The sequence below is a fragment of the Nyctibius grandis genome, chromosome 2, assembly GCF_013368605.1.
Source record: "Nyctibius grandis isolate bNycGra1 chromosome 2, bNycGra1.pri, whole genome shotgun sequence".
Classification (NCBI taxonomy): domain Eukaryota; kingdom Metazoa; phylum Chordata; class Aves; order Nyctibiiformes; family Nyctibiidae; genus Nyctibius; species Nyctibius grandis.
This window is the reverse complement of record NC_090659.1, coordinates 39,281,671-39,353,759: the sequence shown is the minus strand read 5'-3', so window position 1 is coordinate 39,353,759 and position 72,089 is coordinate 39,281,671. Positions and strand designations below refer to the sequence as shown.

General features: G+C 41.6%; 1 long non-coding RNA gene across 2 annotated transcripts; it reads right to left on the bottom strand.

Moving 5' to 3' along the window:
* Nucleotides 1-38,881: 38,881 nt before the first annotated feature.
* On the bottom strand, nt 38,882-57,696 carry LOC137660643 (uncharacterized). 2 transcript variants are annotated; one of them, XR_011047739.1, is made up of 3 exons: nt 57,297-57,696; nt 43,107-43,255; nt 38,882-39,524 (listed from the first exon to the last, which is right to left on the bottom strand). It is a non-coding gene; the product is annotated as an uncharacterized lncRNA (long non-coding RNA). The 2 variants fall into 2 exon arrangements; XR_011047738.1 differs by lacking the exons at nt 43,107-43,255; nt 57,297-57,696 and adding an exon at nt 41,838-42,359.
* Between the last annotated feature and the right edge of the window lie 14,393 nt (nt 57,697-72,089).

The window sequence follows — 72,089 nt, the reverse complement described above, 5'->3', positions numbered from 1 at the left end:
AGGTGTGAGTATATTGCCTAACCATTTTTTCTCAGGAAACCCAGACCACAGCAAGACATATGAGGACAAAGGAATTCTTACCAGCCTGCTCCACATGCCAGCCCAGGCACCACACCCTGACCTCCCCATTACAGAGGTAAGTAGAGAGTATGCCCTCTCTTTCTCCAAAAAAAATATGGGAAAAGGTGTTTTCTCCCTTTCAGAAAAGTAGCAGGGTCTCCCCTTCCCACTGAGCAGTGAGGTGGCAAGTTTTATCTGGAAATCCTTTCTCAGCCACGCAGCAAGTCGCCCACAGCCCTGTGACTTGCTTGTGTGGTAGCTGAGGTGTAACTGCTCATCAGTGAGGCATTACATCACAAATCAAATCCCATCATAAGCTTTGACACCATACTGAATATGTAGTAAGAGGCAGATAACCATGAATGATTACCCATGCTCTGTACATCCCACTAGCAAGCTACCTTTGGGAAAGGATGTCCTAGCAGAGATCTATATTAAAGATAGGGAACTGTAAAAAAGACATACAGTTACTTCTTGTTCCATGAATCATTGCAATAAAATATGGAGATTGGCAAATGTGCCACATGTATGTGTGCTGAGAAACTAAGAAACATTTAGTTTTCTGTGGACTGCTCCTTTGTATTTTCTGGGTCTGAAGCCATTTGAGATAGCCATGATTTCACCATTTGGCTGAGCTAAATCATTAGCATATAGAGAAAACAAACAGTGCTCTCTCTTGGAGACATGACTCTTGCCTTTGATGTTTTGCTGCTTTTTCTTCATCCAGAATAGGTTATTTGGGCATAGATAGGTGCTTTTTTTGAGTATGCAAAAATATATTGGCAGGAATGAACATTCTTACTGGAAAGGGAATGTATTTTGCTCACATATTGTCAATGATAAGGATGTGAAAGGAACATGTGACACAGAGAAAGGACTCATAAATAGTATATACTAATCCCCTGAAATGCTGAGGCTGTGTTTCAGAGCTCATGACAATATATTCACCTTCACTGTAGCACAAGACCGTTCATTAACCACTCTATTACACAAATTGCAGTAGTGGTAAATTCTATTAATGTGCACTCTCTTATTTATTCATGTGATTTAAACTTTCATTCCCCCACCTGAGACTCACAGGTGCCTCAGAAATACTGTGTATATATTCAGCAGCCCTATTTAGAGCTTGCATGCTTAATGCATGGAATTGGCCATGTCCTGTCTCTTCTGTTTTATTAACAAGACATAAAGTGAGAGTAGTCAGAGCAGTCATCTAGGAAAGGGGAGATCTAGGCTCCAGCCTGGTCAAGATAAATATTTAGTATGCAATAGTCAATGTCTTAATCATTTAATCTTCAAAGGAGAGAGGGACTGTAAACCAGGTCTCCCATGTGAGTCTTCTAGCAGCCAGGCTTCAGGATCTGCACGTTCCTTCTCTCTGACCCACATGACAGCTAACCATTTCCACAGCAGCAGATTAGCATTTGCAGGGTAAATTTTGGACTAGCTCATCCCAAATGCCAGGCCACTTGGATTGGAGCTATACTGACAAATTAAACAGGGCCAGGGAGTCAGTCTTCCACGGACTTTTTCCATGGGCAGTTTGTATGTAGCACCCCTGTCTTTGGAAAGGTTGGAGAACACAGCTGTGACCTCAGGAACTGTGCTATGCCAGATTTTGAACAATTTTATTCATTAATAAAGTCACAGCCATGGCACCCTGAGCTCACTTATGGATGAGGGTGAGGTTCTGATCCTGCTCATTATCTTCTAGACATCCTGATGGATCCCTCACATTTTGGGTTAATGTTGTGACATCTTCTTGTCTCTTAGCTGTCTTTTGTGAACAGGAGCTGCATAATGTGCGCATTCCTGTTGAGTTGCAAAGCAATGAGTCCCCGTAGGTGGGCTCTGAGCCCTGGGAAGCCACATCCCTCCCTGCAACTTTCCTTCTTTCAGACTGTTTTCTCATTCATTCCATTAACTGCTAGCTAGGACAGATCCTACTCGTAGGATACCAGATATAGCCGTGGCTTGCCTGTGAACTCTGGACACTCAGTGCAGGGCTGAGGGCTCCCTGAGGTACTGACATAAGCAGTGCCAGGCAGTGCAGTGCAAAGCACTGCCACGTGCAAGTGCTCTGGTAGCCCAAGCGTAAGGGATTGCTGTGGACATACCGTACCAACATAAAAAAGTATGAAATACGTGTAGCCATGATGGAGCTGCTTCTTGGTTTCCTTATTAAGAACCACATGGACATGTGGCACAACAGAGTCCAGTCTGCACTTGGGGTGTGATACTAACATATAATTTCTTTCTGCTTCACTTCTTACTGCATAATCCTCTGTAAATCCTTCTGCATGGTGTCATGGTAATGAAAGACTTTCTCATTTTGGTAGACCATCCCCTTGCAGGAAGTGACTCTCTAGACTTTAAACAGCAGTTCTGGCCTATCAGCTAGGCAGATAACAAAACACAGACCGCAGGCAGAGGAAAAAACCCTTATCTTTTTTAAAACTGAGCCAAAGAAATAGTCTCATAGATCCATGTTGAAAGCTTGACTGGTACTTAAAGCTATGAGTTCACAGGTACAATGCTAAGGTGACTGGATGGAGTCTCTGACATCTCATTATCTCAATATAATGTCGCATTACTCTAGTGCACAATCTGTTGTTGTTAAGATAACTCTTCATGATGTGAGCTGCTTTTTTTTTTTATATAATGCTTCAGTTACAGCTGCTACTGGTGTATTAAAACACCACAGGGTCACAAAACCTACTCATGTGAACAAACATAATCTAAACATATATCAAGCACTCTCAAAATTGGTACAAAATGATCTGGTGGTAGCTGGTGTCATTACATTTGCAGCCTTTTGGACATCTAACTAGGTAATGCTATATAACAGGCTGACTGTGCATGTCATCAAGAGGAGAAGTTGACTTACTCTAATTAGCACTGCAGGAGAAAAACAGAAAAACAGAAACAGAAGCATCATTTTTAAAGGGAACTGTCAGTCTTCTGGTGTATACTCAACACTGTGCAAACACTGTCTTAAAAACCTTGTTATAAAAGTTCCCTATTTATAATGGGAAATTAGGATTTATAGTTTATTTATAATTATGATTTATGATTCATAATGTCAAATATTAAAAAAATGAGAGTGTTTCTGAGCTCTTAATCTTTTTAGCTGTTAGATCGGGAAGTTTTTCTAATACATAGTATTGATTGATGTTCTTTGTCTATTTGATGATTAACTCCTGAAATCAATTTGGAGCTAACTTACTGCAAATTGGTTTTGAAAGTAGATCAAAGAAGGATTTCAGCATGACTTTATTCTATTTTCTGTCATGCTTGTCCAGTAATCTGAATGAAGAGGATTTCAGAAGACGAGGGTGATTTAAAGTGGATCATTGGTAAGATACTACACAATGCTCATGTCTAATAAATAGAAATAAGCTGACACTGCACCTCATTTGGGCCCTGAGGAAAAGCTCCATTTCCATCATAGTTCTACAGGTAACAACAGGACAGAGACCACATTTCACAGCAAGAAAGTGTTCTGCTTCTAATTCGTGGGATTTTTTTTCTGTTTTTGAAGAGTGGGAGTTAAAAAAAGTAGTGATAATTGTGATTAACAATGGAGTAGGTACTACTAATAACATTACAGAGTCTGAGGAGAGTAGAGGTTTTCCAGACAAGAAAAAGCATTTAGGATAATGCACTGGCTGTAATTATACTGATCCTTTTTGTTAACACAGTGCTCCCACCGACACCGTAACTTCATTATGCGCTGATGCACTTAATGAACATACGTATTGCACACAGAAACCATCACTTTGGTGCTAAGCCCCATGGAATTGGTTTGAAAACCTACCTTCATGTGGCTTGAATGGTCTTTAAAGAAAGTGGGGGTTCATGTCTTGGTGTGCTTAAAGGGAGGCCAGCTGTCAATATAAACTTTGAGGCATGGGCTGTTGCAAGCCATGAGTGCAGTGGAGGGTGATAAACCTGTGTTTGCATTTCAGATGACACTTTTATATGAAAGGAACACCTATAAATAGTTTATGGAGGGTTAATTAATGTTACCAGCATGTTACAGACATAAATAGATAGATACATACACGTCAACAGAAGGCAGTAGGTGGAGATAAGCTATTGTTTTAGACAGCCTGTTCACCTGATGGACTTACTCCAGCTGGCTACAGCAATTTATTAAAATGTCTACTAATAATGTAGATAGATGTAAACTAAATTTATATACTCCAGGTGACTACAGCATTCCCTACAGAGGTTTGGGTATATCTTGGATCAAGTCACCATGAGTTAGGAGTAAAAGTCAGGTCCCCCGACAGGGGTGCTAGGGCTGCTGCTGTAAAAGCAGAGGGCAAGTGCAGGTGTCTTACTGGAGAAATGGGCTGTAAGAGCTCAGCTGCAAGAACACAAACATCTTTCAGTGCCCTTATCTGCAGCGAGGCTGCAGAGGAGCACTGGCTTCTGGTCTCTGGACTGGTGCAGTGTTTTAGCTAATAAAAATTCATGGACAATTCATGGAGCTATGACTGGAGGGACTTCAATCAAGTCCCTGCACCACTAAGACACAGACATTTTCTTCCTCTTTCTGAGCCAGGTCAGCTGCAGGGTGGTACAACAGGAGAGAGGGAGTGTGTACTGTCCTGGTTTGGCCTAAACCAGGCCGATTTTCCTTTCAGTGATTTTTACTTTCAGCTAAGTCTCCTCTAAATAACTGCACTTTCTGAAACTAACTGCATGTTTTTGCAGACAGTGTCTGCTTCCAGGACTGATAACGCTCGAAGTTTGTAGTTATCGCTGAGGCACCAGTAGGGATGTTGTGCAGTAAGGCTCTTGCTGTACTTTTTTCTTAGAGAAACCAAGGTCACCGCTGAATTCCTCACTGCTTATGAGTGAAAAGCCGAAGGGGGGTCGCAGCTGCAGGGGGGAGCAGACAGGGCAGGTGACCCAAAATTGACCAACGAGGGTATTCCATCCCATACACGTCATTCTCGGTATAAAGCGGGGGGATCACGAGGGTCTCGCGTCTCTTGGCTTGCTCTTTCTGCTATGGCCGGTGTCCAAGGAGGACTCCGTCTGTTTTCCTGCTGCCCCCGATCCCGATCTGTGCATCCCTGAATCCAGCTCTCGACCGTTGCTAGGCCCAGCCTGGGCCTTCCCGGAGCCTGCCCTGCAGTGCCGGTGGTGACGTTGCCGACATCGGGGGAGCTCGATCTTGGTTTTGTATATATATTTGTATATATTTGATTATTCCAATATTATTATTATACTCTTTTTCATTATTATAAATTTATTAAAACTGTTTTAACTTTCCAACCCGTAAGTCTCTCTCCCTTTTTCCCTTTCCCTTTCCCTTCGGGTGGGGGGGAGGGTTAACAGAGAGCGTCTGCTGCAGGTTTAATCGCCAGCCCAGCTTTAAACCGTGACAGTACTCACCCCAAAATAGTCTCTGGCTTCCTCCTCCTTTGCAGATAAGAGATATGGATATGAACTACCCAAGGGTGAAGACCAAACTGAATCCAGTTTTCCTGGTGTATGCAGGGGCACCTTACCTCACAGGCCATCTGTAAAAGGCAAGCACTGCTTTTCTCAAAAAGCAAAGCAAAGTCTTACTCAGTTTTCGTTTGCTTTGGGAAACATTTCAAGTCAGAGATTACTGTCTTCATCTCTGTACCTCCACACTAGTGAAGATAGATAGGTGTTTCAAAGCATTTTCAGACACATCTTAAAGAGGAGCACCATGCAGCCTATCCTGCCCACTGGGCTGCTCTGCATCTCTATCCTGCAGTGCCCACAGCATCAGGTCAGCAGTAGTGCTGCTTGACACGAAATTACCTCTCTAGATTAAATACAGTCCCCTTGGTCTCAAGGTGTACTTATATCCTACGTGATAAGGGGTAACTCCAGTCACTCCAGTCTTCAAAAAGGGCAAGAAGGAGGACCCGGGTAACTATAGACCGGTCAGGCTCACCTCCATCCCCGGAAAGGTGATGGAACAACTTGTTCTTGATGCTGTCTCTAGGCACATCAAGGATAGGGGGATCATTAGGGGCACTCAGCATGGCTTCACCAAGGGGAAGTCATGCTTAACCAACTTGATAGCCTTTTATGAGGATGTTACCCGGTGGATAGATGATGGTAAAGCTGTGGATGTGGTCTATCTCGATTTCAGTAAAGCATTTGACACGGTCTCCCACAGCATCCTCGCAGCTAAACTGGGGAAGTGTGGTCTGGATGATCGGGTAGTGAGGTGGATTGTGAACTGGCTGAAGGAAAGAAGCCAGAGAGTGGTGGTCAATGGGACAGAGTCCAGTTGGAGGCCTGTGTCTAGCGGAGTCCCTCAAGGGTCGCTACTGGGACCAGCACTATTCAATATATTCATTAATGACTTGGATGAGGGAATAGAGTGCACTGTCAGCAAGTTCGCTGATGACACAAAACTGGGAGGAGTGGCTGACACACCGGAAGGCTGCGCAGCCATTCAGAGGGACCTGGACAGGCTGGAGAGTTGGGCAGGGAGAAATTTAATGAAATATAACAAGCGTAAGTGTAGAGCCCTGCATCTGGGCAAGAACAACCCCATGTACCAGTACAAGTTGGGGGCAGACCTGTTGGAGTCCAGCGTAGGGGAAAGGGACCTGGGGGTCCTAGTGGACAGCAGGATGACCATGAGCCAGCAGTGTGCCCTTGTGGCCAAGAAGGCCAATGGCATCCTGGGGTGTATTAGAAGGGGTGTGGTCAGCAGGTCGAGAGAGGTTCTCCTCCCCCTCTACTCTGCCCTGGTGAGGCCGCATCTGGAGTATTGTGTCCAGTTCTGGGCCCCTCAAGAGTCCCCCCCTCAAGTCCCTGTTCAAGAAGGACAGGGAACTGCTAGAGAGAGTCCAGCGCAGAGCCACGAAGATGATTAAGGGAGTGGAACATCTCCCTTATGAGGAGAGGCTGAGGGAGCTGGGTCTCTTTAGCTTAGAGAAGAGGAGACTGAGGGGTGACCTCATTAATGTTTATAAATATGTAAAGGGCAAGTGTCATGAGGATGGAGCCAGGCTCTTCTCAGTGACATCCCTTGACAGGACAAGGGGCAATGGGTGCAAGCTGGAACACAGGAGGTTCCACATAAATATGAGGAAAAACTTCTTTACGGTGAGGGTGACCGAACACTGGAACAGGCTGCCCAGAGAGATTGTGGAGTCTCCTTCTCTGGAGACATTCAAAACCCGCCTGGACGTGTTCCTGTGTGATATGGTCTAGGCAATCCTGCTCCGGCAGGGGGATTGGACTAGATGATCTTTCGAGGTCCCTTCCAATCCCTAACATTCTGTGATTTTGTGATTCTGTGATTCTGTAACCATGCTAGCCACAGGGAAAGTGGAGATGGGCACATGTGTGGGAAGGAGAGAAGGGGAATGCAGACAGAGGCAAACAGGCTGTGCTAGCCTGGATCACCACTGCTCTCCCAGATCCTGGTTCTCTGGCTTTTCAGCAAAGCTGAGGTAAGTATATTTAGAAAACTTTTTTCTAACTGAACAGGGAGTAACTGGGAAGGTATACTTTTAAATGAATAAGACAATTTTACTTTTTCACAGCAGGTTTTTTCTGGATATTGCAAAAGTGGTCCTGTGATGTCTACCTACATAATGAACCTCTTGCCCACTTCAGATTTCCTTTTGTAAGCCTGCATCTGCTGCTGATACACATGGGTAGGATTAATCCCATTAAAAAGGTCATGCTAATTAGAATTTGCCATTGACCTTTCATTTTGACATACACTGTGGCTTGCAGGAATCTTTTTCACTTATTTCATTATGATTCCTCTGCTTAGTGATGGTTGCACTGTTCCTTTCAACAAACCAGCTGAAAACTTGTCTCTCCTTTCTGTGGGATATACTTTGGTTCCCTGCTCTAAGCAGGGCTCCAATCAATCTTTCATTCTTTTCTGAGGATTACAGAGAAGCTAGAGACAAGATTTTCCTGAGTCCGTGTTTTCTGTGTGCTACTCTTTTAGAGACAAATGCAAAGAGAACAAATCCAAATCACAAATCACAAATCACCTGTCATCATCCCACTCCCTGACCCGTCTTGTGTGAGTCTTCCCAACTTCTCTTATCACTGGGACATCTCTATGGCTTATGTGAATGGACTTCTTCCTGGAAAAATCTTAAAGCTCCATCTACAGTATACGTTTGGATTTACAATGGAAATTTACAGCAGGAATTGTAAAAAATCCCACTGGCAGAAGAAAAATGCACAGACTGGGGGGAATTAAAGAGGGTTTTTTATTATTACTATTCCTTTGCTTCAAGAATAAAAAGGAGGTGCCAATATTTCAAAACGAGAATCAACAGGCAATTTAGCACTCAGCACACTTTAAAAAAAACACACGGTGTCAAAGGAGAACAAATAAGAGGGCAGACACTATTCAGAGAAGCAGGTAAATTACTGTGGAATATCTCTGTAAAGTACAAATGTGGTCCACAAAGCAAGAGTGACCGATGCTTAAAAAGCAGCAGGAATTTTTATCTTTCTTGTTATACTACACACTGCTTCACTAGGCACTATACTAGTTTGTTTTTGTTACACATCTTCTGTGTGTGGGAGTTTATACATGTGGAGAGCTTGTAGCATTCGACCAGACTTGACTGAGTGATGCAAGATACCTTGCTAGTATAAATGAAAAAAGGAATTGCCCCAGGGAAAGTCTGGTTTTGGGGGGAAACAGGGAAGGAGGGAAATATATTTTGAAGAAAACAAATCAATCAACGAAATTTCAAGACACAGTTGCTAGGAACCAGATTTTAATCTCATCATCAACAACGTGAGCTAGGAATAACAACAGTGGTTTCAATAATAAATCCTGGTAAAGTTAGAGAGTTAATGCAGAGTTTTATGCTATCACTACTGAGACCACAAATTGACCACTCGTGTTAAAATCTTTAGAAACAGGAGAGGCCTTCTCTTCACATTCACAGTAAATGTTCTGCTCAGCCACACTGTGCTAATTAAGGAAGAGAGCGCTTGTGATAAAATTTTCAAACAAGTTTTGTCAAGTTGATCACAGACAACACAGAACTTGTTCTCCAGCAAAGGAATGCCTATTTAATTTTGCCAGCATACGCAGTTGTTCTGTAAGTACAGCAACTTCCTTGTCTTCAAAGAACAATAAATAACTTGCACCCATTTGATGGTTAGGCAAAACACAGCAAACTTTAATTACTTTGTGATTATCTAAGAACTAACTACCCTTAAAAGAGACCTTAAAGGTTTCTCTGGGCAGACCGACTGCTCAGCAATAGAGCCAGTATTGTCAGTGCAGAGGACATAATGATATAGGAAAACCTATATTTTAGAGGACATAATCAATGTTTCAAGATTCCCTCTGTACTTAAAATTTTGTGAAGAACTCTCGCAGGTAATGAGCCATTCTGCACTATGACTGTGAAACAACACTGCTATTTCCTGGCCAGCTGAAATGTGGAGGGTGGAGTATTCAGAAAGTGTAAAATCAAAAAAGAAAGGTTTTCATGGGTGAGATTTTCTCTCACAAAATGGTCTGTGCAGTGAAATAGTAGGAGATTCACTGTGTTAGCCCAGCAGCACCACCTTGTGTATGTGCGCTCACTTTACTGCATGTATTACCTGTAAAGACCTAGTAATGTTTGCAGGTTTTAGTGTACATAACCCTGTAGCAGCGTATTATATCTTGCCTATAAAAAAATGAAGCATTTGTCAGTCCTAGAGAAACTGATGTACTTCTTAAAGCCAGTAACCTCTACATGCACACGGTATTGACACGCGCATTTTTCATTCCGTCTCCAGGACTGTATTAGTGATAGGCTACTATGGGGCTCAGAAAAGCTTTTCACAGGGATAGTGTGAGCATCTCCAAAGAGTTTTGTGATAGTTGAAACGAAAGTTGAAACTACTTTTGTCGAGAAAGTGTTGTCGTCATAAAGTAAGCTTCCAATTATTATAGAAATAATTAATGAACTACTGTATGAAACTTGTTCCGAACTTCATTAAGGCTGGAGTAATTTGCCCCATGAGGACAGAACTGAGTGTCCATGCAGGTTAGAAGGTGTTTCTAGATCAAGACTTAAAACCTTATCTAAATACCCTGCTCCTTTTCTGTTTCCGTTTTCAGTACTCGTCTAGCCCAGCTTGCACTCTCTACCTTTAGAGTTGTATTAAAGATGCCAGCTGCAGACTGAGGACGTACCTTAAAGCCCTGTGGAAACCATGTTTTCAGTATTAAGCAATCTGAAAATAGAAGGGCCTAAAAGGGACAAGACTGAGAACACAAAGTGTGATGAGAACTCGCACACATTCAAGCTGAGAAACATCTTTGTTCCTGTTTCTGCAACCTGAAACATCTGTGGTTAATATGTGCTTAGTTACTTGTTATTAAGGTGTTTCTCCCCTCAAGAGGATTGCAGGGTCAGAATTTTGACTTGACAGGGACATCCCTGAGTCAACTGCAACAGGTGAGATGTAACATATTCCTGAGCTTGACATCTCTTATTGCCTGCATCTAGGTAATTTCTGAGTAGTCTCTGGCCTGTAGGACTTATAACATACATACTCTCTAAAAGCCCCTACTTTCTTTGAAGGACAGTACAGTAACAAAGACGCTTAAGCTAAGTTGCCTAAAATATTTTAACAAATATAAATCTATACTTTGTAAATGTTGCACCACTTCCATTCAGCACCCAGAATTAGTAGTCCTGAACATGCCCTGCATGCTTCCCTTTGTCGCTTGGGGTAGAGGTAACTCTGGAAAAAACACGGCTTAAACTGTGTTCAGAATCATGAAAGTATAAAAGGCATAAAAGTAAGCCCTGTTGCTTAAAGATCTTCTCAGAAGGAAAATTATTTTTGGTGATGTAACTACAAAAAACAATATTTTAAAAAGTTTTCTTAAAGTAAGCACATAGCCAGTTAGTGGCTGATTTTCTACTGCGATGTAGTTCTCTACAAATTAGGGTAACATACTACTGGTTCCATCACACTCCTGCATTCTGAATATTCTGCCAAATTCTCAATAGTACATAGCTCTGCCTGCTTCTAAATCAGTATTTGCTGTTGGGTAGTACACTTTCATCTTCAGATTCAGACTAGAAACAGATAACGTCTTGCTGCATGACTGTTTCGTTCAGATACTCTACATCATAAACAAAACTCTGCGTATTTCTGTGGTGCTTTCACAAGGCGTCTCTAGGGCTCACAGTTCTCAAGGGAATTAAATCACACAAAAGCTGGAGTGTGGCAGTAAATTCCATTCCTGCTTTGCACATGTGGAAATTGAGGTCTCGGAGAAACCATCCTAGCTCCCAGACCTGAAGGTAGGTTGTGTGCCTCCCAGTACTACCACACCTGGCAATAATTCCTGCGTAATTTTTGTGTTAGGAAAGTTCATTTTGTTTCGAGCCAAAGGTCTCTACTGTTCCACTAAACATTTACAACCTGTATTCAAGTGCTTTATGGAGTGCTAATCACAGAATCAATCAGGTTGGAAGAGACCTCAGGGATCATCAGGTCCAACCATTGCACTGACACCACCACGTCAACTAGATCATGGCACTAAGTGCCATATCCAATCTTTTCTTAAACACATCCAGAGATAGTGACTCCACCACCTCCCTGGGCAGCCCATTCCAATGTCTAATGACCCTTTCTGAGAAGAAATTCTTCCTAATGTCCAACCTGAACCTCCCCTGGCGAAGCTTGAGGCTATGTCCTCTTGTCCTATCGCTAGTTGTCTGGGAGAAGAGGCTGACTCCCACTCCACTACAACCTCCTTTCAGGTAATTGTAGACTGCAATAAGGTCACCTCTGAGCCTCCTCTTCTCCAGGCTAAACAACCCCAGCTCCCTCCGCCGTTCCTCATAGGTCAGACCCTCCAGACCCTTCACCAGCTTGGTCGCCCTCCTCTGGACTCACTCCAACACCTCAACATCTTTCTTGAAGTGCGGGGCCCAAAACTGGACACAGTATTCAAGGTGCGGCCTCACCACTGCCGAGTACAGAGGGACGATCACTTCCCTAGACCGACTGGCTACACTATTCTTAATGCTATTCTTCTTAATGTTAACCACGTGCTGACCATGAGCCTGGGGAGTGACTATGTCAGGCTGTGCTCTCACCCCTGCTGCCACTGCACCTCAGGTGAACATATCTGAGTTAGCTTAAGCTAGCTGCCTGGAGTGGTGACTTGGTAAATACGAAGTATACCCTGAGCAAACACTTGGGCAGTTAGATCATGCCAGGGTCTACATAGCCATGCTAATGGCTTTAGCTGACTGTATCTAGCTAATTATTAGCTCTGGTTGTCCCCCTTGTAGTCACAGAGCTGACTGCTGAACAGACATACCTTAGCCAACATAGTTTAGCATTTACCCAGTGAAAGTGGCAGTTTCCTACAGACTCTTCTGTCAGCAGACTCAAGTCAATTAGACCTAGGAACTCTTCCAAGCAGTCCATTTTTTCTCTCGTGCTATTGAATAAACTCAATAGTGTTATCACTGTAAGGAAAATACAACCATATGCTATTAAGGAAAGTGATGAAATTAAATCTACATCAGTCACTGAAAAGGTGTCTGAAATCAAATACTAGTAATTTCTAGTGAGAGGCAGGTAGTTACCATGAATTTACAAAGATGTCTCCTTTCATGTTGATATAGGTTGCATTTCTTCTTCTTTCCTGAGCTGCACTGTTATCTAGAGCTGAAAATGGGCAGTTGTCAGTGACATTTAAATTACTATTCTTTTTGTATTGACATTAAAGACTTTTGACATGATAGATTAAATCATCAGTGCTGTTCCTCTGATGAAAAATAAATTCAATAGCAAGAAATTCTGTTCATCCTTGTTTCTGCACTATCACTCAAGGCCCAGCTCACACTATTTACTCATGCCCATTTAAACATTGAAAATCACACCCTCTTAAGCTGAAGGCATATCTGCCTGCCTACAGTCTGCATCACACTTCATATGAGGAAATGGAGTATCCATATAATTAAAAGTTATTCAGTCAGCTACAGAAGATAAAAGAGCACTCTGGAGGGTGTGGGAGACAGGTATGCTTCGACTATTGCTGTGCATAGCAATAAGCCTGCCTAGCAAGTGCTGCTGCATTTCTTGTGTTGGCTTCCCATGTTGCCTTGGCTGTCAGAGTGCTAACCACTGCCTCACCACCACTTGGGTTGGCCTTGACAAGTTTCGGATTGAAAGTACTCTGACCACTAGTATACCCCAGGGTGCAAAAGGAAATTCAGAAGCACCCACTCCTACAAGGTTTTCTAGCTAGTTTTCAGTTTACTTCTAGCTAGTTTTCTGGGTTTACTTAATGGTTTTGTAACAGAAAATGTGTGATGCTGTTGCAAGTGTTGAGGATTGTCTTCACTGAGTCAAGGACTCTACAAATGACATGTTCCTGAACCCTCATAACTTCATAGCAGTTGTGGTGCTCTTCACCAAAATGGTTTTGTGACCCTTATTTCATTGATCCTTTTCTTTCAGGCAGCATTGCTAGATACAGAAAATATTTTTTCTGCAACAATTGCAACTCTAGGTAAAATTTGAAACTATTTCCAAAAGCATGAAGGTCAAGAAGGTAGTAGCTAGTGTGCATTTGCGAAGGCAGAATCACGCCTGACCAACCTTATATCTTCCTATCACAAATTGACTGTCTTGGTGGATGAGAAGAGAGCAGTGGATGTTGTTTATCTTGACTTTAGCGAGGCTTTCAACACAGTTTCCCATAACATCCTCATATGCAAACTAATGAAGGACAGACTAGATACATGGACAATGAGGTGCACTGAAAACTGGCTGAACTGCTGGGCTCAGAGGTTTATGTTCAGCAGCACAAAGTCCAACCAGAGACCAGTCACTATTGGTGCCTCCCAAGGGTCAATGTTGGGATCAATACTGTTTAACAACTTCACTAATGACCTGGACGAAGGGACAAAAACTTTGCAGATGATAGAAAAATGGGAGGAGTGGTCATTGCACCAGATGGGTGTGCTGGCATTCAAAGGGACCTTGACAGGCTGGGGAACTGGTCAACAAGGGATTTAATGAAGTTCAACAATGGCAAGAAGTATCCCAGGCACCAGTACATGCTGGGGGCTGATCAGGTGCAGTGCAGCTTTCTAGCAAAAGGCTCTGGGGTCCTGGTAAAGATCAGGTTGACTATGAGCCAGCAATGCACCCGTGCAAGAGTTTTACTGTAGAGAGTTACATATTCCAGGAATCTTCCTGGGCTCTGCTTAATTTACCAGAAGAGAGGCAGTTCACTGTGCCCAACACACTATGTCTAGTGAAATATATGTTATGGTGCTCATGGTTGATCATTTGCTTGAAGTGGCCTATAGTAAAACTGTTTTAGGCAACAGAGAATAATAATCTAATATAAATTCATAGTTTTCTAAGACCAAAAAGAAATGCACAGCTGTAGTTTTGCAAAGGGACTTTTTTCCTTCGCTGCTAATATGTCTTCTTTGGATTAATTTCCTCTGTTCTTTTGTGTATAAGGGAAAAACCTGAGTTCCTCCCACAACATCCCTTTTTATATGAGACAGTGTAAGACATGTACAGTCCACATCTTAATTTTTTCCAGTCCCCAAGTTTCTATTCCTTCTCCTCAAAACACTTTTCTATGGTAAATCAGAAATCAGCATTCTGCGGCCTTTCAGAAAAAAAAAATCTGATATTGGGTGCTCTCTTACAGAAATGCAATAAAGCTAGAAATGCACTCTCCCAGTGACAGGTAGCTCAGACTCCTGCTTATATGGGTGGGTGTAAGCAGCTGCACATCCTCTTCACATTTGTACCAAGGCAGACCTTAGTTGAATAAATGCTCACAGTGAGGGAGTACAGCTCTGGAGGCATAGCTGTGAGTCGCTTTGTTTCTGCAGATTCTGCAAGACAACTATATTAGTAATACACAGTGGTGAATGGAGGAAGGGGAAGCCAGGAGGAAGAACGGGAACAGATACGGGCTGCCACCTGGACCTTTTACTATTCCCCACCAGCTGGCTGGAGACCTTCTGGGAAAGAGAAGCAGAAACAGAGAGCAATGCAAAGTTGTGTATTTATGGTATAAATTGCTATGAATTGCCAGATGAAAAAACATGCACTCTGGAACTGCAGAAAGGCCTGGTGTTTGCTCATAAATACATGACCGAGCACATGGATAATGAGTGTCACTGTGCTGCCAGTCACTCAAATGGAAGCCGGGACTTAGGGTGGAAAGAAAAAGAATTATAAAAAAGAATTAAAATAGAGTTGCCCCTCAAGAGAGGTACGTGGGGGAGCATGGATACAGAGCCTTGCTCTGAGGGGCAGAGTGCGCCCCTGCAGCCTCCCCTGCCACACTGTGGTTCAATCAAGACATGCTCCTCAACGTGTTGAAGATTTGTACTTGTTTTTCTTTTTTTGTCAGTTGCACATGTTTGGAGAAGACACAAGCAAGTAAGGTACTGTTCTGTGGAGCAGGCAGAAAATTCAGTACATGAACGTCTAGAAGCCCAAACTATGAATGTAGAAATCAGTGACCTCATGTCTTACCTTTTCCCTTCTAGCCATCTCTATTTCATCTGCAATGTATGATTTGCTGCCTCTCATTTTCACTGCCATGTTCTCTTGCCCTAACCTAATAAAATGAGAGCAACAGGTGCCTTTTAGTCCACTTAAGTAATTTCTAAAGCTGAAATTTAAAGAAAAAGAGCCTGAATTTTTTGTCAAAAGTGCTATAACGATGATATTTTAATCTAGGAAATTGCCATCTGTGGTAATTTACTCTGTGCTTTGATGCTTTATTTTAGCTGTGAAACAGTTTACATCATTAAATGCAAAATGTCATTAAATACTTATCCTTTTCTTGGATTCTTTTTTTAACTAAATCTTGCTTTTAATTTAGATCCGTTTTGCATTGACGTTTCAAAGTGGAAGATGCTTGGAGACCAGTTTTAGTACTATAGCTATAATTTACTCTGAATCCTGTTACAGTCTCTCCATGTCAGAAACTTGGTTTCCAGAAAATACTTCGGGGCTTTACATCTGCTATGAAATAGGTGGCAGGCTTCATGCCTGTGCAAGAGTTACTGACACCCATAAGACTCCACACAGTGCAGAAGGTGTGCACTCACAAACATATCACCTCTCGGGAGACACTCACAAACATATCACCTCTCGGGAGACCAGTAACAACCACAAGTCTTGCTGTTTGGCATGAGAAGAGAGATTTTGTGTGTCTCTTCATTTTTGCAATTCATCTCATGGTTTCTATTGTTTCAAACCTTTCACGTAAGCTGCACTCAAATCCTCAGGGAAAAAAACCTCATTCACAACGCAAATAAAGGGATTTTTCTCTGAGGACTCTGCTCAAGTTATGTTAGAACTGAGGAAAAAATGTATTGGTATTTAACCTCTAGAGCCACTTGATGTTATTACTGACCTTATCTCTCAAAGATTTGTGCTGTGCAAAACCCTACTGGCTACCTCTGTTCTTTGTTGGCATAAAAAAATGCTGCAGAGGTTTTTTACTTCCCTGTCATTTGTCGTCTCCTGCCTTCTTTCCACCCCTTGAAATCCATCTTTTCCCTGTCTGTTCAAAACAGTAAAATGCCTATTCATCTCCTTTCTCAAGGGCACTAGGTTTTCAAATCAGCCTTTTCCTGCCTTCCCCTAGACCTGGACAAAAAGAAATAGCTTAATTTAATGAAAAAAAAAAAAAAGAAATTTCAGCATTCATTTCATTCCACATTTGAATGAATAATAGATGTGCATCCGAAAAAAAACCTGAAGTGGCATGTTCGTCAGGCAGTAGCCCTGCTAGCAGCATACCCACCTTCTCAGGGAAAGCCTGTACCTGCTTAACAGCATTAGGTGCTCACCCTATAATAACAGAGGTGTTGGTTTACTGGAAACTCTAGTTGGAGTTTGGGTATTTGTATGTGACTACAATTCTTTATCTTCTGTTGTGTTAGTCTTTTTGAACTGCATAGAGGAAGCCAAAGGAGATTGGTCCTTGTGCCTTAACGTAAATGGGATGGATATAGGCCACACATTAGATACATAGTTTGGGAAAGAGGCCAGTCTGTTGTGTGTTTGAGCAATGCCTAACAACGTATTTAAGTCCTGTGCAAGACTGGAGGGAGGCTTGCAAGTGCTGTGGTAGCACAGATGACAGGAATACATACAAGTGCTGACACAAACATACCACATTTAGGTTTGAGATTCCTTTTGGGGTATATAAGGCACAGTATTTAAGAAGGAATATTCATCTGTGACAATTTCAAAACGCTTCACACTACTGAAATGCAAGATGATATTCCTAACCTCTCATTACATGCTCTTCTATGTACACCCACATACATATTATACTCCTCACATATGTCTAAATCACACTGCTTAGAATAGATTTGTGATTTATATGTGATGTGAGGTGATGTGTACACACAAAGAACATAACCTTTCCTTTCAATCCAAGTTCTTGAAACAGTTAGGTGTCTTACACTGGAAGTTCAAACTTGCTTTTAGTATACTGATCTGTACAAGCACTTCTGCTAACAGAAGATGAGCTAGCGATTTAGATTTATTTTCACATTCATCAGGTATATTTTGTAAAATTCTCTCTTCAGGAATTCTCTGCAAATGCAGCTGCTTTTCCTAAGAAAAAGTATAACAACTACTTGGTTGTCCATAATAATGTCTTTGAATGAAGCTGAAACCACAGTGACATAAACCCTGACTGTAAGTAATTAATTGCAAAATAACATGACAAATGCCTTATCCAAGACTGCTTGCCAGCAAGCAGTACTTAGACAAGGGAGATATATATGTATTTTTTTCCTGGTACTGCAAATCAATGGTTCCATCACTCAAGACCAGAGTACACTTTTTATATTCAGACAAAGTTAGTGTTAAAATGCTATATGGAGGTTGTTGGAAAGAATCCTGTTGACTTCAATGGACTTTGGGTCAAGTCCCTTAGCCCCAGACCAACAAAGCATTACAGGGAGACTTTTCATATGTTCAGATACATATTGTACTTCAAAGGATTTATTAGATTTAGGTTTCCAAAGGCTATTCTATAACTCATACTTATTTTTGTTACACCACTGCCTCAGAGTTCTTGTAAAGAAACAGGTTTTGACTGATCAAGAGACTCTATACATGCAGAACAAAAAGTTCTCACTGAATTGAAACCAAAGGCCAAGAACATATCCCACCCAATAACCTCATTGACTGACTGAATTCTTCACTCTGTAACATTTTCTTTTGCTCGAGCATCTAAAGTGTCTTGTTTCAGTCTGTGTGTAAGGGAAGGCTACCTAGGATTTGGGAACTGTAGACAGAATCCATAACCCTGTGGTGATTATTCCGTATGGTCATATACCATAGAGTGAACACACTAAAATGACTGTCTCTACACATTGTGAAAGTGGTGGATTTCATTAAAAATCAATGAAAGAAAATTTAAATTTTACATGTTAGCATTGATAATCAGCAAAAAGTAGCAAAACAGAATAGATCATAAACCCTAAGTCTTCTTGTAATTTGATCAGCCCTATGTACTGGTAATTTGCACCTGGTTTCATTTTTTTCAGTAGTTCAGTGGCAGCAGACAACACAGAATACAGGAGCAGAGCACAAACACATCTCTGCACTGGTCAAGAAGTAAAATCACTTAGGTAGAAGAGACCTGCCTCACTTCTGTTTTCAGTTGTTAACCTCAAAACTGAGAATCTCAGCCTTATATTCATTTGTGACTTGGAAAGCTGAAATTACCCCAAATCCATAAGCATATCAACATATGTGAGGTGAGATACATCGCTCACTGCATTCACGAGATGCTTGGTAGTATATCACATATGACATGATAGCACACATTCAGGTCACTCCTCCTGTTGCCATCTTGGCTATAAGGCAATAACTTCCTAAATCATCTCTCACTGATAGTTTTACATGTTTGTACTCCTAGTCTATCATAGAGCAAAACCAAAAAGGTGAGACTTCACAAAAGGATATTTTTCAGCCAAGAAATGAATATATTCACTCTTGCATTAATATACAAGTGTTCCTGTCCAACTTTTACTTCAAGGGTTTGAACACACACTGTCATCTACCTATCTGACTGCTAACCCAGCAGTGAGGCTTTTATCAACCCATCATGTACATCATTACTCCACTTTCCTCTTCCAGGGGATTTCAAGCATTTTGTATTAAGTTACTATTATATCAGAGAATGTAAATTGCCTTCACATTCATTTTCTTCTTCAGTTGTCCTATACACTAATCCCACACTTCAACCAATATGTTTTTTTGAAGGGGCAGGTCACAGAGAGCTTCCTCTAACAGAAAGCCAGACTACAAGAAGACATGTAAGTGTGTGCTAAGAGATATTGCACTGGATGTACAATCACATACACTAACAATCTGTCCTTGGCCCAATAAAATAAAATGCAATAACGTTGGTTGGAGAAGTTCAGAGATACATCATGCTCAGTCCATAATGTATCCTAATGCTTAAGGCATGTGAGAAATTGTCCTGGTTTGGCTCAAACCAGGCCAAATAGTCTTAGAGAACCCAAGGTCACTGCTTACGAGTAAAGAGCCGAAGGGGGTTGTACCTGCAGGGAGTAGTGGACGGGGCAGGTGACCCAGGATTGACCAGCAAGGTATTCCATCCCATACATGTCATTCTCACTTTCCTGTTTATCACTAACCCACTGCCTCCTGGAGGTGGGGCCCAGGAGGGAGGGGCCCTCCTGTCTCCCACTGATTGGTACCAGCTTTGCCAAATCTCCAGTTAAAAGCCTGCAGGTGTGATGGCAGGGGAGCTATTGCATTTTGCCCTCTGCCCGTGCTGGGTGGAGCTACTGCATTTTCCCTTCTGTCTGTGCTGGGGGGAGGTACTGCCTTTTCCCCTCTGCCTGTACTGGGGGGAGCAACTCTGCCTGAGGAGGATTTCCAAGCTCTTGATCTTGGTTTTGTACACATTTGTATATATTTGGTTATTTCTATTATTATTGTTATTATATTCTTTTTCATTATTATAGTTTATTAAAACTGTTTTAACTTTCCAACCCATAAGTCTCTCTCCCTTTTCCCTTTCCCTTTCCCTTGGGTGGGGGGGGGGAGAGGGTTAACAGAGAGTATCTGCCACCTGGTTAATAGCTGGCCCAGCTTTAAACCGTGACAGATTTATTGGAGCCCAACGTGGGGCTCGAGAGAAGCTCCAACAGGTTACTCTGATAAGTTGAATCCTGGCTCTGGTGGGAGGAGACCTAGAGAGCTCAGCTGAGAGAATATCAGATTTCTTCCTTTGAGATTTACGAGGGTTTGGAAAGTTAAAAAAGATAGTGAAGATGGTGATGTCATTTTTGAATGCTGTGTTATCTCATCTTTTTATGGAGTTTCTTTCACAATTGAGTATTGCAATGATGCCTTACCTGCCGTGGGCACTGTGTTATTGCTTGCTTCTTATGAATGTTTACATGCAGTTTAGCAGTGGGCGCTGGTCGAAATGTATTGTTTTGGTATGGGGTTTGATACTGATTTATGCTGTGATAAACTGGGCAGTTAATATTCCGATCTCTTATCTCTATGACACAATGATGGGCAGCTTTAATCGCGAATCAGTAGCAGCGACTTCATCTGCACGCTCCAGGCATCCTTTAGCTGATTCTGTTAGTGATTACACTTCCAGTTTTACTTCGGGAAATAGTACCTCCCCCCCCAACGGCTGCAACGCGCGCCTGCGTAATCAATGCAATCCATTTACTCCATGTAGCATCAGTTGCATGATGGGTAGTGGGAACCTTACCCTTGAACATCCAGCCTAGTACCAGTAATCGAGGTGCTAGGAGAAGTTTAAATTCCCTCTAGCGGAAGAGGAATTCTACCCATATTGCTCAGAAATACTGGTTAAACTTTCTGCTGCAGTATGAAACAAAAACTAGAGGCTATGTGACCGTATCACTACTCTGTGGATGAGATTCAGTTGCCTCCATGTAAGTTTCTGGTGCTATATCAAACACTTGGGGTTATTCTACATGCTTCCCAGGTAGTACACCAGAAAGGTCCAGGTCTCTCAGAGATTCTTTGTCAAATTTGGTCCTATGTGGATGTCTCAGATATCATCAGACATATAAAATGGCACTGGGGCCTGTGTTGAGGCAAATGAAGAATATCCTTTTCTGAGATTGGACTGTTGTAGTTGTCTAATAACATGAGAGTTTTCAGGTTATAAATATGAACAGACATAAGTTCTTAATTGGGATGAGGAAGGAAACAGCCTTGTCCCAAACCTTGGCATCAGTTTTGGTTAAGTTCCACTAGTAAGTATTTGACTTGAAGCTGGGAGTTTCATTGGGTGACAGGGTACGCAAACAGAAGCACAGGTGCTGTGCAGTCTTCTGATATGTAAATCAAAGCAAGCTTCAGTCTGACCCAAAACAATCTCCAGGAGTGACAGGTAAGACATTATTCTTACTGAAGACTATTAATTTTAGCCTGTTGCATTAATTTAAGGGCAAATGATGCCTGGTTATACATACATCACATGCCCAGGCAAGCACACTGAAATGCACAATCAGGGAGCTGTTATTGATGGGAAGGTTAAATTTAAAGTACAGCTTTATTCCTTCCAATGAAAAATGGGGTTTTTTTAGAGCCTGACTGCTTTTACTTTCTTATGTTAACTTTTAAGGACAGTGGACTTAATTCTGAGCATGTTAAAGTATGCGTAAATGAGAAATAATTTCACTGGTTTGAATTTTATTTCACTTACACGTCAAAGTCAACATTTCTTCTGAAGGTCCTGCTGTCAGCTTCGCATTCGATTGAACACATGTAGCCTTTGAAATATAGAGGAGCCAAACAAGGCTTTTAAGCAAATCCAGAAATTAGTGAAAGGGCCATGAGACTGTATCTGTATTCAGAAATTTCTTTTTTTTTATGAAGACAAATTCTAAATTACTAAAATTAATACAAGATATTCACAGGCTTCTCTAGTCACAACATAATGAGTCATACACCACCAACTCTCTTGGTGTGTCTAAGTTAACTGCCCCTCATTACTATGGCACTGTTATTACATATCATTGTAACAAGACATTCAGATTGGCAGCAGTGTTTGTTGCAGATAAGAATTTCAGCTGATCAGTTAGATATGCTTCAAAGAGCATAATCGCTGCCCTCAGGTTACTTTAATCTCCATGGCTTTATGTGTATATGAAATATGCCATAACTGTCTTCTCGCTTCTACTGTGTGGAATTTGCAAGTCATTTCGGTCTTACAGTACACTTTACATATGTATAGCACCAGATTTAAATGTTTCTGAAACTCTGTAACATTAAATGGAAACATTTCTTGTCAGGCAATTAGGCCTTGAGCTGGGTTCTCAGTTTCTTCACCATTTTTTGCAGGGTAAATTAGCCCTTTGAGAAGTAGATGGGGAGCAGCATGAGCAGTGGCTCACTACTCTTTTATATTCCCCGATGAAGGGAATGACACTGCAGTTGTGTCAGGCTGACAGCACCTAAGCGGTAACCAGATGGGGAGGAGGATATAAAAGCAGCCTGGATTTGGCAACTCCTGCTGGGGAGCAGCAACATGGACTAAGAAGACTGAAAAGGGGCTGGCTCAAACTTTTCCACAAGTAAACCTGGATATTGCTGCCTCAGGGATGAGGGATAAATGAACTGTTTGATTTTGCCCCAGTGCCAAACGCCATGCTCCTGAGCTGTTCAGGGAACACTTGAACCTTTGAGATGAACATCCACGGCTGAGCTCTGCTCCTCTTTGCCCTTGTCCCCTCAGCTTGTGCAGAGTGTAAGTACTGAGCCCCAGTAACAGACGTGAGACCCCCAAGCTGCACAGGAAAGAGGAGAGGGGAGCGAGCCAGGCTCCAGCCCTCCCCTTCCCTAGGACTGCCATGGTGCCCATGCAGCCTCTCCCTCCGCGCTGGGAGCAGAAGGGTGTGTGGGTGAGCAGCCAGGGGCAGAGCACAGGGTTGCACTGCGTGTTAGCAACGATGCGGCACTGGCTTCATCCCAGCAACACTGAATGTCTCTCAGGGGATAGTATGGGGGTCTGGGGGGGGCTTGTCTGCTCTCCTGGTGCTGGGGAGTGGGGACTGCCTGGGCATAGAGGCACACAGAGTGCTAAAACATCCAGAGGCACCTTGTGTTCTCACTTACCTAACTTCCTTACCACAGCCAGGCCTGGGTGCGAATGTGGAGGAAAGTAAAAGAATGCCCAGTGAAGGAAGGGATAGATTTTTGACATTGAGAAGGAAAGATACATGGATGCTAGAACTCACTATGGACTGGAATACTGAGCCCAGGAAAGGGAGATTGAAGACTGCAGTCCTATTAACTGAGACTAAAACCTACTCAAATAAGAAACAGGGTTTAAAAAATGTGAGATATTGTGGTTTTATTTGATGTGAGGCAAAGGAAGGAGAGACGAGAACAAAGTTTTTACAATTGTTTAGGTACAGAATTTGTGATACTGAAGCTCTGAAAGTGGGCTGCAGCTTGCTTGGTACTAACACATTCAGTTAAACACTAAAATACAATTGCCTTGCTGAGATATCTTGGTGTGGTATGTCCTAAACATGCTAGTCTTTCTCCATTGCACAATGGAGAAGTGAGAAGCATACGCTGGTTTTAAAGCTGGTGTTTTGTTGGCAATATAGCCTTGCAGAAAGGTCCAAAAATAAGTGCAGAGAAATTTACTTTCCCTTTGTGTAATGGGTCACTATGGTAACTTGTTACTGACTTACTGCAGTAGTCCTCTGTTGTAGGAAAGCTAACAAGCTCACATCCATTTGTAGTTATCAATATAAAAAGTATTCCTGAGACTGAGTATGCCTAACCTGTTAGCAAGTTTTTACCAGTGCAATGCCTATTAATTTGTGCATCTCCAGCTCTTCAGGTACAGGGAACTGCAAAAAAAGATATTTACTGCTTTATCTATCATACAGGTGTAGCAGGTGCTTTCATTCATGACTGTGCATGAGCATGCTGCGCTTGACTGTGTATAGCAACTATGTGCTGCTGCACTGTGTGAATAAGGGCTTCAGAAAAACAGAACAAATTTTGGGGAACCATTTGAATCATCTTTCGTTGGACAGTTAGTAAGATGAATACATGGCAATCTGAAACCTATAACAATGAAATAATTTTGTATCAAGAAACAAACTAATAACTCAGGTTTGGGACTTTGCTCTGCTGACTGCTTTCTCTGTATGTTGAGAGTTTAATGCAACATACATGCAAACATGTTAACAGCTTAGATCTTCAAGTCGTTTCCTGCCATTCTGCCATGAGGCATTTTGCTTGGGGTGATAATGTCTGTACCGCATCGTATGACAGACAAGAGATAAACAGCTTTTTCATGAAGCTGATTTTTGATTGCCATTTTTCCATATATCTAAAATGAAAGCAATTTGACTGGAAAGTGTAGATCTGCTAATTGCTTCTCAATATGTCATCTGTTTTCTCAGAGCAAAACAAATATGTTTATTTTTAGTGAGAAACATGAATATAGGCCTATAATAGTGACAGCAAGTGAGGCATGGATTTAGGGAGAGTCCCAGGTCTCTTATAAACAACCTAAACTTCAGGCTGTGACCAGTCTTCTGTTGGGTCTGAATACACAAAATGATCTTTAAAAATTAGAGCAAATATGGCAGAGGAATTGAGAGATAACTTAAAAGCCATTGAACCTGGGCTTTCAAACTTCCATTTAACCTCCCTGTCTTGGGATGAGGCAAAGTCCTGGCCATGCAGTAGAGCTCCGCATTCAAGTTAGTTTACGTGGGCACATCTGCACAGCACAGCACAGCACCACGCACAGGTGCTAACTCAGCTCCCAGACACACCGCCACAAAAGGACTTCTGTGGTCCCTATCTAATGGGTTCATACAGCTTCTAGTCGCAGCGCCGAATCATTTAGTGCGACCTTGGAAATCCCTCACAGTGGTCTCGGTGTATCCAGCCCTGTCCACCCGAGTGGGGACCCCAGCCCAGACTCTGGGACCTTCCTAGTGGAAGCTGCACCTAGCTGCACCTAACCTCCTTCCAAACAGCAAAGAAGTTTCAATTCACAAATCTTCTAAGAAAAAACAAACAAACCCAACAAAAAATCCACAGTTCTCTGTCAGATAGCTAAGTATCTGTTCTGATTAATACAGAAACTCTCCTTGTTCAAGCTGAGGTTTAATTCCCTTTCCATACTTGCTTTTTTCTGTTTAGTGCCCTCCTCTCTGTAGTTGGCCCATGACGCACATGTAGCTTCGCTGCTCAATTGTCTTTAGGGTCCTTACACACATCTACGTAAGTATCTCAAGGGCATTCACTTCCAACAGAGACCAGTAGAGTCATTTGTCTGCTACATTACACAGCAATAAATGCTGAAAAACACAATTTAACATTATTTTGGCTGACCTGTAAATGCAGAGACTGCCTCTGCAGTGAATTGTCTGAAATAAATGACTTGCAGGAAAAGATTTGGAACAGATCAGACCACTTGTGGCAGCTTTCATCCTGAGGGATGTCTGTCAGTTGTCTTACAGATGATGTGCTTTTAGAAAGCAAAAAATATTTGGCACTAAGCCTCAAGTTACAAGTTCTGAGTTGAAAAAAATTCCAACAGCAGAAAAAACATTGAAGCAAAACCAGTGAATTAATTATAGCAAGAAAAGAAGTCTATAGATGTAAAGTTTTCTCTCCTAACATTGTGTTACAGAATATAGTAATGGAAGATTTTTTAGACACCATTAGGGAAGAGACTGTCTTTTTATTCTGTGTTTGTGCATAACTGGCACAGTAGGGTTTAATCCATGGTATATTCTCCTGAGTTGCATCTAGATTCATCTGTTGAAAGCCCTATGGGATCCTAGTCCTCTGATTTTCCAGTGCAAGGAACTGGTAGAACTCATTTTAAAGTTCTTCTGGCCTGTTTGCCGGGACTTCTTTTTCCTGGAAATGTAGGTGCAAGGAGGAGAGAGCTGGAGGACAAAGATGGATGGACATGTGAGATGGAATTTGGATGAGCCCTGGACATGTCTTTGCACCATGTGTTAATCCTAGTGTACACCCAGCTGGTACTGCAATACAAACATCCACTGAATATGGAGTTAGAAAAGTGTGAGTTTCCAAGGCCATTAAATAGTGAATATTTCAGAAATACAAAAATAGCTACTCTGGAATTTCAGGAAATGCCAATCCATGGAAGAGGACAGAAGGTCAGGCTGGCACTTTGACAGGGCTTGTAAATTGTATTTAGGGATAGGACACTGGTAGGACACACACACTGCTAAGCAACAGATGGCAAGTAAATCCTGTGTGCCAGACACGAAATCTGGAGACATCTCTAGTCCCTGTAGACTGAAAGCAGGTGGGGGGTGTCATATGTCTTCTCGGACGGAGTCTAGGGAGCCACAGCTTGGAAGAAGCTTATGTTATGTTGCACAGGTACAAAACTCTACTTATGGGGTAATTCTCAGTGTTACAATGTCAAATACAGGAGAGTGGTGGCCTATCTTGGCCTGTCTTGGATCTAGTACTATTTAATATTTTCACTAATGGTCTGGATGATCAAAGATAATATGCTTATTAAATCTACAGATGGCACCAATCTGTGAGGAACAGTATGTGTAAGGAAGGGCAGGACAGACTGCAATTTTATTCTGTATCTCAGGAGTCACCACATGAGCAAACCTGTCATTATGCAGTGCTCCTATCATACATGCATTGAGAGCCTGAGGCAGGTTTCACCCATTCACTAGCAGTAGCAGTGGCAGTAGGCAGTACAGCTGGTAGGATGCTGACATGGTCATGGCTGCTATAGCCCTTTACATACTGGAAGGTCATGGGGCTTTGCAAGGCAAGGGGCTTAGAGACAGCATATGCACTTAAGGTCACCCTGTAAAGGCTTGGCCAGCTAAAAGAGATTTGGCAATGTACAATGTGTAAGTAAATCACAAACTGAGGTGTGCATATGAAGGCTACTAGTTCAGACATGACCTGCAAGGACTTTCACAACACTCCAGAACTTCTGCTTTTTTTTTTATTGTTTAATTCACTAAATTGTGCTGTAATTCACTTCAAGTACAATGGAAAAAGGACTACCTGTCTGAGTTCTCACTTATTTTTATGTCTCCTGGAAATGTCTAGAAAGCAATGAAATCAATGCTTTAATATGTGTGGAAATCTATGAAAACAACAGGATTTCATTTCCTAATATAGTTGCTGAATTGATTTGCATACGCAACAAACTGCTCTGATTTTCTTAGTGGCAATAATAAAGTAGTGTCTGCAGTAATTTAGCAGGTGTTCACAGCTATTCCAAGTGGATGTAAAAGGTTACAACTTTGATTTAAAAGGTTCATTCAAACTCCTCTTTCACTTTGCAGAAGGCTAATGGAAGATGAAAGGTTCAAGGTAATGAGAACAAAGCCCATTTGAATCCAGATATAATTTCTTTCCAGAGAGTCTGAGGTTTTTTCATGTCTTTAGGACATTCTGACAAAGGCTTTTTTCTTTTTTTTTTTCTTTTTCTTTTTTTCCTTCATATCTAACTTTGTCTGTCTTGAAAATGAAGTTTACATTTATGGCTGTAGTATTTTTCAACTGTATTATATCTAAGTCTTATTTTTGTTCAAGAAAGACAAAGTACATTAATTTCATCATGAAACAGTTGTATCCCATTCTTCCGTTCCCATTTTTAACTAATTCTAATGGCAAAGATATACCAGATTGATAAATATAGGTGAATGAAGCTGTTAAGCTCCACATCTCTGGCTAGATTAAGACATACTATTCCTGCATGCTTTATAATGTGAAGCTGAGGGCATGATTTATAATACAGTGAGTTATACTGAAGGCGGACGAGAGGGGAAGTTAGATACTGACACTTCTCCACAGACTTGTCTGGGGTTTCTCTCTGATGAATGGTTAAAATCCTTGTGGTGAGAGCTGTGTGAAATGCTTCTGGCAAGCCTCACCTTTCAGTCAAAGATTTCATGACTTTTGTAAATTTTAGCCCATGGTTATCAAAGCAGAGAGGACTCTTCACACAGGTGAAAGACAGAAAATCTCCTTCCAACAACCTTCTCCCTCATCACAGCAGAAACATAAGCTATTTTATCTCCATTTCCATGCCTGCAGGATAGAAAGGGGGAAATGTTGGCAGGGAAGGGTATGATATGAATTAGAAACCATAAAAGGAGAAGAGCTATTACTAAGAGATCCTTGGAGGTGTGAGTTTCTTTAGGGAAGGAAAGATTTTGTTTAAGAACACAGCCAGTCCTTAAGATTCCCCAAATTGGTTTGTGGCCTGCTAAAGGCTTTTTGTATGACACTGGAAGAGACTCAGGTCAAGACTGTATTTAGTTCTCTAATTTCTCATTCATTATTAGGACTTGAATTTCAAAGGAGCCTTTGGAAGGGGCATTTACTCTTTGTGCTTCATTTTCCACCTCTATCAAATTGGGAGTAGCTAATCCTGCCTGCTTCCACAGGGATGTTGTGCAGTTAATGGCTTGCGTTTATGTGAAGTTCTTAGATATGAAAAGGAGAGTTATTACAAGTAAGCAAAGAGAGAAAACACTTCAGTCACTTCAGTCCATCAACTTCTAAATGTGTCCCAAAGATCTTATTGTTGTGTACATTAAAACTTTAGAAGTAAAATCTCCCTTTTTTTGCTGAGCACAGTATACATGACAGAGATGTGAGTTCATGAAGTTCGCTCTTCAAACACACAATTTGCTCTGCTGTGTCTCTAATAATTTGCCTTCTGCAATCTGCTGGAGATTTCTCATTTTAGGAGTTAAATTGATTCAACCAAGTTAAAAACAATCATGTACTTACTTCTGTCCCAAACCAAGTTATTCCTCCTCCGTTTTCTTCCTATCAGCTAAGACAGTGGTCTACAGTCCTATTTTTGGTATCTCACAGGGAATCAAACCCTGCTCTGCCTTCTGCCTTCTGTTCTGATCACCTTTCAGGAATAAGCAGTGGAGAAAGGGTCATACCAGGTGGTTGCCATGGAAATAACCACAAAAAGGGACTAAGAGGGCACTATGTTTGTGGTCCGAAAAGGGCACAGACATGAGATTTCTGGGGCAGCAGGTACGACAAGGGAGTAAGTAGTAACATGGGGAAAGAGACAGGAATTCAGGACTGGAGTAGGATGCCTGTATCATTCATATGGCCAAAGATCCTGGGTAGAAGAACTCAGCTGTTACATAAAAAGTGGGGTTTGAAGGGGAAATCTATTTCTGTTGATGGGTGAGATGATTCCTATTGACAGTAATAGGAGCTGGGTGTAAGGGTTTCATTCACAACACCCTGGCGCCCCAGATACCTTCCCTTCGAGTTACAAGTGAGACCAGAGAGCTTGTAGACATTCAATAGTTAAAGGTATTGTTTCTGATAGAAAATTTAGTGAAATGTTCTTTGCTACACAACTTGCCTAGATTAATTTCAGAACAGTGTGCACTTGAAGAGTCTTTTTGAAAGCTATAAGGCTTCACTTTTTTTGCGTGGACCTGTAATTGTCTCATTTGCAATTTTGCTAGTTCATGTGGGACTTAACAGATTTGCAGTTCCTCACATTACATCACTATTGGTCTCTCTGAGGACTGCAAAGGTTTCTTCAATAATGAAGAATGTAATTCCAGGAAGAAGGATTTCTGAAATTAGTGGGGTTGTTTACTGTTTTTTTTCCCCAGGCCTCTCTGCTTCAAAGATTACATTTAGCATAATAACACAAGATCAGATGCAGGCATGAAACTGTCCTGCTAGTTTTAGATTTTAGCCAGGTAAGCAGGTTGCAGAGTCACAGGCTGATTTTCTTTATGTCTTTAGATGAGCAGTAGATATGATCTGTGTTTCTCAGCTTCAGGCCATGCACATGATTGTGCTGAAACTTTTAAGATGATGTAGTTTTATAGGCATTTTGAGACTAACACTTTCTTTGCACTTTATTAGATCCTGTGGTGATACTGAGCCAGGGCTTGTCTTTATTCACAAAAATTATATCATTGCAGTGGAAATTTCTTTGAACCTTTTAGATCATCTCCACATTCACTAGATCTTTGTCCCAATGATCCCCGAATTATGGAAGTAGTCTTCATGTGAGGTGTTTTATTTGTTTGGAAGCCTTTTTTTGCACCATAAACTGTTTCATTCCAGCAGGAAGCTTTCTGGAGTGTTACTTATCTTTCCAGAAACATCAGATTTGTCTAGAACAAAACAGATTTGTTGTAGAGAGGATATATTACTACACTGAAATACAGGGCACAGAGCAAATGATCTTTCTTCTGATATGTCTCTTTATGTAACCCATGTTGTCATGACAACTGCAGAGCAGAGTTGCCTCTTCAGTAGCAGAGACATGACTAAGGGCCTTTGTCTTACTGATGAACACGTCCACAATCCTCAGTCTCTCAGCAACAGAAAACACAAATATCATCCCACTCAATTTATTCCTACTCACAGAACTTTCAATGTAAATGGCACATTACTTATAAACAGGGCAAACTTTTGATTCTGCCAGCACTTTGCACTTCACAGCCAAAGCAGCTTTGCACAATATGCATGGGTGCAGAAACAGCAATGGAAGGAGGAGCAGAGGAGCTGCCCACAGCCTTCTCCCTTGTGTGATACAGAGGATACCCCAATGCATGGCACTTATGGGGTGAGGGAACCTACCATCCCTTTAGATTCTCAATGAGTCTACTCCAATTTTTAGGTTATACCTTGCGGTGAGGATGTGAATAAAACAATAGGTCTGCTAAGTTATAGAAATAAAAGTCTAGAGTTTTAAGTTCTTTCCTCATCTCAAGCAATGAACTTATGCGGGATACCCACATACCTTATGTCTCAGGTAACACCTTGTGTCACTGAGGTGGGGGGCAATATACCTTCCTCACTCTCACAGCTACTATGATCATTATTTTATTGATATCTGCAAGATGTTCCTCTCATGAAAAGGAGCAGAGAGTGGAATAGGCATTAGCCAGTGACAGAGAAGGAACAGGGAATGAGCGTATGCTGCATTTAACTGAGCTACTGTGATGTCCTCCTTTAGTGGACAAGGGTTAAAGGTAGAGTGCTTTGACACAAGGCTGGGAGAAATGGTGTGTTTATAAGCTCATGAGTTAATTATGCTTCCAAATTTCTGGTGGACTCACATTAGTAGCTACCCCTCTGAGTGAACTTGACAGGGTCTCACAAATTCCCTTGAACATCCCAGCCTACATCAGGCTAAGCAGCATATACATTAGATACAACTTAAAAGGTTAGTCAACATCTGGGTCAGAGAGAAAACAGGGAATAGCTGAAGATCACTACACACCTCCAAAAAAAATTACAGTGTTACATACCTAAAAACAAGACCAGTAATCCTTGGAAGCTTTGTCTAATCTACCTTTGAGTATGTGAAAAGTCACTGAAGCATGAAAGCACAGGTAATGCAGCTGAGTAACCACTTTTTCCTGTTGTTTTGTGATTGTCCAGTGTTGCAGTGCAATATCCAGGTCCTGTCCTCACTGCCAAGAAACGGAGCTTGAAATAGGGGAATGCCCTTCTATTCACTGTGCAGGGAACAGAACTTAGACAAAGTGTATTAAGGCCATCTCCGAATATATGGTTTCTTGACATTGGGTTTCCATCAAACAGAGCTCTATTAGTCACTGGTGCATGGCCCGTTGTAGTAGGATGCAATGCTCTGTGTTGCTCTGGGTACCTATGTAATACAGGCAAAACCACATGCTCAGAAATGGAGTCCAGTCAACTATCCCACAAAGCCATTTTCTATTTCACAGTTTCCTGGTAGCATATTCAATACTGCAACATGTCACTGATGATTACTACCATATAATCTTTCTGAATAACAGTCTAGAAACTTTTAAAAAATATAATCACTGCTGACCCTCAACTGTCATTGCATGTGACTTCTCTGTAATTGCATTGATTAGTACATTTTACTCTTTCATATTGCCCTCCTGTTGGTCTGCAGGCAGTTTGCTGTGGCTGTGTGGACTGCTAACTTGGGAATTGCTGTCTTGTATTTCATGTGAGTATTTACTAACCCAGTTTTTGATTTTAGCAGGCATAGGTGCCTGCACCTGAGACAGTCACATTAGGCTCCTTTAACAATCAACAGAGTTGACCTCTGTTGATCAATTGTTGATCGCGTTAGGCTCCTTTAACAATCAATAGGCACCTCTTGCTTTTCACAGACAGTAAAGGGAGCCATGGGTCACTAGCTGTGCTTATCAGTGCCACATACATGAGGTTAACTCCTTCCATGGTGTCACACTATCTCAAAGAAAAGGATCTGGGAAGCAGGTGTGAGGGTAGAAGCAGCAAAGTACTACATGTCAGGCAAACTCTGTATGTGTTCATCATTTGATAAAAAAGTACTCATTGTGTTTTCACTTTTGCCACATTAAAGAAAAAAAAAAAAAGGAATCTCTGCCAAAGTAGGTATTTTATTCTGTACCATTTGGAATGGATTCTATATTTTCCTAATGTTTCCTCTGCACTTTTCTGGCTGGAAAGCATTAGCTTAAGTAAGTACATGAAGTGCATGGCCAGGGTAGGTGTGCCAGGAACCAGAATGTTTCTGGGCTTGTCTGGCCATGAGGCCTATACCTTGTCCCACAAGGACCAGCTCTCATAAAAACTCATAAGCGTCACACCTGAAGCACTGAAATCAGGAGTGGAGGCACCTCTACTCTAAGTAGAGTTGTAGTTTCACGCAGTGTGTACATATTTAATGAATCCCGAACCTTGTCTGAACTCTGCAGGGAAAAGTGACAATGACAGTCTTTGAGGATCCCACGGTATCTTAAGAATGTTACATCTGGCAGGGTGGAATAGCTTTGAGATCATTTATATTGTCATGTTGACTCAGTTACCTGTCATAAACACTGAGAGGAAATATTTCTAAGTTTAGATCTTTACTAAAAGCCTCCATCATCCCTCTTAGAAATGTATGTAAATGAAGAGGTGTATTTTGGATATGCTGTTTGATTATGCTGCAAAGAAATATAATGTCATTTGTCCACTTCAGGAAAGTAGCAGCAAATTTTCAGGGTTTGAAAATCCCCAGATTATGGGTAAGCACGTCAGATGTCTGGTCTTCTACAAAAAAAAGGACTAGCTGACTCCTTCCCACTTTTCTGACTGGTCTGGCACGGACTCTAATGGGAGATAAAATGAAGAACACCATCTGAACACTGGCTAGCTTCTTACTCAGGCAACATTTTCTTAAGCAGTCCTTTGCATTTTGTGCTTCACTTTGAGATGTTTCCATTTGTTGATCAACCACTGCCACCCTTGATACTTTATTAATATGCTGCTGGAGAAACCATACATCAGACACGCTCCAAATCCGGATGGAATGGAGAGGCTACAGCCAGACAACGCAGGCGCATACGGCCACCCCACGGTGATGAAATGTAATTAAAAAATCTTTCTGTCCCCCTCTCTGTTTTCAGCTGCAAGGCGAGGTGCTGTTAGGGAGTACAAGGCCGGGGATCACGCTGTTCCAGGAAGCTGCGAATACTCCATTTGCCTCCACACTGCTTCTAACACCAGAAGGCAGCTGCAACAAGGCACATGCCTGCAGGGCACAGAAAGACTCATGGAGCTCCTTTCCATTGGATTCTTTGACCTATGTTGTCACCATGGGAATTAAAAAAAAGGGTAATTGGTCACTCCAGGCCTTGCTCCGGGTCGCTTTTTGCCCTTCAGATGGTAAAATGGCCGCACCTTGCTGTCCAGGGCCTGCAAGCTGCACAGCCAGGCCAAGCCTTCCTTGGCACCCAGGGAAGTGCTGGTCTTCCAGCAGGGAAACCCCTAGGAAGGTTTTTTTTCCACTTGAAACACCAATTTGCGGAAATAAGTTGCCGAGGGCAGGCAGGACCCCACTTTCCACCCAGCAGCCCAGCAGTGGCAGCATGCCCAGTCACCATGGAAATGGCCACTGTGCTCTGCTTCTGCCTTCCCCTTCCTCGCAGCCCTCTCCTTCGGGAGTCTCGAAATACAAAATACAGCTGTCACAGCTGATCTGTGTGAAGAAAACAGTACCGTACACAGTCAAGAAGAGGCTCATGGGAGAAGCTGTAATTGATTTCTTATTTAACCCGGCTTAATTACGGTGATTAGCTGTGGCTGGATACTGGCGAACGCTGTGAAAGGTAGCAGGGAGATGGCGTCTGCTGATGCACAGGCTGAGGCAAGACTGCTGGCACGCCTGGTGACAGGAGAAATTTTAACTGTGTTTCCATTGAAGCAGCACTGTATAAAGCAGTGCTTTGTGAGGCTCACTGCCATATCTGTATCCCATATCTACATGGCTGTATAATTTACTGCCTTATTTATATGGTCAGGTCATGTCAGGAACTAGAATTTATTCAGGGTTTTTTCCCCTCTGGTTTAGAAAATACATTTCCATTTATATATAGTATTTTCTTTGAACTAATATGAAGATACACAATATCTTGCTGTCAGTGTAAATTTATGCAGGGACACAGCTCAGCACAAAGTACAGAAATGGCCTTGTCAAATGCTGGGGCTCCTCTTCCTCTTCATTTCTGAGATATGAAGGGCTCTGGTTACCTCAGTTTACATGTCTAATTGGCTTCAAATTGTTGGTTCATTTGTGTGGTCTGGTGGACAATTGAGCTCTCTGTGTGCGAGGCAGAGAGAGAGAAAAGTTTCTGCCAAAGAAGCAGCTACAATTAGAGGTTTTCCCTATTCTACATAGCTCCTTGATGACAAATATCTAAAGCTATGGGCACGTGGTTTCGCGTGTAATTTGGATTTCAGGTATTCCTTGTGCAGTGTGATCACGTGGAAAAAGACATTTCAGTGTGCCAACACTGCCAATATGCAATTAACAGAACAAATTAGGTATGCAGGTTTGAAAGCAAAGCCAGTCAGGCTAAAATCTGTCCTTACACACTGTATTATCTCCTTTCCCTCCCAACCACCTTCTTCTCCTCGATTTTAATAAGAATCCCATTGGCATGGGAAACCAGTGATGAGAGCAAAACTTGAAGCAAGACTGGAATTTGTTATGGGATTTTATGGAAATCAGTGCGTCCATATAAAAGAGGGGTTCAAGAAGCACCCACTTCTGCAATCTTCTCTCTGCCTGAATTGGCTGGGTTTTCTTTGTAAACTTATGAACAAGAAGTCTAAAATGCTCTGGTGCCTGCTGATAAATGACACTGTTGCTTCTTGTTGGATGAGCCTTAGGAGGTCAGTTACATGTTGGGAGCTTAGTTGAGGAGTGTTTTCTGCCTTAATGGAAGACAGCTGCAGAGGCAAACCTGCCAAAGCTGAGTATGATAACAGCAAATCTGCACTATATAGGGTATTTATTCACTTCTGGAGGAAGCCAACAAATAGAAAACCCCTTCCTTAAATGCCCCCAGGGCCTCAAAGAAAATAACGTAAACTCAAAAGCAGATGAATAGTTTCCAATCCCACCTCCTCTAGCATGAGCCCAGTAGGGAGAAGACAAAATGGTTTCTCAGGTGTGAGGCTATGAGATATGTGGGAATATTTATCTACACTGCAGAAATACATGCCAGGCATAAACTCTCCCACTGAGCTGCACACTGAGTAAGGCAGTTCTATTACTGAAGCATTAGCCTCTAACAAAGGAACAGTAGGAAATACATGGAGAGGTGATGTGATCAAAACTTAATCAGCTACAGCTATCACTCAGTGATCATCTGCCTGCTGTCTGTGAGTATGCTTGTGCCAGCTGCAGCAGCTCAGGAGGAGCCCAGTAGTGGGAGTCACCCCAGTGAGTGTGGCCAGTGTGCCTGGGTGGAAGTCGCCGTTTGACAGTGGGAGATGTGGACAGGCTGGAGACAGTGGGGAAAGCGAGACGGAGCAGCAAGCTATGCCTAGGAGCAACTCAGGGACACTGTTGGAGGAAGCAGTAGGGCGAAAGAAGACAAAAGTCTCTCCCCTTAATTTATTAGAAGACTTTTACAACTTTCAGTGAGTGACACAGACTGTCTTACTCAGTAGCTATCCCATGGCTAAAGATACATTTCAGGACTTTCTTCTCTTAAAACTAATACCCTGACTCGATGAACATGGTCATGTCATGTCTCATATGTTTCTGTAGTCCTGTTCAGAGAGTGGCAGTTCTCTCCATGCTCCCTTGCCTGCTGTGAGCAGCTACACAGGGAGAGCTCGGTGGAGGTCGAGCCCCGCAGCGTGCCTTGCAGCAGATGTTGAACTTGCTTTGTTCTCAGCATCGCATCTCAGGGTAGTTCTATAAACAACAAAAAGCTGAATTTAAAGGACTTTTCTTACTTCATTCTCCTGTAAATGTGGAGTAACTGTGTGACTGGAGAAACAGTCAATAAGAATCTCTTCTCACTATCTTCCAAGAGAAATGTCAGTGGGAGCCAGTTTTCTTCACTGTGAGGATTGTTAGTGCTGTCCACCCAAACTTGCCACACCAGCAGCAATACACTAAAAACATTTAAAATCTCTTCCAGTGTTGTAAGAATCACAGTGATCCTATGAAAAAAGCCAATTGTACATAATACCTGCCACTGTGAAGTGTAAGACAGCACAATGGAAAATCACTGCTAGTGACAAAGGCCAACAGGACCCCTGACTGGAAACAACTGACCTGAAATTTTAAGGGCTAAAGATAAAATATTATTCTGCAGTAATTCCTTAGTATATATCATGAAGTACAGTCAAGTGAAGACAATTATGGCCTCAGTATAGGCTGTTTGGAAGTATTAGAAGCATCATACAGAAAGAGAGTACGATTTGTTCTGGTGAACAGATCCATGACAAACTTTTGTAAATTCATCCATGACATCTAGAGTTTGAAATAAGAAAATTCAGATAAATCAGTACTTGCAATCTCCTGCTCCTGACACCTCTTACAAATTGTTAGTGGCTTCCCTTGTCTGGTTACAATATCTCATAATCTGTGTAATCTATATTAGCCTATAGGTTCCTTAGTGCAAAAGAATAACCTTAGAAAGATACTGAGTCTGGAATCATGCTTATTTTTGTGCATTGTCTTGTAGCTGCTGTTTCAAATTCATAAGATGTCATCTGAAAGAGAACTCGGCTTGCTTCCTGTTATACAAATGTCTGCAGTCCTATTGCCTTAGAATTTGATCCCCTTTAATTTAATTTCAAATAGTAGCATCCTCTGCAACTGGCAGGCATACCTAGAAGTGGATACTTTTACAATGGTTTTGTAAAGGAGTTTTGGAAAACAGATTGGATTCAGTTAATGAAGGTTCTTAAACTAATTTTGAGCAAAGGGATAAATATTTTAGTTTGTTGGACGGATTGATCACCTCGTCTTGACAAATATTTACTGTTTTCCCACTCACTGTTAGTTTTTAATGTGTAGTTGCAGAGATTCAGGCCAGCAAAGCTGATGCCCCAGAGGAAGAAAAATCAGCAATGCAATAAAGTATATTCCAAGTGTAATTTTGTTTTATTGCTCACACACTCCAGTCCTGGAATAAAGCTGGTTCAACATGTGCTTCCAGAAGTCATCTCTGTCTCAAAAATTACCTCAGGACAGTGATCAAACTGCCTTCATCTTTATTATCCCAGAACAGTCACAGTCTACCTACAGGACACTGCATTAAAAAAAAAAAAATCCAGAACCTAAGCTACCAACACTGTCTAGCATATCTTTCTATTTCTCCCTAGAGTAAGAAATTTGTAAAACCATGATTAGCAGTACTATCAGTGTTATAGGTTATAACCAAATGCCTAACGTCTGCAGCTGCTTGTCTGTTGCTCTGACTGTTTTCAATCAGAGTGCAACCAAAGACAAGTTTGTGGCACTGACATTTGTGCAAAGAAATCCCTGTCCTCTCTTTTTAGAAACTGATTCTATGCTGATTTAGTTTTATGGAGGTGATAGACTTCTTTCTCCCCTTTTTTCTTTCTCTACAATTTGATGGTGATAACTGAGGTGTGTCGAAAAAGGCAATGTGCTTGTTTAGATTAAGAGTAGGTGATGGGTAGCAGACTTACAACAGGTTTTTCCAACTCCGTTTCAGAAACAAGAGATGACTGTTTGTTCTGTGTATTCTGGGTGACATAACTCAGCATTCAGGTGTTGTGCAACAGATGCTGAGTGTGCAGGAGCACTTGCAGTCACCCTACTCTGCAGACTGACTGTAATCTACTTGAAGCTGCTTCACATCTCCTCTGACAAAGTGCTAGCGAAGTGAGTGGGAAAAGATCGGGGTACAGAGCTGAAGTGAGCTCTCAATTAGCCTGCATATTCCCTTTGCACTTTCAAATGGTATTTAAAAGAGAAAAAAGCCAGATAGTGCTTCTCCGAGCAGTGCTAACTGACTGATGCACAGTGGTCTATGATTTCCTGCTGCTTTGCAGCCCAGAGGAGGATCCAGTGCCCAGGGGAGCACTGGGCTTTCCTCTGAAATTGTAAGATTGGAGGATGGACTCTGCCACCCTCTCTGACACCTTCTTTTCCTCAAGAATTCAGATAAGGGAGGAAAATTTGCTTTCACTTTGGGTCTGTGGAATCAATTGGTCCTTTCTTACCATCATCTTTCACTTTGTACAAAGTGTTTGATTCAACAAAGATATAAAGGATTGTTCCTTCATATCTATGCCAAGTGAAAGATCATGGAAACTCTTTCTATACATTTTGTTTAGTAGTGCTGGGACATGAATATACAAAGTGCCCAAACCTAAGTATTGTTCTTTGGATTTCTACTTCATTAGCAATGGGAACTTGTTGGGGTCCGCGTGAGGAAGGAACTACAGCATGCCAATATAGTGCTCTAGTAGTTTTTTTATTTTGGTTAACACATTTTATTACCTACATACTCTCTTATGTAACGGTCACACACTAAGCTATTGGCTACAAGTATTGTCCATAATCTGGCTGCGTGCCACCTCTACTGTTCTAATTGGATACTTAATATAAACTTAAGCAAGCCACATCCCTATGCTTTCTTGCTGTCTCATGCTGTTACATAACAGTGTACTGGTATGTTCTCTCTATAACTTTCCCACGGTCCAGGCCCCTACATCTCCCCCTTTCTTTCTTAATATAAATGACAATGGTTCTTGATATCATTCCCTGCAAAACCTTTTATAGTACAGAATACCAATACAAAATGAATAGCAATACTTGCGCCAAGCCTTTCACTAGGCTGGCTATCCACCCTCCAATTCCCAGACCACCCAACCAGTTTGTCCAAAAAACCCATGATGTTCCCGCATCTTCTATTCTGGATTCAGATTCTGGAGTCACGGCCAGATGATACGTGCAAGGCGGTGATCACACCTCCTCAAGGCCTCTGGTGTTAGAGTTGTCTGGTCCTGTAGCGTCAGCTGGTTCATCTAGCCACGGCTTCACCCATTTCGCCGGAACCCATTGGCAGTTATTTCCTGTGGAGACACAAGCATACCCTCTGCCCCAGGTTATTAATTGCTTTGGCCCTTCCCAAGTGCCTGATTCTGGGATAAATACCCTTACTGGTACGTTTGTATTACTGAAGTCTTTTTGATTTCCCTGACCGTGAGCTACGGCAGGTGGTGTTTGCGAGTTCTGCTTAGGGTTTAGCCAATTTAATACAAACAACGTTTTATGTAGTGCATCCTGTTGTCACATCTCCCCCTGTTTTTGAATAATTTCTAAATGCTTTTTTAATGTATGATGCGCACGTTCCACAATTGCCTGCCCTGTAAAATTATATAGAATACCGCATACATGTGTAATACCCCATTTCTGCATAAATTCTGCAAGCAATTCAGACCGATAGGCAGGGCCATTATCAGTCTTAATTTGTTCTGGCTGGCCCATTACTGCAATAGCTTGCAACAGATATTTTTTAACAGCCTTAGCTGTCATGGAGGTCAGGGCTGTAGCCCACATGTGACCGGAGCAGGTGTCAATGGATACATGGATATATTTGAGTCGGCCAAAGGCAGCATATTCGGTGATGTCTGTTTGCCAAATCTGTCTGGGTTGGAGTCCCCTGGGATTTGCTCCCGCAATCTGTAACACAGGTATTCTAGCACAATCGGGGCAAGAAGGTATAATCGCCCTTGCATCAGTCTTTGTCAATTGGAATTGCGATCGCAATGCTGCTGCAGACTGGTGAAAAAACTTGTGAGATTGTCGAGCCTCTGTTAATTTTGCCTGTGGGGATTCTGAAGGAAGGTGTCTTTGTTATCAAAGCATCTACCAGAGTGATTTAGCAGGGGCTCTGAATTCTTTGTCCAAGCCCCGTGCATCATTTTCTTCTCCCAGGTCTTGTGGATACTGAAGTAGGAGGTATTCACAATCCGGCAGGTGTCCACTTCCAGATTGTTTCCTCTTTGTGCTTTAGCTCTGCCGGAGTAAGTTCCGGTTCTGCTGGAGGAGATTCCTGCTTCTCGATAGCCTGTCCGAGAGCCTCTAACCCACCAGATATCGCCTGCGAGGCTTCATTGTAAGCGAGTTGCCACGATGTTTCACTAGCTCCTCCATCTAGCCTCTCCATTCTTTTCAATAGTTCCTGCATTTGCTGTTCTTGTCGCTGCAGCAACTCTCGCAAAGGCGCATTACTGTCCTCTTCGGCAGCGGCGTCTGACTCATTTGTTTCTACTTCCATGGGGAGGGGTACAGTTTCAGGATTCACCGGTGGCTGTTTGCCTCCGTCAGCCTCCGGAGGGGGTACCGAGACCCCAGATGTCACCTCCGGCCCCACTGCATAAGGCATTAACGGGGCTAACGGGGCTGTGGATTCTCCACCCCAAAACTCTTCCTCAATCGCAGGGTAAACAGCTGGCACTGACCCAGCGGAGTGGGAAGGGGGGGGCGGTGGAGGGCGCCGAACCGGCGGGGGGAGGGGGATGGGGCGTATCGGAAAGTTCTCGTAGGGAGGGACTGCCTCTACAGGGTACGCCAGTAATTGCTCTTTTTCTTCTGGTATTAGTGCTTTTTTGAGAGCGGATCGCACTTTCGCCTCAGAGGACATAGCCTCCAGCATATCCCTCACTTTCTTCCAAGATTTAATTAGCTTTCTAGCCTTTTTATCTCCCACCATGACTAATTTCAAAAGTTCTTGTCCTAGGTCGTCCCAGCAAGCTGCAGAAAACAACTGATCGGTGGTTTTTAGAAAACCTCTTTGCTGGCCCCATTCCAGCAAAGTTTCTACTTCTTTTCTTTTTATCTTAATCTCAGTTTGCGCGGCTATCTGCAGAATACATTTCACCGCCGCCTTTTCCAGTGCAGATACTGCACCCTCCATCCTGCCGTTAATCACGTAGACCTACAATTCCCCGTCTCTCTCGAACGGATTCCTGTCTCTCTTGGACGACTTCCCGTCTCTCTCAGACGGCCTCCTGCCTCTCTCGGACAGCTTCCCTGCCTCTCTCGGACAGCTTCCACGTCTCTCTTGGACGGCCTCCTGCCTCTCTTGGACAGCTTCCCCGCCTCTCTCGGACGGCTTCCCCGTCTCTCTCGGACGGCCTCCTGCCTCTCTCGGACAGCTTCCCCGTCTCTCTCGGACGGCCTCCTGCCTCTCTCGGACAACTTCCCTGCCTCTCTCGGACGGCCTCCTGCCTCTCTCGGACAGCTTCCCTGCCTCTCTCGGACAGCTTCCCTGCCTCTCTCGGACGGCCTCCTGCCTCTCTCGGACAGCTTCCCCGTCTCTCTCGGACGGCCTCCTGCCTCTCTCGGACAGCTTCCCCGTCTCTCTCGGACAGCTTCCCCGCCTCTCTCGGACGGCCCGGCTTACCTCTGCCGGCACAGCAGTCACCCTCGCATCTTTCGTCTGGTCCCCCTTCTCCAATGCAACGATCACGTCGGGGTCACCATAATGTTGGGGTCCGCGCGAGGAAGGAACTACAGCACGCCAATATGGTGCTCTAGTAGTTTTTTTATTTTGGTTAACACACACTTTTATAACCTACATGCTCTCTTATGTAACGGTCACACACTAAGCTATTGGCTACAAGTATTGTCCATAATCTGGCTGCGTGCCACCTCTACTGTTCTAATTGGATACTTACTATAAACTTAAGCAAGCCACATCCCTATGCTTTCTTGCTATCTCATGCTGTTACATAACAGTGTACTGGTATGTTCTCTCTATAACTTTCCCACGGTCCAGGCCCCTACAGGAACTGATTTTAATGCAAATAAAAAGAGACAGCAATTTCATAAGGCTAATATCCATGAGGACAAAGAAAAGCTAATTCCTAAAGAAATCTTACTTTTTTCTAAAAGCTGAACCTAATTTTTTACTGAAAGCAATACGCCCTTACCTTTCTTCCCTTCACTTATATCCACAGTTTTTTTCCCCAGCACAGATTAAGTTAGCAAATGTATTGGTCAGGGCTCCAAATGCCTTGCAGGTCATGTGGGCTCTCCCCACCCAGCCCTTCACGGGGTCAGGTTACCCCTGTAGAAAGCCTGCTCTGGCCCATGCAGCTGGGTGACCCTAGGTCTGGCCCCGGTGAGCAGCCCCCTTGCTGTACCCTGGCAATGCAGATACATGTTTATAAATATACAAGCAGCTTGGAGGGTAATTGCCTCATGGTATCAGGTCCAACATCTTCAGTGCAATCAGGAGTCTCTCATATGCACACATCAGTCAGTATTTTCCTCCCAAAGTGAAGTTTTCCTTGCAGATAGGTTCAGCCAATCTACAGGTACTGTTGCTGCAGTTTTACTGAGTAAAAATTGTGAGTGGAAGCTGCATCACTGAAACTGAGTAGAAGAGCAAGAAAATGTTGCCATGTGCCCATATCATAAATTGACTGGGTTTCTGTGTTTCTCAGGCATAATGTGAATGCAAAATAAGCATGTTGCATTCATGGTATGGTACAAAATCCTCACTCTAGTTCCCCCAAACTCCTGTTCCGTTCACATCATTCACAGAAAGACAGAACAGCTGCCAAATCTAAAGAAGCATAATTACAAAAACCAAAACCTATATGAGTAACTGGACAAAGCCCAGGTCCTTAAGTTACTAAGGCACTTAATTCGGCATTTAAGTGCTTACCTTTCTGTAAAGTTTATCATAAAGCTGGGTATCAAATAGGTTTCAGGCTCCAGGATAGCTTTTTCGTTTGGCCCCATGCTGCTCTTCTGTGGTATCTTGCTCTTCTGTGGTATCTCAAAGTGTCTTCTGTGTTATAAACATTGAATTTTCTAGAGAAAACGATGTGATTAATCAAGTATAGTTCATTTGACTGAGCACTCAGCAATTTTAAGATTTGACACGTCATTTGGTTCTGCTTATAATCCAAAATAGCCGCATCTTCTTGAGACCCTATGGCCAAAATCATACTAAGGAAACTAAATAGGTCTTATTAGAATACTAAGAATAATTATTCCAGTTAGAAAATCAGTGGGCACTTCTTTGTTTCCCCTTGATTGTCCACAAGGGAACTCCAGCAGGGGCGGCGAATTGCATGCGATAGATTGGAGACCAGTGCATATTCGGCAATGATCCCTACTTATGGTACAGTTTGAGCCATGAGCTATTGGTTGTTTGGGAGACTGTGGAACACTTTCAAATACAGCTGCTGAAGATAGCATTGACATAGTTAATGGCACTTCTGCAAATATAAGAATAAAAGACTAAATAACGTATGTAAAAATAAGCACTTTAATGAAGCTGATGAAATGACCCTGTTGAAATATTTTTACCTGGTTGCAACACAATGGCATTGTTGAAATGAAATGAGAAAAATGATGTACGTATTACGCATTTGACAAAACTTGATGTGTTTCCCTGAAAAGTCTTCTAATGAAAAAAATGTGCCATGAGATTTTCCCATCACTTCTCATTTAATGCTTCTAACTCTCCTATGCCTTTTTGAAGATTTCACTTCTATTGTTCTATTGCAGAAACGTCTTTGTGCTCTGAAAGATATAGAGAAAGGACTGCCTCCTTATTCATGAAACAAATGCTTAAAATACATTCTGAGGTTTAATTTAAGGGGGAACGCATGAGTAAGAACTGCATCATTATGCAGATTGTGTATGTGCCATACAGTAATTAGCAACATGACACATGAGGAATGTTTCCTAGGAAAAAGAAAAGTCGAGTGACAGATTTTGTGGGTTTTGTTTGTAGTTCCTCGCAGATGAAGGCATTTATTTGCTTTACATAGCCAAGATACCTGTTTGCCAATAATCATTTTAAATCTTCAGTTGCTGAAATCTTCCCAGTGTATGTTGAGCCAATACCAAATGTTCATGTCAGCCAGACTTTACAGAGGCTTGAGTAGGCCTGTCTGCTAATTCTAGACCCTGAGCTGGGTGACTCCAAACTTAATGGTGTCCTGGTTTCATTGGGATTTTTTTTCAGTTTGTGGCCAGCCATGGTGATCAAGGCCATCAGCAGTTAAATCCAGGGCATCTGACCCAGGCTGGCCCACAGGTGTATTCTATATCATTGACATCAAGTTCACTGTGAAAGGGAGGACTTGCAGGGGGAGAGGTGGCACGTTCTCTCCCTCTCTCCCCCCCCCCTCTCTCTCTCTCTTCCCCACCCCCCCCTCTCTCCCCCCCTTTCTCCCCCCCCCTCTCTCTCTTTCTCTCTCTCTTTCTTCTTCCCCATTCCCAATGGTTGCTATTCCTGGAGCAAGTTGCTGCAACTTTGTAGCTAAGTGTAATTTTGTGTGTTTTGTATTGTTGTTTATATTGGTTTCTTTATTTTATTAAGTCTGTTTAACTTTGAACCCACGAGTCCCCCTCCTTTTCCCAATTCCTTTCCTCGGTGGGGGAAGGGACATTAGGTGAGAGAAAAACTGTTATTGTTTAGCCCTGGATGTGGGCTAAATGTAGACAAATGGAGAACCTCATATCTATATGCTACTCCTACCCTGAGTCAGATGTTGTTTCATACAGTCCAATGACTCTTGTTATTGACTCTGATGCTGTCTTAATTAATTCGCAATGGAAAAGAAGAGTTTTGGGGAAAGGAAGTTCACTCTTTCTGTTGAAATATTCTATAATGGCTACAGCAATGCCTTTGGCAGGATGTCTGTGGAAGGGAACTTTGGGATGCTGAAGCAGAACCTTAATGACATCATGAAAGATATGTCCTCGTCACTGCTCTTGTTCTATGTGAAGCATAGCAGAAGTCATGCAATTTAGCATCCAAGCTCCTTTGCAAGTTTTATGCTGGTAGAGACTGGAAAATGACCTAATGTCCCTAAAGCTACCTCTCGGCTTGTGGCCAAAAGTAGTGAAGTCTTTGAAAGAAGAGTAACTGCTAAAATCAACAGCTGGATCTTCAGCCGGTGCAAACAAGAATGGAATGATGGAGTGTGATGAGTTGGCTTTGTAGTCTGATGTAGTTCTCTTTTTATAGCTGTTTTTTGTTCTGAAATTATCTGCTTAAAATGGTTAAACAGCAGACAATAAGGGTCAGAAACTCCATTAGCCGTCCACTAGTTCTAAATTCTTGCATGTATTTGTGGTTACTCATGTGTGCATCATCTGCCCAGCTTTTAATCACAAAAGAAAACTGACCTGTGTTTATAACCATTTTCCTGTGCAAAATAACAAAAATCTGTTTTTGACAGCAAGCTAATAAAGTTACCTGTAAAAAAGAACAGTGCACTCTAAATAATTTTGTTGAAAATTACACCACAAGTTAAGGATATTTTAAAAGCATAAACCCCAGACTTTGTCATTATTGTGTTTATTCCTGTACCTGCACTCATTACATTTCTGATTCTCTCCCTTTTCTTCGGTGCAGAAATAGCTTTGAGTTTTCTGTTTCTTTAAGGAAATGTCATTGCCAGCAGCTCAGTACTCAAAAGCTGCAAAATAATGGACTGGTTTGTTCACGCAGCAGGGAGAAGAATGTCTATCTTGACACAAATTCTAGTTCTAGACTTTCTGAGGGATAAGGAAGAAAGGAAATATTATTCCCTATTCTCCTCTGCTTGGTGAGGTAGCTGGACATCGAACAATTCATCAGTTCTGGAATTCATTTCTTCCAGTTATGCCACCTGGCTGCCTTACAAAGACCCTGTTATATTTTACTGTAAATAAGAACAAGTTGAGAAACTTTCGGTATGCAACCCATTGCTGTTGAATACTTCAGTGTTAGTACACGAAGTAATTTTAGTAGTGAGGAATACCTTTGAAATGAAAATTACTGGCTCCTGCTTCTGTGAACGTCATTTTTTTAAAACTGGAGTTGATGCCAACAACATATGACTCTTGATGGAGATGACCTATCTATCTTCCCAATAATCTTACTGGATTCATTTTTTCCTGTAAATTTAGGACAAATTTATGTTAATTGGATATTCAAATGTGCTTAAATATGAAAATTATCTTTCTGCTTCAGAGGCACTTTGACTACTCATTTTAATCAGGATACATACTATTATTCTATGTTTCAGGTAAAAAGTTAATAAAACTTTTTAAAACAAACTCCGTCAAACCCAAGCCCTCAGCACTCTGCAGTGCATGCAGGACTTCACATCAGTTTATTAAAGAGGCAGTAAATATTCAGAGCTGTGGCAGGATTTGGCTGATGTCGTTATCTTTGTCTGAAAGTGATGGATAGGCTGTGCCTGGATATCATTCAAGCTTCAAATATGTCACCTAATTTTAAGGAAAGAAGTAGCACCTCATTTAATTGCCTTGGTGAGCAGTAGCTGGCATGACAGCCAGACCCTGTTTAGAGATGGTATAACTTGATTCTCTTCTACATATGCTTCACGTCAACATCTTTATAACTGTTCTCAAGACAAGGGTAAGGGAGCAGAGAATATAAGCAGCCTCCTGCCACACAGCAGGGAAACTTAACTGCTATGGAAACAAGAGCAGCTTAGCGAAAGGAGAATTTACTAGATAGGTTTCTACAATCTGCTTGACATTTTACAGATGTATGGGGAAACAAAGAAGTTGAAAACCATTGAAGCGTTATCACATCTTCTTCTGCATTTGTCTGTTGATGGCCTAGTTCAGAATGGGCTTGCACACAATAAAATGACCTTGACACTGGGTTCTTGGTCTTGTTTTGTGAAGCAGCATTGTTGTAACAGGCATTGTCCAGGCCTGGGTCCCAGCCCCAGTTATCTTACAAGCCAAATAAACTTTGCCTGACATTTATTAAAAAAAAAAAAATTATTAGTGCTTTAAGGAAAAAATGGTAAGTTTTGTTACTGCATTTAATATTTGGCTATGCTTTGGCTTCATCTGGGAGTATCAGTTTGAAGAAAGCACTATTTCTGCCTTTTCTCCACAGATAAAATTGAGAAGCACCAGTCGTCTGGAAAGAAACTTCATTTTCATGATTTCCAGAGCAGAGCTGCAGAAGTGCTTGGATAACCTTCAGAGAAACAGTCACTCTCCTGCATGCTAGTATGAAGCACATTTCTGAACTCTGAGTTTTGTCACCAGCCTTTGGCAGGCTGGATTATTTGTGGACTAGTTATTACATTATTCACCTCTCTGCACCACAGCTGCTGCCATCCCTTTACAATGATGTAAAGTGAAAATGTGTTGTCATGTTTGTCATAATGTAAATAGATTTATGAAGAAAATAATGCCAGCTGTCAGGAAAAACTTAAATACTTGTGCTCATGCTCATCATGAGTGATCAGATTTGGTTTTCTGCCCTTCTTGTTTATGCACAGTTCTGAAAGAGACCTGGCTAATTGTCATGGTTTAAAGCTGGGCTGGCTATTAAATGGATGGCAGATGCTCTCTATTAACCCTTTCCTCCCCCCAGAAGGGGAAGGAAAAGAGAAAAGGGAGAGAGACTTACAGGTTGGAAAGTTAAAACTGTTTTAATAAACTATAATAATTGACAAAGAGTATAATGACAAAAATCGAAATAATTAAATATATACAAATATATACAAAATGAAGATCAAGCTCCACTAATGACGATCACGTCACCACTGGCACTGCAGGGCAGGCTCCGGGAAGTCCCAGATGGGAACTGGATACAGGAACGCATGGATTGGGATCAAAGGCAGGAGAAAAACGTACAGGGTCCTCTTTGGATGCTAGCCATAGAAGAAGAGAGCAAGACACTCATGATCCCTCAGTTTTAAACTGAGAATGATGTGTATGGGATGGAATACCTCATTGGTCAATTTTGGGTCACCTGTGCTGTCTGCTTCTCCCTGGAGGTGAGACCCTTCTATGCCCTTTCCGTTGCGGATAATGAAGAATTTAGCAGTGACCTTGGTTTCTATAGGAATAAGTATAAAAAAGAGCCTTTCTGCATACTATTCCTACCATTACCTCAGTAATAACTATAAACTTTGAGCATTATCGATCCTAGAACACTGTCTGAAAAACATGTAGTTTTAGAAAGTGCAGCTACTTAGAAGAAACTTAGCTGAAAGGAAAAATCTCCGGAAGGAAAATTGGTTCTGTTTTAATCCAAACCAGGACACGAAAAATATGAAGTACTTGCCATCTTAAATGCCAAATTCAAAACATGCAGGACACTCAGACATGCTTCCTATGTACTGTTACACATACTGCTTTCTATTAACATTTATTAAAATCAGAACAATATACCTTGCAGAAAATTTCATGAAGAAAAATTAATAACTATTTATGGAATCAACACGAAATACCAGAAGGATTCATTTTTACTTGTGTGGGCAATGCAAGTGAATATTTCATACTGTGAGCAGAGGAACCTGCCCCAATCTGTACACAGAATGAGAGAGAATGGGTAATGCAATATAACAAATAAAGCTGCTGATAAGTGTGGAGGAAGATACAAAATATGCATATGGCACTTCAGACAGCTAGGGCTCAATTCAGGTACATAAACACAAGAACCTAATACTGTTTGAGTTACCTTATGATATCCTGGTCATGCTCAAGGTCAGTGGCTTTTAGCTATCTAGAGTTAGTTACATAAAATGTTTTCTACACCCGTAAACCCCAGAAAGTTGAGACCATGTGAACTTCTTATAAAATCACATATATCTGTGATAGCTTACAGGAAGAGGGGAACACTTGTGCAAAAGATCACTGAATCTCATGTATTTTCAAGCTAGATAGCAACAAATTCTCAAATAATTTCACATGGTACATTATCTTCTCTAATTTTTCATATTTCTGTCTAGACATCGCTACTGAAGTTATAGTGCCCTCAAAACCTACATAGAGAGGGGATGGATATTGTTTGGCTATGTTCCTTGTATTTGCACAGCCAGCTCTAAATGAATTATTTTTAGGTTTCTGCTTCTGAAAAATGAGGTGGTCAGCTTGTTCTGAACTTCCATAGTTTTCTACTCACTGACCAGCCACCACTAACAAGTCAGGCTCCACCACAGTCTTTGAAGAAGGGCTCTAACCTTATCTCCATTTTACAGAGAGTTAAAAACAGAGGCATAATAGAGGATAATAACCTGTCAAGTTTAATTTTCAAACTTGAGAGACATCCCCTGTGAATACGTTTTCTTTCATAAATCTCTACTCTGAAGCCCAGGAATCTTTTGGCTACAGTGAAGCCACTTCCATATGGCTTCTGCTGGCTGTTTGGCAGATGAGTGTTGTCTCATTTACTTGTGCATCCAATCTGCCTGTTGGTCCTCCCTTGCACACTGCTAGCATGACGAGCTTTCTGAGGCAGAGGCTGTTATTTTTGTTCTGTGATCCTCCAGCAAGCAGCACAATGGGACTCTGGTTCATGGCTGAGGCCACAGGGGGCACAGTACTACAAGCGATAATACAGACAATATGTGAGTCACATGTTCAGAATAGTGGAATAACCAAGAGCACATTGAAGACCCCTGTACCAAGGCCTGAACTTTGTCTGCTCATCCAACTACTTTTCTTACTGACATGCTTGCTGGTGTATGTAGGTTGGTTTTAATACAGAACTTCCTGGATGCTATTGATGGCATATTTAGTTCCCTAATGATTATTTTTTATGTTGTCCTTAACCAGGCTTTGGTGATTTTCACCTACATGTGATTAAACATGATTTTCTGAAAAGGAGCCTCTCTATTGGGCTTCAAAAGGGTTTTGTTTCTCTAGGGCTTGACACTGTCTGACATAAGCTCAGGGGAATTTAGCTCTCAAATATGGTTCACAAGATAGACATAAATTCAGAAAGAGTTCCCACTGTCTGGAGCACTGTGGTTCTTGTCAAGGGCCAGCTACCCAGTATTATTTGATTTTTATCCTTATTAAGTACCAAAATTTATGTATGTTTGTGTATTTTATGAGTTACCCAACAGTACTGACTTTGTGATAAACTTAGACCAAGTTGCAGCACAGCCTTGAAGGGTCAGATGAAAACCACGACATAGTACTTATTTTGAAGTTCGAGTGTACATGGGTTCCTACCATCTTGTCAAGAGCCCAGCCATCAGCCCTGGGTCCAATTCGGATCCCAGGGACAGTGTTACAGGATGGTGTATGTAAGGGTTAGGGTTGGCCCTGTCTGGGCTGCTTGCACATGAACTCAGACATTCAGTTGCTTAAAACAACTTCTCATGCAGCGTCAAAGACAAGCCAAGCACTCAGATACATAGGCAAAATAAAGAAGGATAGATGATTTCCTGTATCACTGTAAAAATGTAAAGGTCAGACTAATTTCCCAAGTGTCACTGTAGTTACTAGGGACAAGTGATTATGACTACTACACGGTCATATGAGGGAATAAGAGGTACAGGGAACCTCCTTTGCACCTTTATCTTTGATAATAAGTCAGATGCTAAATTCCTATGCAAGTGTCTGAAAATGTGCAGAATCTTATCTTCATCTTCCTCTCTGGTATGCCAGGCAGGAGGCAATGTAAAAAAGGCCCTCTTTGGTTTTTGGTGTAAGGAACTTGCTAATATATAGTCAAGACTGAAATGAGAGTTGGGTGTCAGAATACCTTTGGATCTGACATGGAAGCACCTTCACTGAAAGTTCTTGATACTATGGCATTGAAACTACTGAACCATAACGAGGCAAGCTATTTTAACAAAGCTCTGCAACACAGATATGGACTTGAAAGCACCAAATTGTTTGTCTCGGAGGCAGGTGTGAACTCAGGATGCATTTACATGGTACGTACCTGGTAGGCGTGAGCCAACCTTGCCTGGGCTGAAACCCGACCAAAAGCTGTATTGCTTTTATTAGTATGGTACTAAGCCCAGGTCTGTGAGGGTTGATGAGAAGCATAAGACATTGTCATAGGCCCAGTCCTAAAAAAGTATCTTGGCACAGCACTTCTCTTGGAGTATGGACAGAGCTTGTTCATGTTTTCTTGTGGCTCACACATGCCAAGCGGACACATACAGATGGACTGACCTTCAAGACAATGTGACAAACTGATGTTTGCAGGACATGCATCCCAAATATTTGCCTTGTGAGACAAATGACTTTTTTGTCTGCAGTGCTCCACTGTGCTTTGTAATGCCCATGTTGAGCAGCAGGGCTGTAACTGTCAAGGCTGAAAAAAGAATTTTAACCTCTCCACCATCAAAATTCATTAGAAAACAGCATGCAAATTATGGAAGGCAAATTTGAAAATTTCACAATAAGGGTGAAAAACAATGAGTTTCAAGACCCTGCCCTGCCTTCCTGTTCACTCATAAATACTTGAAATAAAATGGGAGTACTGCCTTAGGTGAGGATGGTGCTTAAAAATTTGGGAGCTTATATGCAGAAGTCTTTGTGAATAATCTCCTACACCTGCTCAGTCACTCTAATGAGGCATGTAAACCAAGTACTCTTCATTTATATCTTGCTTCTGGTCCTTAGCACAGCAGACGGCAGTGGGTTGATTAGTGTGGTTTTGAGTTCCCTGTAACTCCTTCTCCTGCTTATTAACTTTTCTTAGCTTTACTCCTGCATGGGCAATACACTGTGCTTGAGCTTTACGGGATCAAGCCCCAGGAGCATCTGTGCTTAAAACATTGGTTAAGTGTTTAAGTCTAAGACAACTTGCTAGAATACGAATGCCACTGAGAAACTGCTACTTAGCAAGTTTATGAGACATCATGGCTTTAAATATCAAGGACATGAAGACAAAAGGAACATACCTTGCAGTTGTCAACAGGCCCTGGAGAAACTTGACAATACTGTCCTTGTCCTGTTAATGAACTGTTCTTCACTCTCCTTCCCATCATTACAGAATGAATAATCGAGGGCAGCAGATAATTCTTGCTAGAGCTTGCCTGACATGAGTTACAAATTAATAGTTTGTAGTAAAGAACGAGCTAAGGGAAGCCATTCTTAGCTGTGTTGTAGTGGGACTTCTGGATGTAAACCTTGCGGCTGGTTAATCAAGTTGCTATGCATCATACTCCTACCATCTGCACTACTGAGGCTAGGCTTAATAAGGCTTCTCTGCACAGAGTATGACCTTCATGTCCTCTCTCAAGCAAGGACAAAGAAACAAGCAAATTAAGAAGGTCCAGTGAGATTACAGGCCCGTGTGAGATTCACATCTCTCATATATCAGTGCACACACCTTAGTAGAGAGTGACATGGCATGACATGTTCTCTATCACTATGCTCACTTTTCTTCACAGTATCTCTAGAGGGTCTCCAAGCAACTATTGTCTCACTCTTAGATACATTTTCTTCTATAAAGGAGGCATATGCCTCCTGCATAATAGGACATTTTCAGTGTTCGTTTTCTATGTCAAAGTCTGAAGAATTATTGCTGTGTATTCTTGATCGAAATATAGGCTTATATCCTGCTAGTATTTAAGCAATGACACAAGTAAAATTAGTAATATTATGCACATATAAAAACTTCGCAGCTTTGGGACCATAATTCTCATTTGTCTTTTTCATGTGGTGTATTTCATATTTAAAATTTAATAGAGCTCTGAATATAAAAGTACAGGATGAGATTTTCAAAAATGCATGGCACAGGATGAAAGAATTCAGAGGTGTTTTGCTCAGTATGTTGAAATGCAGGTTTGCCACGAGTCTCAAATAAAGAGAGGCATTCAGTTTTACTGCTCTGAGAACAAACCAGAACCCTGTTTAGTTAAGTGAAATACAAGTGTCCTAACTTTAGCCATCTAAACCAGTTTGAGAGTTAATGAAGTTAGGCACGCGGCATGCACTAAGGGCATCAAGTAGTCAGTCAAGAAAGTGCAGTAATCCATAAAGAAATATAGGCACCTCTAAAAGGTGATTCATCTCACCTTAACATTAGGAGTGGGAGACTAATGCATATAGGATGAATCATCTTTTGCAAAGGTCTGTTATGGAGAGCTGAGAAGTTTCAACTTTACACAGCTCATATTGCGTGAAATGAAACACTGTTCATCTAAAGCTGGTTCCTGGCTCATCCCTTTTTTATGTAAAGAATTAACATTGGCTGTATGCCTTGCCAGGATCATCACACTGAGCTAAGTCAGCAGCACTGAGCTAACAGTGCTTGCTAGCCGAACGGAAAGGGCAGTCAGAGCTGCCCCACTCCTTATTTTTGACCAGATACTAGCACTGATTCTAAGTTAAATCCCTGGACTCACAGTGGACATAAACTTGATGTCATGGATTTGCCTACCATTTCTAATGCTTCTGAGCAGTTAGGTCTTTTAAAACAGAAATGTAAATTATCCCACGGCATCTTCATGGCATATTGGGGCGGAGGGGGTGGGGAGAATATTTTAGGTTCTGGATTCCTTTATGTTATACTTCTACAGCTGGCACTGTAATCCTCTTGTTTGAAGTTAATTCCATTAACTGTTTGCTCTATTTTGCAGATTAGTAAGAAACAAAACACATCTTTGGGATAATCCTATGGTTGCTTCCTTCAACTTGGTGTTTGATCATAATGGTTACTCTGTATGGACTTTAGGACAGTTTTCCATCAATGTGGTAATTCCATTGGAAAATAAGTCTTCAAATAAGATGTTGAAAGCCTCTTTATCAAATTAAAATCTAAATAAACCATACAGACTTTATTCTGCATATTCACTCTGTTCTTTTGACTAATCATATATGAGCTAATTCAGCCTATCATATTTCATTGTGGAATAATAAGGTACCAATATGTATTCAAGAACTGGTTAATTTAATTTCTAACTGTTGAAAAATCAATTCTGCTCAGTAAAATTGCAGATCAAGTTGATTACAAGGTTGCAGAGGAAATGGTTATATGTTGTGATGGTTACAGCAGTTATAGACAAAGTCAGTGTGTCACTCGTGTGCCTAAAGCGACATGAATGCAACAAAGCTATACACACCTCAGACAAAATGCCTCTCAAAGAAGTGACAGCTGTTAGACGTAGTGTGAATCTTCCATCTTTAAGACATCTGCAAATGAGGCTGCTATGTTTGAAGACATTTATTTTAACATGAAAGCTCATTGTTTCTTTCTGGTGTAGTTCAATATGTTAAGAGATGAATAGCATTCCTCAGGGACTGGTATTGTGACAGGTGCTGTTTAACACCTTTGTCGGCGACATGGACAGTGGGATTGAGTGCGCCCTCAGCAAGTTTGCCGACGACACCAAGCTGTGTGGTGTGGTCAACACACTGGAGGGAAGGGATGTCATCCAGAGGGACCTTGACAGGCTTGAGAGGTGGGCCCGTGCAAAGCACATGAAGTCCAACAAGGCCAAGTGCAAGTTCCTGCACACGGGTCAGGGTAATCCCAAGCACTAATACAGGCTGGGCAGAGAATGTATTGAAAGCAGTCCTGAGGAGAAGGACTTGGGGGTGACGGTTGATGAGAAGCTCAACATGAGCTGGCAATGTGCACTTGCAGCCCAGAAGGCCAACAATATCCTTGCCTGCATCAAAAGAAGCGTGGCCTGCGGGTCAAGGGAGGTGATTCTCCCCCTCCACTCTGCTCTTGGGAGACCCCACCTGGAGCACTGCATCCAGCTCTGGGGCCCCCAACATAAAAAGGACATGGAGCTGTTGGAGCGAGTCCACAGCAGGGCCATGAAGATGGTCAGAGGGCTGGAGCACCTCTCGTATAAAGAGAGGCTGAGAGAGTTGGGGCTGTTCAGCCTGGAGAAGAGAAGTCTCTGGGGAGACCTTCTAGCAGCCTTCCAGTACCCGAAGGGGACCTGCAAGAAAGCTGGAGAGGGACTTCTTACAAGGGCAGGTAGTGATAGGATGAGGGGTAACGGTTTTAAACTGAAAGGGTGTAGATTTAGATTAGATATTAGAAGAAATTCTTTCTTCTCAGGGTGGTGAGACACTGGAACAGGTTGCCCAGAGAAGTTGTGGATGCCCCCTCCCTGGCAGTGCTCAGGGCCAGGTTAGACAGGGCTTTGAGCAACTTGGTCTAGTGGAAGGTGTCACTGCCCATGGCAGGGGGGTTGGAACTAGATGATCTTTAAGGTCCCTTCCAACCCAAACCATTCTATAATTCTGTGATTCTAAGTGATAGGAGCTGGTTCTGAGTCAGTCAACTCATCAAGATCAAAAGGGGAGTTCATTTTGCAGTGATTTGCAGGAGTGGAAAATGAACATCTCCCTGACCAAAAACACAGACAAGTCTAAAATAAGAAATTCAGACTCTTGACCCTTTCTCAAAGAACCTCTGCACCATTGAAATCTAAAAATAAAATGCCTGTTTTCATTAATTTTTATTTTTGACCTCATGGTAAGGGATTCAGAAGTAAAGGAAGCAGAGAAGACAAAGAACACTGTTCCCTTCTTATCTGGAAGGCAAGTGTCATTGCAAAATTAATGTACAGAGCTCCCATCCTAGCACCTGTGGCTGAAGCATGTGGGAGGTGTACTGGAGGGAATTTGTGACCTGAGCTGTAATGCTTCAATGCAAATGCCATGGGGCTCTTCATCAACCTGTTCTGCTCTTAGAGAGGCTGCAAACATCCAAGTTTTGTTACAGTGCAGACAGAGCTGCAGAGAGAAAGAGAGACTGGCCTTGACAGGTCAGCCACGGGGATGGTGGCTTCATCAGCCATCACTGCCAGGGAGCACATTGCAGCAGGTATATTGGCAATAACTTTTACAAGTCGGCAGCAGCTGCCATCAGTTTAAATGAGAATAAAAAAAAAAAAAGGGAAGCTAGCAGCACAGAAAGCATAGACCATATTTTCAGACCTTTGCAGGTGTACAAAGGTTCATGTTTTGTGGCTGCATGAGCTTTAAAGGATGTCTTTATGTATAGGCAGATACTCAGCTTACAGGGACAACATATTTGGGTATGAAATTGGCAACAAATATGTGAATATTCCTACTCTTTGTATCTATGTTAATGATCAAGCAATGCCCTTGTTTCTGTACAAAAGAAAAACCGAACAAAAGAAAAAAGACAATTCTTTCTCCAGCTATCACATCCAGCTTTACGGCACAGCAGCTCAAACAAAATAGTGTGAGGGAAACGATGGATTTGTCTTACAGCACCTGGTACCCTGCAGTCACTGGCTGTGAATAGAGCAAAGTCCAAAAGAGCCTACCTCATTTCTCTGAGCAATTAAGTTATCTTTACAGCAGTGGAAGATAATAGACCAGCTCCCACAGGCTGGTTACCAGACTAGCTAAAGTGCTTTGGCTCACCTCAAAAAAACATGTTTGTAGAGCTGTACACATAAAGCTCAGTAACACAGGATGTTCAGCAATATTTGGTGGGTGGAAAAACAGAGTTGTCTCAGGAATATGAATAAATCTGTATTTATTAGGTATAAACACGCCTACATTCAACTGCTGGAGGCCTACTGTTTTTTAGCCTAAGAAGATATTCTTTCATAGTTGTATGAATGTCACTAGCAACAGTATTTTTCATATTGAAAAACAAAGCAATAGATTAGCTTTTTATAAGGTTATTAGCACATCTAGCTAGGAAACTACATCTTGTGAATAGAAGACTCGACCTTTCCATTTATTAAAAGTTAATTTCAGTGCTGGCAATTTCATGCTGGCAATTTCAGTGCTGGCAATTTCATGCGTGTAAAAATTATTTTAGAAATACAACAAAGGTTTGATTTCTTATTTTTTTAATAATGAAATGAACCCTGCACACCAGCGCTGCATGTAGAATATAGCCTGTAGTGCCCTGCTTGTCTTTAACATTCATCTGCTTTATAAGAACCCTCAGTCGCATGCAAGATATAATTTAGGACTACAGTTTCTTTGCAAAACCAGAGACACGTAACAAAGCTGAAAATAAAACCAGTTCTTTTGTCACTGTCAGTTTAAATTAGTCTGTTACTCCTGGTGTGATTAAAGCAGAACAGGCAACATAGGGTAATACAAAACAAAAAGCTAATGTGTGTTTTATAAAATCATTAATCATTTTACTACATACCATAGATATCCCTCTGTGTAACTGCAAGGGAAGGTTCCGATCCAGATGTGATTTTTGGTAAAAATCCTCAGTAGAGACCTGTCCGATATAATGCTACTACAATGGCACTTAGAATTTAATAATAATTTAACAGTAATTATAATAATACTTATCCCATTGAGCCTCAGTTTAAGCATCCACTTCAGTGTTTTCTGGGTTTCACAGTATTTTGACAAAGTGATCTAACAACAGGCTTAAGCAGTGGGTTCAGAAACTGACAGCGGAGAATGACAGCAGCAAAATCCAGGCATATTCCCTGGTTAAACAGGCAGATTTTAAAATTACTTTAGAATAGCTCATCTCACCTCAGAGGAAAACTTTCACATATTAAAATTTAATGCTGTCCCCATCAAAGGCAAAGGGATCTAGCTCATTTAAGTGGGAGAGGCATTAGGGCTTGCCTTTGTAACCTTTAGCTGTGAAACTTAAGAAGTTGTTGAAGTTGCTTAGTGTAAGAGCTGCCTTTCACTCAAGATAAGTGTAAAGGGGACATTCAACCGCTCTGTGCAACCAGGTAGCAGAAATAATAGGAAAGCTGTCACAAGCACTGGTTTGCAAGCTGCAAAGGCTGAGAACAAGATGAATCCTTTGGTAGCAAAGAAGGGCAAGACAAATGCAGACATGTAAGAACTGATTGCTGAAACTGTGATTGCCTACCATCTGTGATAGAAAGAGGGAAGGGCACCTGCCACTGAGGAAAATGGTAGCAAAAAAGCACAGGATACATTAACGGAAGTGTTACCAGTGGGCTCTGAGAAAGAGCTAAGGGATAATTTCTGTGGGAGGCTGGGAGCAGAGAACTTGTCATCTGATTGCTGCTATGGCCAGAAAAAACAGGTCCCAGCACTTTTTTTTGCAGCTAAACATCTTTGATCACATCAGCAATGCTTAAATCCACTGTCAGCCTTTCTTCCTCATGGGAAGAACTCCCCACCGAGTTTTGGACTATTAACTAAGGTCAGAAAGGACACAGAGCAGTTAACAAGGCTTTTTTTTTGAAATTGTACTGTTGCGGGAACCAAAGTAACAGCTCTGATACCCAATGTTTTTAAGATAACTCACTTTAATTTATCAACCTATCCTTTACCCTAATATCTTTCTACGCAGTCTGTTGGTTTTTCTGGAAGACTTGATTTAGTGTGTTTGCATACGAAACAATGAGTTTGTAGCATCTCTGTCTGGAACAGCCACAGCATGGTCTGTTTTATTTTGTTGCAAAGTGAAACCTCATGGGTTCACGTCTGACAGAAAAAACAATCATTCTTTTAGAGCTACCTACTGCTTTTGCCTCTCTGGAGGCTTCTGGCTTCCTCGACTCCCATTCTCAGCTGCTCCTATCTGACATGCCATGCACTGGCAGGCATCTCATTTGGCAATGTGCTCTGACTGGAGGTTCATTTAATCCATATCTCTATTTTTAAATTGTATTTAAGTTGGTGGTGGAATGATATCATTCAATGGCAAAAATGGATGTAATTCTGAAGTAACCTAGACATCCTTGCAAAGGCAGAGTGCTCTATTAGGATAACAGAACTATAAATACAGAAGATAATTAGATATTTTGACTTCACAATGTATCAGATTAATTGTGTGATCTTCACTTAAGGAACACAAGCCAAAATAAAAGGAGTCCAAAAGAAACGCAATATATATCAAACTATGGCTGAAACGGTCTTAAAGTCTACTTTGGCAAAAGAAGTGAGGGTATTTTCCAAGCTGAACTGAGAGGAATGTTAAAGTGAGTGAGTGATCTGAGAATGAATGAAGGAATGCAGATGAACAATGCAAGACTAATCCATTAATTCTCATCCTGTTTCTCTGGTTAGTTTCATCTTTTGCCATAAAGCCATAAATTCATGACTGTAATGGACTAAAAAGGGCATTGCTTTTAAATCTAAGGTGCTTATCAAGAGTATTGAATACATAAAGTTTTTTCACATGTAAAGACCAAGTTGCCAGGTGCTGAGTTATAGCAAAAATGTCGTCTTCCTTCCTTAAGCAATTTAAGGATTGATGCATAAGGCCTTTCATTATATGGATCACTGAAAGGAACAATCATTAAAAATGTGAATCCTATGCTCTTGAAATATGACCTCTGCTTTCTTTGATTATCCCATACTGTGTCTTGAAGCACTAACAGAGCCTGTCTTTCACTGTCAGTTGTAGTAGTGGTGAGCTATATCCAAAACTTGGTGTATCTCAGTGTTTCTAGGAGAAACATAATACAAGTAGAGTCTACGTTTCCCCTGAGAGTCCAGCTGAAGAAGTTTCAGCTCCTCCCTGTCTCAGGTGGTGTGCATAGAAGACACGCACATGTTCCAGCTACCCACAGTTCCTCACAAGTGTAACTATAGAGAGTAAATTTAAGAGTTTTTTTTAATGATACCAACCAACCTTTTCTACTTAAAAAGATCTCTCCTCTGTAGAAGTGCCATGTCTTTCAGTGGGACAGTTTGCAGTTTGATTTATTTCTGAGGCTAAATAAGAACATCAAAATCTGATGTTAAACATGAGTAACTTGTTTAGCCATCTGTAGTCCTCTCAAATAATTAAGATCTTCAGTGTCTCTGGGGAACTGTTTTCTCCACACATTTCTTCCATCAAGCCTCTTACAGCAAAAGTGCCTTCCTATTACAAGCTTTCTATGTGTCTACAATCAAATCAAGACATGATGGTGAGGTTTGCCTCACAACTGCTGATGTTTGCTATGTGGATACCTACAGCTGATGTGGTCACAACCTGTCCTGGTTTGGCCTAAACCAGGCCAATTTTCCTTTCAGTGATTTTTACTTTCAGCTAAGTCTTCTCTAAGTAACTGCACTTTCTGAAACTAACTGCATGTTTTGCAGACAGCGTTTGCTGCCAGGACTGATAACGTTCGAAGTTTATAGTTATCGCTGAGGCACCGGTAGGGATGTTATGCAGAAAGGCTCTTGCTGTACTTGTTCTTGAGAGAAACCAAGGTCACTGCTAAATTCCTCACTGCTTACGAGTGAAGAGCCAAAGGGGGGTCGCAGCTGCAGGGGGGAGCGGACAGGGCAGGTGACCCAAAATTGACCAACGAAGGTATTCCGTCCCATACACGTCATTCTCAGTATAAAGCGGGGGGATCATGAGGGTCTCGCTCTCTTTCTGCTATGGCCAGTGTCCGAAGAGGACTCTGTCCGTTTTCCTGCTGCCCCTGATCCCGATCCGTGCATCCCTGAATCCAGCTCTCAACCGTCGCTGGGCCCAGCCTGGGCCTCCCCGGAGCCTGCCCTGCAGTGCCGGTGGTGACGTGGCTGACTTCAGGGGAGCTCGATCTTGGTTTTGTATATATATTTGTATATATTTGTATATATTTGATTATTTCTATTATTATTATTATACTCTTTTTCATTATTATAGTTTATTAAAACTGTTTTAACTTTCCAACCCGTAAGTCTCTCTCCCTTTTCCCTTTCCCTTTCCCTTTGGGGTGGGGGGGGGATAACAGAAAGCATCTGCCGCAGGTTTAATAGCCGGCCCAGCTTTAAACCGTGACACAACCTCAAGACCCTGGTTCCTCATATCCTGAAGCAGATGTCATATCTGTCAGATGGATCACCCCTAAAAGTGTCTGTTCCTCTCTGCTCGCCATAGAGGAGCTTGACAATTACTAGCCCAGATGTAAATGACTTGTCTGTAGCTGCTAGAAGTTTTTTGAGATTACTTGCAGCATCTTTTTCACACAAAGAGCATTGATAAACAAGGAAGATGATAGTGAACCTACACCTTTATAGGAATAAGACAGAATGGTGTTAAACTCATTTTACCTTTAAAGTGTGGCCTAGCATGAGAGTATGAATTTCTATTCACATGACAGAAATAAGTCAGCTTTACAGATACGCTGTGTGGATAGAGAGTTTGACGATTAGTGATGTTTGCATCAGGAGACACTGAGATCCTGGCTGGCTATGCCCTTGTTAGCACCAGAGCTAGAAGCATGAGGGGTCACAGTAATAAGATGCCTACCAGTGAAGAATCATGGATGTGAATTTAAGTTAATACTGTCTGCAGAAATCGCCTGAATGTCTGTGTCTGAAAAACGAAAGAAAGCAGAAGGAGGTATATCAGAGAAGAATAGTTATATGTGCTGTCAATTATCTCCTTTAAATAAATCCAAAGAAAAATACCAATCCTTGCTCTTTGGCATCTTTCACATATCTGTTTGATCTGTGAACACTGAATGACGTTATTCCTAATTACCATAGGAGAGGAAAAGAATTGGAAAAAGTTGTCTTTTATCTCAGATAAAGGTGTCATATGTGCCAATCTAACAGGTGATCAATGCTAATGCACATTTAGGGGATACTGCTATCATCAAGCCTATAGCAGCCTGTAAAAGAGCATGCACATGACTGGAATTCATATTATGCTGTTCTTCAAAGCTTTTTTGATACTGGGGAACTCTTTTTCACCAGCTCTAACCAATACTTCAAATTCTGACAATAAAATTGGTCCCTGGACTGAATAGCATACTGAATGAGAGAATCTGCAGTATGCTAGCACAGAGAAAAACAGCAACAACAGAAATCTGCCCTCTTAATACTAAGTCTTCGTTTTTCTTATATTATTGCTATAGATTACCTCAAAAAAAGACTTCTGCTATTATCAAATCCAATGCCTCCTTTCAGGATATATTCCGTCTACTCTCATAAAAGCACCTACGTAATTCTTCATCCTGGAGCTCTAAGGACTTCATCTGATATAAAAGCAATCAGGGACTTTTTACAAGGGCAAGTAGTGACAGGACGAGAGGGAATGGTTTTAAAGTGAAAGAGGGTAGATTTAGATTAGATATTAGGAAGAAATTCTTTACTGTGAGGGTGGTGAGACACTGGAACATGTTGCTCAGAGAAGCTGTGGATGTCCCCTCCCTGGCAGTGTTTAAGCCCAGATTGGATGAGGCTTTGAGCAACCTGATCTAGTGGAAAAGCATCTCTGCCCATTGCAGGGGGGTTGGAACTAGATGATCTTTAAGGTCCCTTCCAACCCAAACCATTCTATGATTCTATGAGGGGAATAGAGTCAATGTGGCCAAATATAAATACTACGCATAGCAGCAGAGTCTGCTACACTGTTATCTTGGGTGCCAAGAGGAATGTGTTGCCATGAAAAAAATATGCATGTAAGCTGTCCTTGCTGTGCCACACTACTGTTCAGAAACCTACCCAACAGTTAGATGCTCCCACTATTGTGTTTCTCCTCCTACCTTCTTTGTGGTGCAGTGGTGTCTGCGCCCCTCTCTGCTCCTGATGAAAGGTCTGGGCGTTTATATACATTCTGAATACAAGCCCAGCTGATTGTGGCAGTGTGCTTTTTTTTTTTTCAGCAGAAATGCACATACTTATTAACCCTGCTGGTGGCTTTCCTCAGGAGTAATAGCACTTATTGATTCATGAGAGTTGAGGCCCTTGGATGCTCTTGGCTGGCTCTGTGGGGCACCCTCCCCATATGTTTCCCACAGAAAGTCATCCTCCTGGCAGGGCCTCATGGGGTGATAAGCTTGGGAGGAATGTGTGGAAACCACCACCTTCGAATGAGGAGGAGAGGCTTAAACACCATGGACCCTCGCAAAGGTGGCAGCTGTATTGCAAAGCAAAGGGAAGGACACAGTGCTGAGAAGCAGCTACATAGGAGAGTTGAGGAGAAAAAAATGGATCACCCCTAGTTCTCTGTCTCTTATCAGCAGGACCAAAGATGTGATTTCTTCCAAAGAACAGAAGTGGCTGCGCTCAGGCACTTCGTTGTTAACAGCATGTGAACAGCAATCATGTCTCATTCAGTCTCTCCCAGACTTACGGCAAGACCCTGGGGGAGGACAGGGTGTAGGTGGGAGGCATATAGAGAAGGGTTAGCAGTGAGATAGGAGAACACCAAACAACAATTTGTCCTGTGAAAAGGATGGGTGTTTTTCATTTCTAATTTCTGATACGTTTTGGATATCTGGGGTTTTGTAGTTGCTGGTTTTCATATTTTGACTCCCTTGGGGTGGTAGGACCTGCTGGGCAGGTTTAAATTGCTTTCTCCCAGTGAGGTCCCACCACCCCAGGGAGGGTCACATGAGACAGAATTATCAAACTTTCCCAAGAGCTAAATAGGAGCCTGGAATAATGCAAAGAGCTCTTGAGGACACAACCAGGGAATGTCTGCATTTAGCTTTCTTTCCCCTTCCCACTGGGCTGCAATACTATCTGGCATGCCTACACTCACCACCTGCACTCTGCTCTGTGGAAAGTCATGCTACAACCTCAGGGATTTTTTTCTGAGACTCCCAAATACCCTTCTGTTCCCCATCCTCCCCTTGACATCAAGGTTTGCTGAGTAGCCCTGGAGAGTAAGCCTTACAGTATTCTCTAGGTGCCAGAGCTGAAGACACCTCTATGTGTGTGCTAGTGCTTTGAGACCTGCAGTTTTTGTCTTACTTAAAGTCAACAAAGCAAAACTGAAGACTTACCTTTATGTTTATACCATTCCTAGTGCTAGAAGACTTCCTTCTTGAGTTACATCCTTGTGTGCTTCTATTGTACAAATACTGTACATCAGTAAGCGATCATTGTCATCCAGCGTACCTAAGTATACTCAAACCACCTTTCATCTTACTGAAAAGTAGATTTGCCACACTGCTGTTAACAACTGTATGCCCCTGTGCTGTCCTTTTTGCTGCTTCTCTTCAAGAGGTGATGCCAATGTTAAAATTAAAAATGAACAAATATCATACAGACTCTGCAATCTTTCTGGCAAAGTGTCAGTCTTGGGGATCCAAATGAGAAATTGGCCTGGAAGGCATTTCAGTATGGATCTTACAAGATGTCTGCAGCTGTTTTAATGAGGCTGATATTTTAAATAACCATTTGGAAAAAAAGAAACAGTCAATGCTATCATCATCTTTATATAACTCTCTCTCATCATAAAATTTCTGAAATTAAAACAGTCTTGTCAGAAAGCTGTTATAAGGTCTTTAATGCTCTTGACTCTTTAACAGTGCTTCTTCCATTAAAGGGAGGGGTAAGGATGAACTTGTCATGGATTCTTCTTAGACTATATAATGAGAGCTACTGAAATGTTCTGGTTCTTTGGAGGTTCCCAGGCTCCAAATTACTGTGTGTGGTTAATTTTTATTTTTTTTTTTTTAGTCCTAATATAATCCTTATATTTTATTTGTTTAAAAGATGGGAGAGTATATCACAGTACTAAGACGGTATGCGCTACATTTCCTTCCTGCTTTGCCTGTGTTTATGTTTTAAAGACACATGTACCAAAGTGGAGTCCCTGCTTAGCATCAAGCGATTTATTTTCTCCTCTATCACTTTGAAATGACAAATTTAAGAGTTTAAAGCTGTTTAACAACCAGTCTACTGCTTTTATGTGAGCACACCCCAAGGGACTGCAGAGAGCCTCTAGACAGAGCTGAAGTCCACAGGATGATAAGAAGACACTGCCCTAAAATGCCACTTGACAGCTGAGCACGTACATAGTAGCTGCCCATACTCATGTTCCCAACTTTTCCAGCCTTGATTTAGGATACACAGTTAAAATGCCTCCCTGGCATGCAGATTTGGTTGCTCAGCTGATGGATGGGGTGCGATTCAGCTCCAAGTTTGGACACTGAAGTGGAGGTGCCTTGTCACAGCTTACAGGTGTCCCTGGTGCCTCTAGGGGGACGTAGGGGATGAGTTAGAAGCCCTCAGCTGCATCACTCAAGGGTCAGCAGGATCCCCCTCCCCTGCAGCTTCTGTTTCTGAAGGGCACACATCTTTGCCCCACCTGCCAGCCCACAGGGGTACAGCATGGCATTGCAAGTACCCCTGCACACCTGTGAGTGGGCACCAAACTGAATCCCTAAGTAATGCACCCAGGGGAGTCAGGAGGATTATTCAGCTGCCGAGGTGTAGGGGCGTGATTCAGTTGCCCCCATGTAGGTGTCTAGTGCTGGTTGAGGTGCCCTGGCGTGCTTGAAATGCCCTCAGTTGACTCTCAGGCACAGCACAGGGCCAAGAGGATGACCTCACATGTTTGGTCCAGAAACTAAGCTAGGCAGGATGATCAGGGGACCTTGCACAGTGCTAGGTGCCTACATCTGGACAGTTGAACCGAGGCTGGGTATGAGCTGAAGAGTTTGGCAGGCTCCAGCTCACTTCACTGCCTGTAAGAGGAGCTGAAACACCAGACTCGCATGTCAGGTGTCAGAATCTTACCTAAGCTAATCTGCTGTACCCCTCTGATGGTACCTCTGATCTCTTCCCTCCCAGTTATAGCTCTGCTGATCTCTTCTTGAGTTCAAGTCACAGCAGCTGCTACTGGGGTTAAATTCAAAGCTGGCCAGCAGAAGATGGTATGACATGATGCAATTGGGATGGCAGGTTGTTTGATGGGGCTTTGTATTTTGGCAAAACAGATTCCTTTTGGTCCAGCTCTGAATGTAACCCAAGTTGTACATTTTCTTCACCTATCCCTTCCCTTATATATCTGCAGATGAACCGTGATTATCCTTACTCTCTTACCAGTGTAAATCATGGGCAGCTCCAGGGAAAACAGTGAAGTTATGTTGGTATAAAATAGGATAAGTAAGAGGGAAAAAAAAAAAGGATCTGCAGTGTGTACTCTTTTATGTTCTTTAATCTGGACTTTTAGATATAGCTGGAAAAGCAAGAAGTAGTTGCTTTAAAGACCTGCAGTAATTTAAAGTTCTATACCTAAGAGATTTGATTCAGGCTTAAACTTAAAGTGTTCTGTAATTAGGGTGAATTACTGAGGTTTAAACTGAGGGACAATTGAATATAGAAAAAAAATTCTCCCTGCTAGCTTTTGAATTGAAACCAGAGGCAAAAGTGCTGCTTTTTAAAGTGTGCATAGCTTGATCTACAGCTTTCAGTTGGGCAAACTCCTGGGAAAATTAGTACCTTCCTCTCTGATATACAGTGGAATTCATCCAAAGGACAAGATCCCTAAACTGACACAAATCAGCATAAAGCCTCTGAATATCACCACCTCCAGATCTAACTCTCAATATCACATCTATAAATACTGCTGTGAAGTAGCTTTTAGATAATCTGACTCCTCTGATACATTAACAGTTTATGCTTATTAATTCAATAGGATGACACCAATTAATATAAGTGTTTATAGAAATCCTTTTTTTCTGGAATAAATTAATGTTATTTGGTATGAATAAGACACCCTTTACCCACTGCTGAAATGCAACTTATCTGTGGGACCCAGTGCAGCCACTGAACACCTCATCCGTGGATACTGAAGTGAGGAGTGATGCCTTCTTCGGTTGCATGTACATGAGCGTGGGAGGTCTAGGGAGGCAGATCATGAATTACCCAAACTACAATTAGACCATGACACAGTCCAATAACCCCCCAATGCCGTGAAACGTGATAAACGCCACAAATCTCAAGAAACTCGGTTATTTGAAAAATGAGTCCAACAACAAGGCTGACCTGTGGGTCTGGATTCTCCCAGGGCTCAAAATTTTTCTTACCAACATTACAGTGAGGTGAGTCAGACATGTTCTGTTATAGCTTGGGCTCTTAACATCGTCTGTAATAATTACAAGGTGTTTCATAAGGAATCTAGAACATATGAGCAACCAAATGGTCTGGTTTTCAATGAAGGTGTAACTGAACTTTTGAACTGAGAACATGTTTCTGCAATCAAGTCTTTCCTCCTAGGTTTTTACAAAAAAATTGTCAAAAGTACAGCCTATAAAAGCGCAATTCCTTTTCATTTAAATATCTGATTTGCAGAAGTTTCAATAAGACCAGAGATAACTAAGTACAAAAAAGGATTGTTTAAGGTACCAGTTCATCCTTTTTTAACTTCTTTTTTTCATTGCCACTTACAATTAAAAAATAATTCTAATTTTCTTTCTACTTTATTATGAAAAATGATTTCATATAATACAATAAGGTATATAAAAAAAGCTTGTCTCTACACTTTTGTGGGCATCTTTAGAGAGTACTGAATATTTAAAAGATCTTATAAATAGAAGCATGATCCATATGGCTGGATAACACATTGATCTGCTTGCCAGTTCAATCTAGGCACCTTGCATAAGAATATTTTTTCTCATTGCATCTCATAAGCAGCAATGTCTTTTAGCCTTTTACTTTTTGAATATTAAGCTGTGAAGTCTCAGATTCCTTGGTTGGATGTGACTGTATGTGTAACGTACAACTTGGAAGCAGTATTCTTTGCAGATTTCTTGAAAAGTGTACTGTATTAAAATGTATCAATTTTGCAGAACTGACGGAAAAAAAGAAACTCTGTGTTGAACATCAGGCGGGCCATGTGAAATTAATAATTTCTCACTCAGTTCATTTCCCAGTGGAAACATGTCTACTATACACAAACTCCAGCTTGGCATTAATTGCCACACTTGTTTAAAATCTCAGTTCCACAAATAAGTACTTCCTTTAAATATGCACTCAAGTTTCCATTAAGGCAGCTCCCGAACTGGGCCAGGGAGGCTCCTGTGGGGTGATAGGCTGCCCCTGTAAAAGGAGGCTTGCAGTCTAAACCTCACTATAAGAAAAGCAGTCTCCTTCAGATGGGACATCCATAGGTGGCCAGTGATCAGCAGAGTACAGAGTACGCTCCTCAAGCGGAGATCCCGGCTGCCCATTCTTGGGCTGCAGAAGGATGCTCTACCACCTGCATACACCCTGATGTCTCAGATTAGAGGAGTAATTAAGTACTTGCTATTTTTGCTAGATTTGCTTCTGAAAGTTCTATCCAAAATTAGTACTGGAACCCACAGGTTTAACTCAGCAAAAACTGAGTCATGGGGGAAAGTTCCCTACTCATCTCAAACAGTTTTTCCTTATAAAGGCTCAAATCACAGCAAAGGAGAAAGACAAGTCATAATTGCTATCCTGCAACAGGGTCCTGGGACAGTGCTTTGGAATCATCCTCTTAAATATGTCTTCATCTTGTATTTTATGTACTTTACTCACTTTTCACTACTTTCCAACCTGCATTTGGCTAATTCATTAGGCTGTCTAATTCTTACTGTCTGTTCATGCCATTCATTTGTGTTTGCATCAAACCTATATCCATCCTAATTGTTTTATTATCATGTTTGTGTTGTTATTACAACCTAATATTGCTTTTGATTATTAGTGGGAAACGGAAGTTTTAATTTAATAGAGTATTATGCCTCTGCTTTTCTAATGGAAAATCACAGTATGACTGCTTCTGAGTAACAACTTGTTATTACATACATTTCATGTAATTCTTTTGTTGATACTAGGCAAATATTTTCAGCCTAATTTTTCCCTGCATATATTTTAGCAAAAGTACTGAGCCCTGAGGATGCATAGCCCTCTATTATTAACCATTAAAGACTGGGGAATAATTATGGAAAACTTTTGTTGTAATTCAGTTGTTAACTGGATGCTTGTTACCACCTTCTCAATCAGCCCAAGATATAATGAGTAAGATGGATTTCCAACACATTAAATAGTTGAAATAGGTGTGAAAAATGAATTAGGGAATATTGCCATAAAGTCTTTTTGGTTATTACATGCATACTCTGAAGTGACATAGTTAAAATACTTCTCAGTTGAAAAGATGTTTTGAAGATGAATAAGCAGCCTGTTTGAAAAGAAATGTCATTCCAGGTATCACTTTTCACTGCTCCTTTTAGGGAAACTTTGTCACTAGCCTCAGCTAATTTTCTAGCATTTCTGTCACTGCCATCAGCTAAAATTAGTTGGAATATATAGTTTGTACTCACTGGTCCACATTTAACTCTTTTCTCTTTCAAACTGAAGAAAAGCTGTATACTTTGATCATACCACTAGAAGATGGTGCTTGTCTTCTCTCTTCCCTTTCTTTTCACATTATTTTCAACATGGGAAGTATAATGTCATGGAAAGCAAACCTGTCAGTCCCCTTCCTGCCACTTTGCAAATATGGGAGAAAAAAAAGGTACCCTTTTTTAATCTAGTTTTGAAAATGAAATAGAAAAGAGAGAGGTGAATATATATATGCATTCATATTTCTACCCTTAAGAGTGAAATTTCTACAGAATCCCCATCATTTTCCTTTATGCTTGTTAAGGTCTTTATCTCACTTCTGTGTGGGTGAATAGCACCTTATTTTGAACCAGTCTATTAGAGAGAGTAGAAAGACTTTGGCAGATGTCCAGCGTGGGCCCTCGTCCTTTTCAGGTTCCCTGCGGGGCAATGGCTCTCAACAGCAAGCTAAAGCTACTGATGGATGGCAGGAAAAGGGCAGAAATGTTTTAGTCTCTCTTTTTCTCCACTCTTCACCAGAATATGTGGCTGTAACTGGATTACTAACTGAACTCACACCAGCATCAAAAGGAAAAGAACTCAGGTTAGGATACAAAAGGAAAAGTTTAGGAAAGACAGAGTAGCTGCGTTTTTTTTCAGCCCAGCTGGGTGTGATGAAAATTGTTGTAAGATATTTAAAGAATGGGCTGAAGTAATTTCAGAACAATCAGAGGCTGTCTTTGAGAACACCCGCCAAGGACAGGTGACATTTGAGAAGGTGGAAGATGAACAATTATAGCACCATCTTCCGACAGGAGACACAGGAATTGCTGGGGAGCTAGAAGATGCTGTGTTCAACTTCAGAGCCAGGAAAACTATTGTAATGAATTACTCAACAAACAACTGCAGATCCTGGGAAAATAGCAAGATTTTCAGAAAGAGCCAAGATGAATTTCTAAATAACATATCATATCAAAATATGAGTTTCCTTCCCTGATAGTGTAACAAGATGAAAGAAAAGCAAAGAATAAGTAATGTAACATTACTGGACTCCAGTAAGATTATATACACTGTTTTGCCTGACTTCCTTGCCAGCTAACTAAGAAACACAGTCTAGATGAAGCTAGTATAAGAGGGTTCAAAACTGTTTGTATAAACTTACTTAGGGAATAAATATCAACAGATCACCGTGGCACTAAACAGAAGTACTGGGCAGGGCTTTACAGAGTTCTTGTGAACTATTCATTGTTTTCACTAATTATGTAGAAGAAGAAAACATTAATGATGAAATAGAAAACACTCTTAAACTTTAAGAGTACTCTAAACTGACTGTATATTGAAGAGGAGGATGAGAATTTAAAATAATGTTGATCAGTTGGAGTTATGGCCCCAAAATATTGGGTGAAATCTAACTCTGACTTAGGCAGGAATAAGCAGCTGTGCAAAAAAAAGGTAGGAGAAAGACACCCTGCAGAAAGGAATCTGCTGCTTCTAGTAAATCAGAAGCTGAATATGCTATGTACATCCTAAAGAGGTAAGTGTTCTTATTGAGAATATAGCTGAGTGTACAGTGTGCAAAGCACACAAATGTAATCCTGTAACTCTGGTTAATACTGGGTACACATCAGCCAAAACACTTTGGGGACTCAGGTTTCGGGAAAGACATAATTGAGAGAAAAGCAACAAATATAAGTTCAGGTCCACAACTTAGGAGGGCAGATAGAAGAAATGGAGGTTGTAAGTGGGAAGCATACTGAAGGAAGACACCAAGTCAGTCTTTCTGTATGAAAAAGCTGCTGCAGAGAGGAATGCAGTGAAGTGGTTTCCATGGCCCACATGGGTGGAACAAAAAGTCATGACCTTAAAGTACAGGATGAGAGATTTTCTTCAGACTACAGGAAAAGCTAATTTACAGAAAGGCGATTGATCTGGGACAGATTTCCTGGAAAGGTGTGGGGATTTCCTCATTGGAAGGTTCTGAGACAATGCTAGATATACCTTTGTCAAGACTGACATTCACTTTCAGAACTGTTTTTCTAATATTCTGTGACACTGGGGCATCCATTATGCAAAAAAAAAAGACACAAGGCGATGTGTAGAACTTCTGCTCAGACTTTCACTGCTCACCTCCCTTTCGCTGGGACTCACCCTTTGCTTTCACCTGCTGCCCATAGTGTTAAAGGTGTGATAATAAACCAAAATGTAATGTATTAATTAGCTGAAATGCATTTTGAGCTGACATAGTAGAAGTGGTAATTGACATATTTAATTAGAATTCTTGAAATAGGAGAGATTAATGAGACACAGATCGTTGTGGGGATCCTGTGAAGGTTTTCTCTTTTCCGTGAAGCAGACACTACAATTTCACAATCTGTATTATTGTCTCTATTCATATACTTTGATTTTTTTTTGAATGATCGATGTTATATGCTCAGTGAGTTTTATGGGGGTCTAATAGATGTGACAGTTCTTCCTCTGGGTGGGCACAGATATTCACTACTCTTATTTTCCAGTATTTTTTTCATCTAGACTGGAACCTATGTGTAAACAGATACAGAAAGCAGATTTTTGCCACCACCTAGTCCTTCCTTCATGTCAGTGGAGAAAAAAATGGGGACAAGAGGTTGTTTTGGACAGAAGGTCATTTCATACACAGGTTTATTTCATTAGAGGATGAAATCTAATTAATCAAACCCATTTTCAACTAGTGCTTGAAAACCTGCAAGAAATAATTTCTGACATAATCACCTAACACTTATGAATTCAGTAATAACTATCTTGATTATAAATAATCTATTAAAATTTTTATGTTGCCAGGTTTTTTATTTACTAGTTATTATATTTCCCAAATGCATTAGCCATTAGGGGTCATGGCATAGTATGGTAAGGAAGAGTTAACTTTGAAGCATATACCAAACTAGGATGTTCATTCAAGAGATTATTTGGACTCTTGGAAAACAAGCAAGTCAGGGGCACTTTTACCAGT